The sequence below is a fragment of the Syngnathoides biaculeatus genome, unplaced genomic scaffold, assembly GCF_019802595.1.
Source record: "Syngnathoides biaculeatus isolate LvHL_M unplaced genomic scaffold, ASM1980259v1 ctg77_pilon_pilon_ERROPOS100405, whole genome shotgun sequence".
Classification (NCBI taxonomy): Eukaryota; Metazoa; Chordata; class Actinopteri; order Syngnathiformes; family Syngnathidae; genus Syngnathoides; species Syngnathoides biaculeatus.
The window spans coordinates 8,497-80,585 of record NW_026907533.1 but is presented as its reverse complement, the minus strand read 5'-3'; the positions used below and the strand labels follow the sequence as shown (position 1 = coordinate 80,585).

The following is a 72,089-nucleotide window of genomic DNA, read 5'->3' as shown; positions in this document are numbered from 1 at the left end:
GCATCATAATGATATTTATGTTAAAATAACATTATAATTAATTTTCATATATATAATATTAATACTACTAATTATTTATTTATATAAATACAGAATTAGCTATTTCAATCTGTGTCTTTCATTCCTCGCATCATTGTGCCAAGGTGGAATTTCATTCATCTATCATCTCATCTACGTATTTTCTATTTGGCTTCAGACCTGATCTCATCTCAAAAAAATTGACAAATATGCTTGTCAATTGCTTCATTTCTTTTCTTTAACATTAGAAATATACCCGGCATTCATGAAAGCAACAGAATTTTTTTTTTTTAAATTTACTTTTACCATTATTCTCGAGCGCAAACACAGCAAGCATGTCTAACTTTGCTCTACGCTACCCAGACCGTGTGGGTGGGCGGTGTTTGTAATGAGTGTAACCCTTTAAGAGCTGAAGGTAGGTGGAGTCAGGTAAACTATCAGGAGACTCTGTGCTTGTGTTGAAAAAAAAAGGGCTGTGGTTCACTGCTGGATTGGTTTCATGTGCGCTGAGAATGTCGTAATGTCGTATTTGTCGTATTTCTACTCGTAACAAATTTTACGCGCGTGATTTTTCGTGCTCGACTGTGCAGATTTGAGAGTGTGATCTCGCCAGTCAAGTCACAGTGACTGAAAATTCCATGACATTCCCTGACCCAAGCCAAATATTTTTTTATTTACCGGACTTTCCAAGACCTGGAAAAGGCAACGTTTCTTTCCATGATATTCCAGAAATTCCCTGACCCGTACGAACCCTGTTTTACGTTCAAGCATGCCACCTGTTCCCTATGCTAGGTTGCTAGCCTGAATTTACAAGACCAGGCCGCATTTTCCTCCATCTGCATTCACTGACAATGAGTCCAATTATTTTTCGAAGCCGACACCCTATTTCGAACTATTGCAGCGGATAACAAATACTGTGCGCTTATTCTCGAAAGTTATGAGACATTTAACGCATTTTAACTTACACAAAAAGAAGGAAGTTTCTGGGTGATGAACGAGCCAAGACGTTTATAAATAGCTACGTACTGTGGAGTATAAAGCTTTTGTATCAATATTTCATTTGAAATGAAAATTGTTTTTTTGGAGACTACAAATTTTAAAAAGTACACATCCAAAATAAATTCTTGAGTAATTAAGTGTAGTATGGTGGCCGACTGGTGATCCGCCCTACACTTCTGAGGACCGGGCTTCACATCCCGGCCTCGCTTGTGAGGCCTGTGCGGGTTTTCAGCTCTCCAAGTGCCCTGCGATTTCTTGGTGACAAATTCATAAATAATGGACAACAAATAATCCTTAGAGGACATGATGCATTTTTTTCAAATAGTAATGCAAGCACATTCAAAGCATTTTCTTGAAGAAATAGCCATAGAATTGGGCTTCTCGACCGCTTGATGGCGCCATAGAGCAAATGTCAACAACAAGTGTCTAATTAATGTTGCATGCTTTTGGAATGCGGGAGGAAACCGGAGTCCCCGGAGAAATCCCACACAGGCACGGGGAGAACATGGAAACTCCACACAGGCAGGTCGGGGATTGAACCCAGGACCGCAGAACTGTGCTTTACCAACAATGCTTTACCAACTGAGCCACCGTTCCACCAATCTTTGATAAATAACACTTGTTAAAACAGTGAGTATGACTCAATTTGCTTGTACATTATATCAAATCCATTTTCCCAATCAAAAAGAAATGAATGTCTTTCAACCATTGAGAACCTTCTATGAACAAAATGCTTTCAACTTCAAGCAAATGTGGCCCAAGCAAAATGACCAAAGTGAAAAACTGCAAAGCTGAGGGATCACGAGCAGCTCCAATGTCAGATAGTGATGACATGATGTCACACTCTCCTCACTGATGATGACATGAAAAAAGTCCAAACGTGATATTACATGTCACACTGACGTCAACGATGGAAATTTTCTCTGTGAGGGAAAACTTAAGAAAAAGCAAATGAAATGAGAAGACTCACTGAAGAGAAACCTTTTCCCTGCTCAGTTTGTGGTCAGATTCTCTCCTCCGTATAGTTCTGATAAACACAACACGGGGTGTGTAGCCCACATATACTCACATACAGTGTAGAGATTGTATCACATATTGTTTTCTAGTATCTGTTTATGCATCATCCTGTGTTATGTATTGTTTTGTTTTGTTTTGTTTTGTTTTTTATAAGGCTGGATTGTCAGATCCTGATCATCTTGTCTCGATCGTGGTCTTGATAGTGGTGTGTATTGTTCTAGATTGGATTGTTTTGTCAAATTGTCTTGTAAAGTTTTTAGTGTCTTGCATATTCTTGTTGGTGCGTTTTCTTCTCATGTTTGATTGTCGTACCGTCGCTGAATTGTGTTGTGTCGCCTTGATGCTGCTGTATTTGTATTTATATTTTCTGGATTTTATCATGCAAATATACAGTAATGCTAAAATGTATTTGTTGATACTGCATTATAACAGGCAAATCTTCTCCCAGACCACAGGACTGACCTGACCCCAAACCAGTCTTATGATTGCATTGTTGGAACAATTCAAACCTACACAGGGAGACGCCAATGGATTTCAAGCCCATCACCTTAACCACTCGGCCACAACAAGCACTTCTGTTGTAGCTTTTTTTCATTTTCTGACTTGTGCACATTTGCAAACATGCATGACAAACTTATGGGGAACTCATGTGGTGAATAAAACGGTTTACAGTTCAAAACCAGCAACTCTAAAAGCAGGCTGCAGTGAGTGCTGAGCTGTATAACATCCATGCATCATTTCTCGTTGCTATAAGAGCATATTCCAGCGCCTTTCGTTTTCTGTGTTAGCTCAGCGACACAGTCCGCGCAATGGAGGTTGAAGACAGGGAGCATCATGGCGGCGTCAGACACTCATCCACAAAGCTAAGTCTCCATGAAGCACAGAGCTGCAGAACCTCCAAAGTTTTGTTCAGAAACTGCATGGATTCAGGGTTTTGATCATCTCATGGGCAAAAAAAAAACCCTCCCCTCAAAAATGGGACAAAATTGCCCACTCCTGACTTGTAAGACAAATAACTGTGCAAGCTTTGTTGACACGGATTCACCAGTCGGGCATGTCAGTGACTTGTGTTGGTTGCCGATATACCCTCGTTTTGAGGTTACACCTCTAAAGAAGCTTGTTGTCACTGACTCTGTGGCGCAACGGTAGCGTGTTTGACTCCAGATCAGAACATTGTCTGTTCAAATCACGTTAGGGTCATTTCTTTAGCATTCTGATGGATGTAAAAGGTTCTGCTTTAAAGTCACATGCCATTCCTCGGGAAAAGACATACTATGTGGCAGGAGCTGACTTCTCGTGCAGTTGACTGACTTCTGCTTTTGTCAGGAATGTTTCATTTGTCACTGAGGTGTAAACTTGAAGTTATTGGGTGAAAATCCAAATGTCCACTTCTTCCAAATTTGTCGTCATTCAAAATTTCACAATTGATGTTTGTATTCGTGAAGGAGCTGCTGAAAATAGCCGAGAAACTTTACCATTGCTCAGTCAGAAACGACCCCAATGTGAACTAAGAAACTTGAGGGTCCGACATGCACCACAGAGGTGACTTTTCAAGAGCTTTGTCCTGGGACCAAGAACAGTGGAAGGTTCCTCAAGCAGAGCTACAGGAGACGTGAGTGTCAGAAGTAAAACATTACTGACAATCAGGAATTAAACTAAAATGATCGAGTGCACCGGGTAGGCACAAATCCTTTGATCCGAATAGTTCTCAATCATACGCATTTTACAACTGGAACGAATGATGAATATTGAATTGTCTAAAGAACGAAGAGGAAGCAGGAAGACATGGGAGTGTAGCTCAGTGGTGAAGCATTTGACTGCAGGTTAAGAGGTCTCTTGTTCAACTCTTGATGGCCCCTTCCTGTTGTTCTGTTCAAAGACTGCATGAATTTAGGCTTTTGGTCATCTCATGAGCAAAAAAAAGCCTCCCCTAAAAGATGGGAGAAAATTGCCCAGTCCTCACTTGAATGACAAATACAGTGCAAGCTTTTTGACACTGATTCACTGGTCGGGCCTCTGAGAGACTTGTCTTAGTTGCCAATTATATACCCTACTATTGAGTTTATGTAATGGTGTGATGTTGTTGCGCTATAATTGGAACCGGCTGTAGAAGTGCACTTTTATTTTGAAAGTTAGCACTTTCTCTGTCATTTATTTATTTATTGTGTGGTAAAAATGTTCATTGTAGGGGGAAAATGTTTTGTCCATTCATTCATCCATCCATCCATTTTCTTTGTTGCTTATCCTCACGAGGGTTACGGGGCGTGCTGGAGCCTACTCCAGCTGTCAACGGGCAGGAGGCAGAGAACACCTTGAACTGATTGCCAGCCACTCTCAGGGCACATCGAGACAGACAACAGTCACACTCCCAATCACACCAAGGGGCATTTTAGGATGCCACCATGTGTCCAATTAATGTTGCATGTTTTTTGGGGATGCGGGAGGAAAAGCCACGCAAGCACGGGGAGAACATGCGAACTCTACACAGGTGGTTCGTGGATTGAACCTGGAACCTCAGAACTGTGAGGCCTGCGCTTTCCACCTGAACCACTATGCCACCCATACCACTTCTAGAAACACCAATATTTGAATCAGAGCAGCCAAAGACCTGGGTAAATATTTTCACATGAAAACTGAAACTCTTGTGTGCATTTGTGTGTGCATTTGTGTCTGTCTGTGTTTGCATGCTTTTTTGCACGTGTGCATGTGTGTGTGTGTGTGTGTGTGTGTGTGTGTCCGTATGCGTGTAAGTGAAAAGAGGATGATGTGTGTGTGCATTTATACACTCCATCTCCGTGGTAATAGGGATGCTGTCAAATTAAGTTGAAGTAGCATTAAACAGCGAAGGTACCACAAGATGTATGTGTGTCACAGATTCCATGCCCGGCTAGCTCAGTCCGTAAAGCATGAGACTCTTAATCTCAGGGTCGTGGGTTCGAGCTCTATGTTGGGTGACTGACTTTTGGAGTAGATGACATTTATCAAATGATTCACCGGATATCCAAATCTACCCACTGGGAGTGTTTTGATTGAGCTTCTCAGCCATCCACCTCTCGGTAATATGCGAAAGTTGAACTGAGGCAACTGGAACTGATTGGATCCGTTATAGAACTGACATCTTCACCCAAGCATTGTCATTATACATGATGCACAGCGACATTCTTCTTCCTCGTGTACCTTGCACCACCCCCCTCTGCTCTTAAAGGGGTACACTCTTAATTACAATTCTTACAATCCTTAGGCAGCGTGGTTATGTGCCGCCCACCATCAGATATTTTTAGAAACATTTAAAAACATGCCTCGTTTGGCAAGCATTGTTGGCAAGCGCACATAAGTGGGGAGAAATGAAAAAAATTAAACCTGCAGACCAGGTGATTGTGAAAAGTTGGAACACACTTCCCGTCACATACCACAAACTGCGGTGTGTGAGTATTGCTGTACTGAGAATGTTTGGCTCGACCAATGAAAAGTCCAATATGAAAAGTCTCACATTTAAAAAAAACATTAAGACCAACCTACGTTCACCCATAATGGATGGAAGTCTCAAAGGCTGCATGAAGTTGAATTCAATGAAGCATGAAACAGATGACAAAGCCATCATCAAAGAAGTCACATTAATGGTAAGAAGTACTTTTGTCATTATTGATTAGCAATATCATAATAATATTTATTTAAATTTAGAGACTTATGGTACTCTAAAAGTGTTGGTTTTACATAAAATGCATTAATACACATATATTTAGTTTTCAAAATATTGTATGGCTCTTTTGGAATTGCATTTTAAAATCAGAACTCTCCTCTCAGTCCTCTTGAGGCTAAAAAAAAAAGAGGAAAGCCCCCAAATTCAGACAGCTAAAATGAATCAAGAATATTTCCCTCATGTTCACCAAATGAACTCTCCTTTTTAAACATTGTTTTAACGTCAACACCAAAACCACGATGAATAAAAGATTGCAGGAAAGACCAACTCCAAGAGTCAAAAATAAAAACATTGAAAAGGCTCAAATTACTGATGTAAAAGAAGATCTTAAATCCCGAGAAATACCAGAACAGGCTCCCTTTTAACATCTTTTAATTGGAGAAGTCTTGCATGTTTTAAAATTTAAAATAATTCCCATCACCCTAAGAGTATCAACAATAAACGTTAGAAGAATAAAATCTAAATTCAGAGCTCAAAGTTTTTTATCATCTCTTCAAACTTTAAAGTCCGATGTGTTTTTAATCCAAGAATGTGGTTTACCCTTTTTAAAATATTCCAAAGAGTGGGAGGATATGTGGCCACTCCCGTCATTTTGGAGTGGGTCAAATGAAAATAAAAATGATGGAGTGGCTATATTAATAAATAACTCCCACGTTGAGGTAAAGGGGAGCACAGTGGTTAAACATGGAAGAGCACTACTTGCACATTAAAAATTTCTGGGCCACGATTTAACTCTCTTAAATATTTTTGGTTTTAATGAAAACAATGACAGGTATGATCTTTGAGAGAATTTACAATCTTATATGCTGGGTAGGACACCACTTATTATGGGAGGACATTTTTACTGCGCGTGAAGAAGAGAGGACAAAAAAGGAGCTGGGGATGATTTTTAAAGTTGACAAAACATATATCTTATTTCAAAACATGTGTCAGGTTTTTAAATTAAAAAACTGTTTTAAAGTGATGCATCCGAGAAAACAAGGTTTTACCTGGTTCAGTGGAGACAACTCGAAAGCCCCTCAAATAGATTATATTTTAACACGGGACTGCTCATCTGCGGGTGCAACTTTAATCCCTGATTTTTTTCTCAGACTATCTGCTTTTATCCTACACTTTACAAATCCTCACTGGTGTGACGTTTTGGAGGGGTTTGTGGAAATTAAATTGCTCCCTGCTCAAAAGTGAGACCTTGGTTGGCCAGTACGGGGAGCAGTGCTGACTCTCCAGGACTTCCTTGAATCGGGAGCACAATGGTCGGAAATGACAAAAGTAAGGACTCAGTCTTGGTTGCCGGCCAATCAAAGGGCACACATAGAGACAAATAGCCACACCAAGGGGCAATTTAGAGTATCCAATTAATGATGCATGTTTTGGGATGTGGGAGTAAACCGGAGAAAACTCACGCAGGCACGGGGCGAACATGCAAACTGCCCACAGGCGGGTCTGTGATTGAACCCAGGACCTCAGAACTGTGAGGGCAATACTTTCCAACTGAGCAACTGTGCCGCCCCGGTATGAGTAAATATAGAATAGAAATATGTATTTTCCATGCGTGTACTTTGTTTTGCATGAAAATAAAAAATAAGATGCTTTGTGTTTGAATGTTCTCGTACACAGTCTCTCGTGTACGCTCACCTTAGCACTTTCTTTGATGGCCTGGCCAGCGTGGACATGGCCCTAAAGGTCTTCAGGTTTCACGCCCGCCTCAGCAAGAACCTGCAACACAACGCCACGGAAACCCGACAGCGACTCCCAGAGTTTACTTTTACTCCATCCATGTTCGGGGGACAACGGCAGGAGCCACACACTGGATTGCACCAGTAATTCCTCTCCCCTTTTCTCTTTCCCTCTTGCTTTTGTTCATGTTTCTCCTTAAATATATTTACTTCAGGTTTGCTTCATTCTTAAATTCTCTTCTCTCTCACCTTCATTTACATGATATGTTTCAGCGACTGTTTAGATCGTTAGATAACTTAGATTTGTGAAGTGTTCAAGACAATGTTCAGCAGTTTTGTGATTTGTTGAACAAACCATCCATGTTCTCAAATCCAGTGTTCCCTTAGTTGAACGCGGTTCACTTTCCGCGGCCTTTGTGCGTATGTGTTTGTCATTTTTTGCAGTGGAGCAGGATTCGTTTTTTTTTTTTACAGTGAATAAATGTGGATTGTGTTCTGTAGCCAAATTCGCTCAGGGAAACCCCATATTGTGTGCTCTATCCCGATTGGCTTCGGGACTGTAGACCGTTGTCAATCGCCCCAAGCAACGGCGCGCTGATGCACGGGCCACGGGGGAAAAAAAGGTTGCCACCTCCAATGACCACTCACAGAGATACAGCCAGTCAATACAACTTGAGACCATGGTCAACCAATGCATTGGCTGGGAACGCAGGACAACTGCTTGGAAAGAAGCTATGCTAACCACTACACCAGCAATGCCCTTACATATCCTCCTCTGATGCAGTGCTTCTCAAATAGTGGGGCGAGACTATATGATGCCAATGCCTTTCAAGTTTTGGTTTCACATTTGTCACTGAAATCATAAGTGGTATGGATGAAACGATGAAACTGGAGTGCCTGGAGGAAACCCACGCACGTACTCGAAGAACGTACAAACTCCACACGGGTGAGTCCGGGATTGAAGCCCGGACCTCAGAACTGTGAGACAAGCGCTTGACCAGCTGAGCCACCATGGCACCACATTACATCTATGCAATGTAAAATTTGGCCTTCTCATCATTTCGTTTATTTTCAAATCTAAAATGAAATGCAGCATTTCCTAAATACATATTGGAAGATTAATAATCTTGATAATCTGTACATGTTTGAATACTTAACTACATGCACATTTATTGTTCACATCCCTCCAGCTTCTGATATTTCTTTCAACAATGACGCTTGTAAATTTACTCGAGTTGAACATATTTGAAGGATTTTGGTCAAAATGAGTCAGTATGGGGCAGAAATGTGGCCTAGCAGCTGAAAATGGTTTATTATTTGGTTTGCACGTTCCACATGAATATGTGCCCTTCCGATCTTGCAACAAGCCGCAGCCTTGTACTGTAAATGCGCTCATGTTAAAAATGAAATCTGAAAGAAAAAGAAATACATACATCCCTGAAAGCACACATTCAAATGATTTTGTACATCATTATTGGCTTGAGCTTTTCTTCACTGTACTTTATGTCGGAAATAGATTTGGGTTTGCGCTTTTCACACTCCAGGAAAGTGATCCTCAGCATTTTTCTGAAGTAGTTTAACTTCCTCTTCAGAAATAAAGTCATCCTTGTATTTGAAAACACGAGATCGTTTTCTACATTATGAATGTCCAGAAAATCCGCTAACAGTGAACTTTGTACGGGGGGGTGAAGGGGAAATGTGACGAAGGGTTTGTGTTTATTTCTTCTCACAAACATGGATTACTCCTAATAAAAACAAGTTACGACAAAAGCATCGTTGTTACAAACCTTTTAGGAGTGCAAATTATCCCCGATGATGCAAAACATGTATCTGTTCACCAATGTTAAAAACATTTAATTTTTTTGTCGCTGCTCTCATCCAGTTTTGTTACCCACCAGAAGTGCAACATCTCGTGAAATCTTGCAAACGATTTTACACTCCCATTTAGAAGTTTTTTGTTTGTGAGTGTCTCTGTGTGAGAGAGGTAGTTTGTGTTTGTGTGTGAACGTGAAATTGGGTCAGACTGTTTTTGAGATGTGAATGTGAAAGTGCGCGAGAGATAGTGTGAATGTGAGTCAATGAGTAAAGTGTGAATGTGAGTTTGTCTGTAGAGGTGAGAGCAAAAGAGGAAGCAAAAAAAGTGTGAGAGAGTTTAGATGATAGCAGTTTCCATAGTGTAGTGGTTATCACATTCGCCTCACACGCGAAAGGTCCCTGGTTCGAGACCGGGTGGAAACAGGCTTTGTTTTGTCGCTTGCTTCTCGGGGAGCTGTTTGGTTTGGTGGTCACATTGTAAATTTTGAGTCGAGTGGAAGTTATCATAGTTAAGCGATGGAGATGTGTACCACACATGTGACTGGTACTTGTTTCAAAATTGAGTCGGCGCAAGGACTTTTAAAATGAATATTGTTTATTGTGTTTAAACCTGCCATGAAAAACCTCACCAAAAGGTGACATTGAGAAAAAACTTCATTCACACAGGAATTGAATCTTAGTCTCCTGCGCGGACATTGCAGATATGAGTAAAGATGGTGTCATGTAACACTTCAGCCATTGGTACAAGTAATGGTCCATTTCTCGATGGTCCATGTGGATGTAGTTTTTTTGGCGAGTTGAAAAGTAAAACTCATCAGCATCCTGACACTTCTGCTGCAATTCTCCCTAGAAAAAATCATCCACAAGCCATTTATATTGTCAGGGTAAAATACAATGAGAGAAACAAAATCAAAATGTTTGGGGGATCCCAGCAGGACATGCGATCCAACACGACGTCATACTTCTCACACTGACCAAGATGATAAAAAGTAAAAAGTTGAGATGACGTGTCACTTAGAACAAGATGGACATTTTCTCAAAGTGGGAAACCTTTACTTGTAAGACCTCTTCAAGTATTTTGACATATGCAAACTGATCCATGATCCCTGCTCGGCAATAACTAGGCCCAAGACCATAGTCGGAGAAGCGTGCCCATATCATGATGCTTGCACCACCATGCTTCACTGTCTTCACTTGACATCCTGGAACTGATCATAATTGACTGAGCCTTTGCCATTCTGGTTATTCTGTGACCAATTGTGATGGTTGTCTTCTATTTTCTGGAATGTGTCACTGGCTTTTCTTTGTTTTAAGGCATTAGAGATCATTTTAGCTGAAGAGCCTATAATTTGTTACACCTCTTGATCAGATTTTCCCTCTCCAATGAAACGTTTATTTAAATTCTTGTTTCTGAACCAACAAAGTAAATGTCATGTCTACATAACCCCCTTTCATGAGTTCCCAAAAACTTCATTATAAACATGGAAGCAATGAGTGACACCTCGTTGGGGGTAACAACCCAGTATTAGCCCCAAAAAAGAAATTATCATCTACAATTTGGAAGAATCCACTTGATCAAGAAATCCATCTACTTAAAGGAAGACTCTCCCCAAAATGCATATGTACAAAAACCCTCCAATGTGAAGTAATATTATTATTACATGTATTTTGGACATTAATTGAAAATAAAAATTGAAAATAAAGAACATATTTGAAATCCAAGCACAGTCCGGATACGTGCCAACTTTCGGAGCCAAACGCGGAAGAAACATCCTTGACTCCGCCCCTGACATCTCCAGTGCTTCGCATTACAGACCATCCGTTGTAGCTAAGCCAAGATGCCAACTTGTTCTGCACCAAAACTGAGAAAACACACCCACGATCACACCTGACAGCAATTTAGTCTCCAATGAACGCTTGAATGTTTTGGGGATTTTCACACGGGCAGGGCCCAGGATTTGAATCTTGTTCCTCAGAACTGTTGGACTAATGCTCGACAGCTGCACCACCGTTGTTTGAATAGTAGCAATAAACAATAAACTGAAAATGTCCATTAATCTGGTTAATTACATTGGTTTGGGATTATTTTGAACACTCGTGTATATTAGTTGCATCCCAATGGTTCAAAATAGGATTGTGAGGAGATCAACATTTGGAAAGTGAAAATGATCGTGTTTCATTAAGAATACCAACAACAAGCAACGTTCTTCAGGTTAGAATCAATTTAAATTCTTACAACCAAATACTATTTTGTGCAGTGTTTGGCAGATGCGTATTGTGTTCAATATTTAATTGTATTTTCAATCTTTAAATGGGATGAACATGAACAATTGCTTGGAGGTGGTGTTTGCTCTGCACACAAAGATTGCCTTGGTGGAATATGTTGAGAGATTTGCATGTTAGACACGATGACATGCAGACCAGTGACCCTGTCCAGACTGGAAACTTTGGCAGTAAAATACACATGTGTATGTTGTGTTTCTCCAGTCAAACGATTATTGTGGAAGTAGTACTCAGTCAATAAAGAGCCAAGTTTTTGTTTCTCACTGAATAGCAATGGCAATTCCCTGCATGTTAGCAGAGGATGGTTTCGATGCATCAACCTCTGGGTTATGGGCCCAGCACGCTTCCGCTGCATGTACTAACTTGTCATATGTACTTTCATACCAGTCTTAAAAGAATTCGGCTGAGCTGTTTTATGCCTTTATCAGACTCCAAGACACGTTTGGTATTTGGTCAACTTTTATGATCATTGGTCTTTCCTTGGTCAAATCAAAGTGCTGATCTGTACTGGCGCCTTTCTGAAGACTTACACATTGATTTTAAATTGACAGATCATTAAAAAGAGGATTTTTTCCCAACTGGAAATAAATTAACGGAATGAAAACACAAGTGTGAATTGCACAATAATTATCACGATGAGAAAGACTTTAAAAAGTGGCAATTATTGAATACGTTTGAAAGCCTAATGCCACCACGATGATGGAACATTCTGGATTGAAGCCTGATGAACGCAGCTATCTTGCTCACAGCAATCAGGCGATAAGTCAAACGCAACAATGCAGATACAAAAGTGACAGCTTACAGTATGTGATGCATATGCGCTCACATTATATAAAAAATATCTTTACTTACTATTGTAATCAATGTAGCCATTGAACATGCTGACAATGCCTGCAGACTTTTGAAACCTACCGGGCGGGACGATCACCCTGGGCTGCCAGCGGGCCCGCTGCGTTTCGTCGTGGGTTCAGTTCTCAAACATAATTGAAGGTGGGATGTCTGTTTGTAAGAATATTCTCGCCCAGAAGGAAAAAAAAAAGCACCAACAACAACCCATCACTCTTTTTCATCATAAGACACCTACAGTCAGATGCTCCCGTAAAATTATCCATCACTTCGCTGTGAATAATTTCAGAGATTTGATCACTAAAATTTGATTTGTAATTGAAAAAAACACAAATATTTCTCTTTTTATAGGAAAACACTTGTAAAGAGAAAAAAAAGATAGAAGAACGTTTATAGTTTTATTTCTCAAATCAACGTATTGGCCTCAAACAGGTTTTGATCTTTGGTTTCATTGTTGAATGCAGTTGTGTATTTTTTTTTTTTAATTTACAAAGATTTGAACTTTGAGAGTGTTTAAATGAGGGAAAACTGAGAAAATGTTCATGCCTGTCTGAGAAAAGTGGATCGTATGTTTCAGGGCCTTAAAACATATATAAGAAATGGGAAAAAATACTGTCAACAAAAAAAATAAATGTAAATGAAAAAATTAGAAAAAATACTGTGAATGAGAAAAACACAACTTGTAAACAAAAATATCAACTGGAAATGAAAACAAATCCTGTGAATGAAAAGAAAAACATCTTGTAATTTTTTTCTGATGGGCTTCCTGGGACCCCCTTTTTATTCGAGCTGATCAGAAAATCAGACAAAGGCTCCCTGCCCGTTCACTAACTCTGCTTGGCTTGGAGATCATCGTGTGCTTCATGTGGATGTCCACCGTTGCAATTTTTCTTTTTAATCTCAAATTATTATTATTTTTCTCCATTTCCCTTTCGGTTTTCTGTTGAATTCATTTGGTAATTTTCTTTTCTTGTTGCATTCTTGGCAAAACAGGGAAATTTGCTTGCTGAGCACATGGGATGGAGTGGGATTTGTTCCTGCAATCTCCTTTTGACTTTCAACTGTCTGCTGAAGTTTCTTCCACTTTGTGAAGAACACCTCTCCCATTTTTAAAATAAATATTCTACACATTAAGCATTCTAATATGTCCTGTTTGTGCTTGAGTCAAGGATCCCTGGATGAATTTTACATATTTACATCAGAGTTCAGATATTCAAAATGTCTCTTAGCCCTGTGGACAAGAAAAAGACAAAACGGGTTTAAAACTATATACAATTATTTTCAGTCTCTTGAAGAAGACATCTTCGTTACTGGCTGACAAAGCTCATTAGTGTTGACTTTCACTTGACAAACAAACCCGTTCTTGTTAGGGTAAGTTGCCACAATTCTTGCAAGTGACCAAGAATTTCTGGGTGATCATCCACAACCAGCACCACATCGTCAACACAAAGATTTCTTCCAGGCGTAGACCATCGTTGACGTTCTTGAAGCTGTGTGAGGAATTCTTCATACCAGTATTTCCAGCAGACATCAGCCAGATACTGTACTTGCTTCCATCTGCAGTGATTGATCGTCCTTACAGAACACTCCTGGCGGCAACTCTGGCTTGACCTTGAGCAACAGCAAATGATTAGGTGTCAAGGCCCCCAAATCGTTGAGATCAGAAGATGCCCATTTGATGGGTCTGTTATTATAACTTCATCCTCACAGAACAAGGTGTGAAGACCTTCCTCTTCCAAGAACTCTTCTCTCGTTATTACATTTAGAACCTTCCGAATTGAACGGATGAGTCGCTCCCAACTTTCTCCGTGGTCTGAAGGAAGGATTGAAATTCCACTGAATGTCCCTTTGTTTCAAATCCTTTTTGTGCTTGCTAATGTTTCATTCTTTGATTGCTTTCGTCAGTTCATTGTCAGCCATCTTGAAGTCCCGATATTGCGGTAATGAGGCATGAGGCAAGGAGCTGGCAGAGGCTAGTGTCACGTCCCATCGGAACGAGAGTAGGACCCAAATGCAGGACTCGGAAGATGCAAGGTAGTTCAAGGAGACACGTTTATTATATGCAGAGGTAGGGGATCGAGAAGCAGTCCGGTGCAGCGGCGGTAGTTGGGACGTCGGGCGAAGAGAGCAGGCGAGCGGACAGGCAGGAGCGGTACACAGGAGAACAATCAAAGCAGGCAGAAGTAACGAAGGAGTTAGGCTTACAAGGTTGGTCGGAGAATGGACGAAGGTCGGTACACACAGGTTCGATCAGGGATACCGGAGCACACGAACAGGACATGAAGATCATGCGAACTGACGCCGGCCAGTTGTCATCGCGGTCATATAAATCCACAGCATAATCAGGCTGTATGAGGCGCAGGTGTGCACCTTCCAATCAGCGCAGCTGCGCGGACACCCGCGCAGCTCGTGTTGAAGCGGCAGGATCATGACAGCTAGACCGTACGTGTGGTTCTTAATCAATGGAACATGATTACTTGAGAAAAAGCACAGGTGTGTTCCTCCACTGATTGCGGCAGTTGTGTTCCGCATCGGGGACTGGTATGGCCAGGACAAGGACCGGCTGGGCCATAACAAGTTTGGGAAAAGGACGCCACCTTCCTTCCTTCATGTTAACCAAAATGCCGGCTCGTTAGTTATATTGCTGGATATTGCTTAAACACTCGGGAGGATGGATTCACTCTTCACACTTTTCCAAAAGACCCGGTTCGGCGTGAAAAATGGATTGCACAGGTGCAAAGGACGAGAGCTTCAAAGGTTTCAAATGACAGGTAGGTGTGTCGAGACCTATTAAAAAAAAAATAATCTTGTCAGTTCCAGTGGAACATCGAGATTCGATTTAAGGTGAAGATGTTTGTTGTCTCCCGATGTTCCACTGCTTTCTTGGTTTCAATTTACTACCTCAATTAAAACTCAAAATTAAAATCATCATCATTTTTCATGTCTTGCGTTTAGGTTTGCCCGATGTGTGTGTGGTTGTTCTCGTGATCGTGATGACACCGTCGCTTGATTTAGCGTGACCGGGTGTGATTTGCGTGCTCGCACCATTTTATCCCATACTTACCTGGCAGGGGAGATACCATGATCAAGAAGGTGGTTCTCCCAGGGTGAGGCTCAACCATTGCACCTGGGTTGTGCTGACCCCTGCGAATTCCCCAAATGTGGGAATCTCAACTGCATAATTTCTGGTAGTGGGGCTCTGCGTTCGCGCTCTCCCCTGATCTCACGTAAAAACCAATATGAAGAAACTAAATGTATTTAACCAGTGAGAAGGCAGAGTACACCCCGGACTGACTGCCAGCCACACTCACAATCACACCTCTTCTTAAAGGAGTTAACTTAGTATTCCAGTTAATGTTGCATGTTTTTGGTATGTGGGAGGAAACTCACGCAGGCACGGGGAGAAGATGCACACAGACGGGAATGGGATTGAACCTCAGAATTGTGAGGCCTTCGCTTTTCAGATACATCACCGTGCCACTCCAAAGTGAACTTAAATTGCTATATTTCAAATGCTGATTTCATTTATTAGAAGAAAAGAATATTCAAAGTTACTTGGATGTGTGACAAAGTAATACCCCCTAAATGTAATAACTTGTTGGGCCACCCTCGGGAGTAACAACTGAACTCATTTTCTATAACTGGAAATTAGTCCTTACGTGTCTCTGGAGATATTTTTCTTCTTTCTTATAGAGTTGTCTTAATTAAACATGAACAGCTTTTTTAAGATCATGCCAATACATTTAATTGAAATCAAGACTGACTGACTAAACCACTCACAACATTATTTTTGTTTTTAAAGGTGTTCAGAAGTGACTGTAATTTTTTTTTGTGTGTGTTTTGGATCATTGTCCTGCTGCAGAACCCAAGTGGGCTTCAGTTGGAGATCACAAAATGATGGGTGAATATTCACCACCAGCCTTTTCTTGTAAAGAGCAGAATTCATGGTTCTGCGTTTAACAGTAATCCCTGAACTTCTCTCCTCCAAACTTCTCCAGATCAGCGTCTCGCCTGCCATTTTCCAGTGGATCTACAACTTCCTCACAGGGCAAGGTGAGGCTGGACGACACCACCTCATCCACGTGCACTATCTATTACTATCTAAGACTATTAACTGAGGAAAGGGAGGGTTGCAGTTCTTTTGAAGTTGTCTAGAGTTCCTTTGTGGCATCCTGGATCGCCATTGCTGTTTTTTTGGTAATCTTTGTAGGCCGGCCACTTTTGGGAAGGTTTACCACTGTTCCATGATTTTTCCATTTGAGGATAGTTGCTCTTGCTTTGGTTCGCTGGACTCCTAAAGATTTAGAAATGGCCTTTGAAACTCTTTCCAAACTTGTCGATGTCAGTTCCTTCGTTTACTTTACACACAGGGCAAAGATACATTTTTGCAGAATAAATAAAATCACCATTTAAAAACAGCATTTTAAATTCACCTGTTACATTGGTCCATTTACATTTGTTGGATGATTAAAGTGATGAAACAATGAAAAAAGAGCATTGGTCTTGTAAACCAGGGGTCGTGAGTTCAATTCTCACTGTGGCCTACTCGTTACATATGTGATGCCTTCCTGATTCTACTATGTGTTTGTACTCTATGTCAGTTTTGTTTACTCGCTCTGCATGTTCCCTCATTCTCCATTTGGCTCTCTGTTCTGCTGGTTGACATAATTTGGCTGCTTGTTTTTGTTGCTGTTTGAGAAAATGGGAATTCGCGCAAGTGTTAGAGCACTCCTTTTGCATGTGAGATGTCGCGGGATCAATGCCTGCACTCTCCATTTGACTTTTGGTTGTCTCCTGAAGTCGGGGCATGTTCTTTAGCAGGGATGCCAGGACTTCTTTCTTCCCAGCCACTTCATCCAAATCTTCTGGGGGAATGACACAACCCCAAAGTCAAAGAAATTGAACAGCGACCTCGGGTGCACCAACTGCACGCATGGACACCCTTATACTTGAACATGGTGTTTGTGATGGAAAAGCCATGATGAGTACAGAAGTCCAAAAACAGAAAACCACTCGTGTTCTGATCAGGGGGTTCATTCCTTTCAATCACGCCTTTCCAGATCTCATGTGACCGTTGAAATCCCCCAGCAGAATGATGCAGTCCCCAGCAGGAGCGTTTTCTTGCACTCCCTCGAAGGACTCCAAAAAGGGTGGGTACTCTTAAGTTCTGTTTGGTGCATAGGCGCAAACAACAGTTAGGACCCGTCCCCACTACCTGAAGGCGGAGGGAGGGTACCGTCTCGACCACCGGGGTGAACCCAAGCGTACAGGCAGAGAACAGGATAACCACACCTGCTGGGTGCCTCTCACCGTCGGCAAGTCCAGAGTGGAAGAGAGTCTGACCCCTCTCAAGAGGACTGGTACCAGAGCTGGTCTAAAAATCACGACACCGTTTAGGTCCAGAATACATGAAAGAAATGCTTACGTAATAAAAACCCAGAAGAGCTCTGTAATCAACAGACTCGGGTCAAATAGTGGAGTGTAGAAATCAAGGCAAACATAATGACGAAGCTTTTCGCGATGATGCTGCACGCAAATGGAATAAGTTGCCAACAGAGGTGATGCCAGCTTCATGTGTGAATGTACAAAGTCCAAGTTGAAAAGTATTTTTTTCTCATCCTTTTTTTTATTGTTGTTGTTCTTTTAAGGGGTGACACAGAATAGCAGCTGTAAAGTGTTGGCCTCACAGTTCTGAGGTCCTGGGTTCGGTCCTGACCCTGCCTGTTTGGAGTTTGCATGTTCTGAATAGGTTTTCTATGGTTTCCTCCCACATCCCCTAAGCATGCAACATTATTTGGACACTCTAAATTGCTCCGAAGTGTGATTGTGAGTGTGGCTGTTTGTCTCAATGTGCCCTGCGACTGGCTGGCAACCAGTTCAGGGTGTACCCTGCCTCCTGCCTGTTGACAGCTGGGATCGGCACCACCCCTCCCGTGACCAGGCTCTCAGGAGGTGTGGGTTCAAAACCCACCACTGCCATGTTCTTGTCAATCCAGATTCTACACTCATTGGCTCTCACATGACGCTGGGGCCAAGGCATGATTTCGGCCACAAGAAAGTTAAGCTCTTCCTTATCCTCATTTTTCTCTTTCTCATTTAATTTGTTTGCATGTGCATGTAAAGTATTAGCTCCCCAGAAAGTGTTTCCACAAATGTCATTATGTTTGTTGTTTATGCTGAAATACGGTGGCACCTTTTTGGGTACTTAAACAGTGATTTCAAGTTGACAGAACACTGAAAGGAGGATTTCTCTTCCAGTTGGAAGTAAATCTTGAATTGAAGAAATGGTCACAACTTGCGGATCTCAGACAATGAGAAGACAAGTCAATCCATCCATCCATTTTCTTTGCCACTTATCCTCATGGGGGTCACAGTGAGTGCTGGAGCCTATCGCAGCTGTCAATGGGCAGGAGGCGGGGTACACCTTGAACTGGTTGCCAGCCAATCGCAGGGCACATCGAGACAAACAGCCGCACTCACAATCACACATAGGGGCAATTTAGTGTCCAGTTAATGTTGCATGTTTTTGGGATGTGGGAGGAAATCGGAGTGCCCGGAGAAAACCCACGGAGGCACGGGGAGAACATGCAAACTCCACACAGGCGGTTCCTGGATTGAACCCGCGACCTCAGAACTGTGAGGTCAACGCTTCACCAGCTGAGCCACTGTGCCGGCAGACAAGTCAATATTGAATAATATTTTTCACCAACAGAAAGACTTTAAACGAACACTCGCTCAACACACCATCTGAAGACAAATGATACTAAAGAACAGAACTCGCGAACAGAGGATTGTTTCAATGTGCCATTTGCTAGGTTTTGGTTCCAGCACTGTTCTGCTGCACCACTCTGCTGGAGAGTTGTCAGACTTTGAATGTACTCTTGTATATTTCTGACAAAAAAGAACACCAGAATGACCATATGTGTACTTGGCACCAGGACACCCTCAGTCGCAGTTTGATGATCGACATTGTCGTCGTGTCATCGTACTTGCAGCCACATGTCTTGGACATTCAGGTGAAGAGAGGGTGGAGCTGTCAACTTATTATCCGCTGGTGGTTAGTCGGCTCTGATGGTGGACGAAGATGCTGGTCAGATGTGGCAGGCCCAAACATATTGTGATGGTCTGCTGGGAACGGCTGGCAGAATCCTCTGTCAAAACGAGTTTCATCTCCCACCACCGACAGAACCTTGCTCATTTTCCAAGGGTGGCGGGGACACTGCGTCCGAGTGGTCTATATTCCATGCCTCCACTGCTGAGGTCGTAGTTGTGGCCGTAAGGTCGTTGGTGCCTCTCATGACGGCAATCCCGAGCACGTTGGTGGACATCAATAGTGAGGGATGCCGTGAAGCTGAAGAATGAGTCCTTTTGGGCCTTTTTGGCCTGTCGGACCCCTGCGGAGCCTGCTGGATCGCGGTTGGCCAAGCGGAATGCAGTTTTGGTGGTTGATGAGGAAAGAACCTGAGTGTGGGAGAAATTCAGTCATGGAGAACGACTTCAAGATGGCTTCGAGGAAATTCTGGTCCACCATATGGCATCTCAGGTGAGGGAAGCAGTGCAATGTCAACATTGTTTATTGTGAGGATGAGGCGCTGCAAACCTCGACTCGGGACATTGTGAGTCGGTGGAGAGAATAAGCGGACTCTCCTATCTCTGTGTTTGAGCTCACTGAGGTGGTTAAAAAGATCCCCGGTGGCAAGGCTCTGCGAGATTTGCCCCGAATTCCTAAATGCTCTGGAATTTGTGGGGGTGTCATGGTTGACACCCTTCTGAAACATTCCGCAGACATCAGGAACAATGCCTCTGGATTGTCAGACTGGTGTGGTCGTCCCCCTTTGAAAGATACGTAGCTACAGGTTGTGTTCCAGCCACAGGGAGATAACACTCCTCAGCCTCCCTGATAAGTTTGATTCAGGTGTGCTCGAGACGAGCGTCCACAGGGAAGTTGACTCTCAGATTTAAGAGGAACATTGTGGTTTTTGTCCTGGCCGTGGAACAGTGAACCAGCTTTTAGTTTCCATCCTACTTCATCCAACTTGGAGCATCCTGGTTTTGGGTAGTTGCTATGAATAAAGGTAGTAATGAACTACAAAAAGTGGCAAACAACCAACAACTCCGTGGCCTGACTACCTCAGTTGGTAGAGCATCAGACTTTTAAGCTGAGGGTCCAGGGTTCAAGACCCTGTTCAGGCTGACAACCAATGAGAGCTTCTGATTTGCAGAATCTAGTTTTGAATCCTGTCTCCTCACCAGACCCAACTGCACAACTTCTCCCTGAAACGAAGCTAATCAACCAACAGAGTGTTCAACCGAATAACTTCAATGTTGCAATTTGGTCCTTTTTTTGATTGGTTTTAACTTCCCAAAAGTAATGTGAATGTGTAATCCATTTCAAGTGTACACACCTCCCTGACTTTCGATCATTTACCTCAGGTTCTTGTTGCAAAAGTAAAATTCCCGACTGGAACTTCACATTGCTTTTCTCACAATGGCTCATTGCCAGTTTCATACACATTACCTGGTTATGGGTCATGCTGAAAATACACATCTGAGTAACTCAGTTGAGAAAACATGAGACTCTTGACCTGATTCTCTAGTCCCTGTTCAGGTGTTTCAATTTTGTGTTTTTGGAACACTTTGAGATTTTCGAAAATCCGCCAGATTTTGTTCGCACACCTCTGCAATATTCATCCATCTATTTCCTCTGCCGCTTATCCTCACGAGGGTCGCAGGACTGCTGGAGCCTATTCCAGCTTTCAACGGGCAAGAGGCGGAGTACACCCTGAACTGGTTGCCAGCCAATTGCAGGGCACATGAAGACAGACAACAGTCACTCTCACAATCACACCTAGAGGCAATTTAGAATGTCCAATTAATGTTTTTGGGATATGGGAGGCAACAGCATGCATGGGGAGAACATGCAAAGTCCACACAGGCAGGGCCGGGATCGAACCCGGGTGCTCATAACTGTAAGGCCGACACTTCTACCAGCTAAACCACTTTACCGCCACCTCTGCAACATTGAGACCCTGCATATTTCAGGAGCGTCAGTAGTGTCAGATTTTTAATTTGAGGGTGCAGTGTTCAGATTCTTGACCTTGGTTGATGATTTGCTTCAGTTCCCTATTCAGGCAATCCAAGGTACCATTTGTTATTACCTTCCTTTTGTGCACTGTTGTCTTGAACCCTTCAAGCTCAACAAGACTCTGGATGTTTTTGGGCTGACCTGGTTGAAACGCCTCTGCAACATTGCGTGGGTCATAAATGTAATTGTGCACCATACTGGAAGCATACCTACCAGAGGTGGGGCAGAGGTCAGAGTACATAATGTCCACATTATGCAATGTTCTCTGATTGGTTTATTGGTGGCATCTTACATCGTGCACATATTAAATCCCAGTGTCAGCGGAAAGTGGTCTAATCGTCAGAATCGAGAATAGAGTGGCGGTTGTCCAGTTTAAAACTTTGCCAAACAAATATACATTTTCATCTCATCAATTCCATAACGCAGGGTGTCCCGTCTTAATCCCGTCTGCACATGGCACTGTTAACCTGCAGGACGCTGTTGGAGCTTCAGCTACTGTGTGTAGAATCCGGGTTTAGATTATTTTATCTTGGTGTAGATGGGAAGTGAAATGGAGTAGCAGTTATTTTAAAGGAAGAGCTGGCTAAGAATGTCTTGGAGGTGAACAGAATCACAAATCGAGTGATGAGGCTGAAATTTGAAATTCGGTTGTTATGTCTAATGTCTTTAGTGGTTATGGCCAATGATGTAGAATAAAAACTGGATTGGGCACAGGCCCCTTTCACGTGGTCAACCCCCGGTCAGGGCAAAACATTGCTTTCGGTACTATTTCACGTGAAACATGACATCCTTTGACATCCTTACAATTGTATGCCGGTAGCTGTCAAAACGGTGAAGGCGGGCGCAAAGAAGTAACTTTTCACGGGTAAGTGTGTTTCATCTTAACCTTCATAATTAATTATTATATATTTATTGCATTGTTTTCCATAACAATGTGTGTATGTTTACCATACTTTTTGCCCTGACCAGAAGTCAGAGCCTGTTGACCATGGGCGGAACCAAAGATGGATGCAGAGTTCGGAGTCCAGTTTTTATTCGACGTCATTGAGTATGCCCCACACGAAGGAAGTGACCTCGAGGTGAAAGAGAACTCCTGGAAGGAGTGACTCGAAGTAGTTCTGAGCATCTCAGATAGAGAGACAGAGTCGTGATTGGTTCAGGTTGCAATGGACATGTTGGTGAAGGAAACAGGAATTATGAAGACGTTTTGGGTAAATATGGCATCCAGGAAAGTATTAGTTGGGACAGATGGTGGTGGACTTTGCAAAAAAGGATGGAAATGCCAGTAGTGAACATTTTTTTCCAGAAGAGGCAAGAACATAGAGTGACCTACTAGAGCGGAGGTAGAAGCATGCAGGTGGACTAAAAAAGAAAAGAAGTTGTAACCTGAAGGAGGTTACCAACAGTCAGGTCGTGACTGGGGAGAGTGGAGTTTGACAGCATAGGATGGTGGTGTGTAGGATGACTCTGATTCAGAAGACAAAGGTAGTGCAAAGAACCATTTGGGAGAAGCTGAGACAGGAAGAGTATTGTACGGCTTCTCAGAAAGCGCTGAGACAGGCTGTTGGTGGACAGGAGGAGCTTTCAGAAGACTGGACCACGACAGCCAAGGTGATCAGAGAGACCGTCAGGAGTGTACTTGGTTTGTCTTCTGGCAGGGAAGGATAGAAATTGTTGGAATAGGAAAAAAGAGGAGAGAAGTTTTGTGTAAGTGGTACATGCACCAATATGCACACTGGTTTTCATTCAATGAGCTCAATTTATGCTTCGATGGACTGGTGTTGCTGGACACATCACTACCTGGACAGGCACACAGTTGTTTGTTTGTTTGTTTGTTTTTTTATGCTGTGATGTACCATTAGTGACTCTGTTGCGAAGGCTCGTTACATCATTGCTAGTGAAATGACAGTGGCCTCAGAACAATTTAATGAGGCTGAATTTGTAATAACACCCATGATGAAGGCAGCAGAGATTGTGCGCCCTGAAAGGTGCCAGGCTTTTACAAAAATGAACCTCACGAGAAACACAGTTCCAGAAGGGATGTTTGATCTTTCAGTGGATTTGGACAACTAGTTACAGCACAAAGTAAAGTAATTTATTGCATTTTCAGTTGGAACTGATGAAAGCATGGACATTACAGACATTGGACAAGTGGCTATTTTCATCCACGTAGTTGACAGAATGACCGTCACCGGAGAGCTCGTGGAGAGAGTGCCAATAAAAGGTTATGACAACAGACGCTGAAAGTTTTACCGCACTCGTCGTATGATGAAATGGACGATGTGATTTTTGGACTGTTCACTGAATGTTGCACCGGGAGACTTTGAGTTGCAAATCATTAAAGGTGGAGAACCTCATAAAGCTGTCTATCAAAACTGCTAATTTCATCCAATCCAGAAGCCTGCATCACCGTCACTTTGACAGCCTTCTCAGAGATAAAGACCCAATCTCTGGTCGGCCATACCACACTGAGGTCAGGTCATTCAGACAAGGTGCTGTGGTTAGGTGTTTTTTTTTTCTTATTTACTTATGAGAAGAAATTGGACAGTTCATGGAAGAAAAGGGCAAACCAGTGTTTGAATTTCATTCTACAGAATGGATGCAGAACTTTTTTTGGTGGATGTTCCAATAACTTGAACAAACGGGTGCTCAGTCGCAACAAAGTTGTTATGCCGTATTATGACAGTATACACTCTTCTCACAGTTGTATCGAGAACAGATAATGTTTTATTTAGATATATTTCTGCCAAAGAAATGACACCCTGATATAGGTCTGCGTTCTGTGATGTACTTTTGTGAATAACCGAGGCATTGTGTGTTTGTGTTCTTTTTTCTCAGAATTTTATGAAAACAAAACTTGAAATGTTTTATGATTGATGGTGATATTGGGCTTGTACTATTTGGGACTGTATTAAATCAAATTGAGTTCAGTTTGATAAAGCTTCAGAATGTAGAACTCTATGCGACCTTGTGTGTGTGTGCGATGTTGCTCTTTGTGGTGTTTTGAATCACAGTGGCTAGAAGAGACAATTGAGTGAGAGATCAAGACAGATCCTTCAAGGGGGTCAATCAGATACTGCATATATCAACTATACTATATATATTGGCTTTTATAACAACATTACGAGTCATCATTTTGGTCTTTGTGTTGGTGACAAGTTTTTCAGCCTAACAAAACATTGACTCGATGCCCACCATGAGCCATTTGGATGGTCACCCACCCCTCAGCTTTGCATCTCTTGAAATTGAAACTTCAACTGCTATCAATATGTGAACTGAAACTCAATTTTTTTCATTCATTAAGAAGGTGTGCAGGTAGTTTTCACCTGAAAGCAGCAAAAACGCCTTGCTCGTCGGCAGGAACCTCGTGCAAACAGCTGGGCAGTAATTCTACCTTCATATTAGCTGTAATTTATTCTTGAAATTACAGTGCCTTATGAAAGTATTCGGCTCCTTGAACTTTTCAATCTTTTACCACATTTCAAGCTTCAAACATCAAGATATAAGATTAATTTTTTTGTCAAGAATCAACAACAACTGGGACAATATCGTGAAGTGGAATGAAATTTATTGGATATTGAAAATGTTTTCAACAAATAAAAACCTGAAAAGCAGGTCGTGCAATATTATTTGGCCCCCTTGCATTAATACTTTGTAGCACCACCGTTTGCTGCAGTTACAGCTGCAAGTTGGGGTATGTCTCAGTCTCTCTATTAGTTTTACACATCGAGAGACTGAAATTCTTGACCATTCTTCCTTGCAAAACAGCTTGAGCTCATTGAGGTTGGATGGAAGTGCGTTTGTGAACAGCAGTCTTCAGCTCTACCCACAGATTCTTGATTGGATTCAGGTCTGGACTTTGACTTGGCCATTCTAACACCTGGATACTTTTATTTGTGAACCATTACATTGCAGATTTAGCTTTATGTTTCAGATCTTTGTCCTGTTGGAAGATTAATCTCCACCTCAGGTCTTTTGCAGACTCCAACAGGTTTTCGTCCAGAATGGTCCTATATTTGGCTCCATTCAGCTTCCCATCAGTTTTAACCATCTTCCCTGTCCATGCTGAAGAAAAGCAGACCCAAACCATGAGGCTCGCACCACCACGTTTGACAGTAATGGTGTTCAGGGTGATGTGTGTTTCTTTTACGCCAAACATATCGTTTTGCAATGTGGCCGAGACGTTTGATTCGTGTCTGGTGTTTCTCCCAGGTGGCTTGTGGCCAACTTTAAACCAGACCTTTTATGGGTATCTTTGAGAAATGGCTTTCTTCTTACCAGTCTTCCATGAAGGCCAGATTTGTGCAGTTTACGACTAATTGTTGTCCTTTGGACAGACTCTCCCACTTGAGCTGTAGATCTCTGCAGTTCATCCAGAGTGATCATGGGCCTCTTGGTTGTGTCTCTGATCAGTCTTCTCCTCGTTCGAGGTGAAAGTTTAGCGGGACGGCTGGGTCTTGGTAGATTTGCAGTGGTCTGATACTCCTTCCATTTCAAAATGATTGCTTGCACAGTCCTCCTTGAGATGTTGAAAGTTTGGGAAATCTTTTTGCATCCAAATCCGGCTTTAAACAATCCCACAACAGTATCTCGGACATGCCTGGTGTGTTCCTTGGTCTTCATGATGCTCTCTGCACTATAAACAGAACCCTGAGACGATGACAGAGCAGGTGCATTTATACGGAGACTTGATTACACACAGGTGGATTCTATTTATCATCATCAGTCAACATTGGATCATTCAGAGATCCTCACTGAACTTCTGGAGTGAGTTTGCTGCACTGAAAATAAAGGGGCTGAATCATATTAAATGCCCCCTTTTCAGGTTTTTATTTATTAAAAAAGTATAAAATATCAAACAAATTTCATTCCACTTCACGATTGTGTCCCACTTGTTGTTGATTCTTGACAAAAAAAAAAAAAGAATTTTACATCTTTATGTATGAAGCCCGAAATGTGGCAAAAGGTTGAAAAGTTCAAGCGGGCCGAATACCTTCACAAGGCACTATACATGTAAAATGTGCTTCTCCTCCGTAACAGATTAATTTAGCAATATCAGTCGCAATAATAGCACTTTTGAAACTGGTCCATCATGATCTCTGGAATAAAAAAAACTATTGTCATCATTCACTCAACTTTTGATAGTGTTCTCTTGTTATTTGCGAGGGTTGCAGTTTTTTATGTCCCCACTACAATCATTTCTACGTAGCTTGAGTTCTTTATTTTTATTTTTTGATAGCGACCTGATGCTATACATGGGTGGCAGCAAAGAAAAAAAAAAACAATCATTTCATAAACCGATTCGGTTCAGTTCCTTCACTAAAAAGATTCATTCTTCAAAACATCCATCCCATCCATTTTCTAGGCCATTTATCCTCACAAGGGTCACAGGGAGTGCTGGAGCCTATACCAGCTGTCAACAGGCAGGAGGCGGGGTACATCCTGAACTGGTTCCTGGCCAATCGCACGGCGCATAGAGACAAACAGCCGCACTCACAATCACACCTCGGGGCAATTTAGAGTGTCCAATTAATGTTGCATGTTTTTGGGATGTGGGAGGAAACCGAAGTGCCCAGAGAAAACCCACACAGGCATGGGGAGAACATGCAAATTCCAAACAGGGAGGGCTGGGATTGAACCCGTGTCCTCAGAACTGTGAGGCATATGCTTAAGAGCTGTTCCACCGTGCCGGCCAATGAATCACCATATCTTGATTTTATTTTTATTTTTTTACATGGATATTGAATAAAACAACAAATGGAGGCCTGGTTTGGTGGCTCAGGATTGCTTCTCTGCTCTTTGCAGATGATGTGGTTCTGTTGGCTTCATCAAGCTGTGATCTCCAACGCTCACTGGAGCGGTTCTTAGCCGAGTGTGAAGCGGCTGCGGTGAGAATCAACACCTCCAAACCTGAGACCATGATCCTAAGTCAGAATGGTCCTCTCTCTTTTTCTCACTAAAGGTGGAGACAGACAGACAGATTCATCAGTGTTCTTCAAACAATCAGAGGACCAAATTAAAAATGAGATCAGACCAAATCTTCAATCCCCCACAACCCATCCCAGCCCCAGTGGAGCCAAGCCCAACATAAAAGGAATTCTTTCCAGCAGGTTCGGTCTAACGCATAGAGTGAAGGCTTTTTCTCCCAGTGTTATACCCAAAGGCTCCATAGCTCAGTGGTTAGAGCATTGGTCTAGTAAACCAGGGGTTGTGAGTTCAATTCTCACTGGAGCCTCTACGTAACCTTTCCTGGATGTTCTGCTTGTCTCAAGTAAAAAAAGCTTTCTTTGCTTTCTCTGCATAAAGGCTCATTTTCTCCTTCTGCTTTTTGCTTTCTGTTCAGCTTGTATCTTTGTTAAGAAAAATGTCAATTCCCTCAAGTGTTCGAGTGCCCATTGAGCATGTAGAATTCCTCCATTCTCCATTTGACTTCATTTTGTCTGCTGACTTTTCTTACTTTTGTAGTGTATTTTGGCACTATGTACGTGTATTTTTGTATTATATAAGATAAAACCTAAGTGGGTGGAACGGTGGATAGGCTGGTAAAGCGTTGGCTTCACAGTTTTGAGGACCAGGGTTCGATCCCGGCCCCACCTGTGTGGAGTTTGCATGTTCTGCCCGTGCCTACGTGGATTTTCTCCAGGCACGTCGGTTTCCTCCCACATCCCAAAAACATGCAACATTAATTGGGCACTCCAAATTGCCCCGAGGTGTGATTGTGAGCGCGGCTATTTGTCTCAATGGGCCCTACGATTGTCTGGCAACCAGTTCAGGGTGTACCCCGCCTCCTGCCTGTTGACAGCTGGGATAGGCTCCAGCATTCCTCATGACTCTCATGAGGATAAGCGGCAAATAAATTGATAGATGGATGGAAAACCCAAGTGAGGAGAATTAAGGTATGAGCTTCGAAAGTAAGAAAAAACAAGTCTGCTTCAAAGGAATTTGATGACCCATGTGGTGCTGGCACAGTCAGCCATGCCATAGGTGACCACCGGGGTTTATCACCAGGGGTTCTGGTTCCAAATTGCATTTATTTGTTTGTCACAACCAAGTATGCAAGGCTGTAGGAATAATTGTGAATATAATTGTCATACATCTGCTTCCAAAAATGAAATGCTTTGCTCTGCTCTAGATAAAGTGGCACCTGCTGAACAGGAGATAGCACAAGAACATTTAATCATCAGAACTTTTAGAACCAGAATCACCTGTTGTCTGTTAAAGAAATGATGACCACATGTACTCAGCAATCTTCCACACACATACACACAAAAACTGAACTCACAACCTCAGCATTGCTTTGATTGTTACTGTCTTTTAAGTACTGCACGCTGGCCAATTACACCACTGGAGCATATAATTTGATCAGGTAATATTTTCTGGTGTGTTTCCTTTTTGTATATGATAAATATACACACACAAACTCTCTCTCTCTCTCTCTCTCTCTCTATATATATATATATATATATATATATATATATAGAGAGAGAGAGAGAGAGAGAGAGACACAAAAAGTGCTCCAGGTGAGGCTTGAAGTCACAACCTCAGCATTGCTTTGCTTGTTACTGTCTTATAAGTACTGTGCGCTGGCCAATTGCGCCACTGGAGCATAAACTTCAATTCGGTAATATGTTCTGTTGTGTGTTTTTTTTATGTCTCTTTATATATATATATATATATAAATACACACAAAAAGTGCTCCAGGTGAGGCTTGAAGTCACAACCTCAGCATTGCTTTGCCAGGTACTGCGCGCTGACCAATTGCGCCACTGGAGCATATAGTCTGATCAGGTAACATTTTCTGTTGTGTGTTCTTTTTTTTAATTGAGGCCCTGTTGCTCAGTGGTTAGAGCACTCGTTTGGTAAACCAGGGGTTGTGGGTTTGTATCCCACTGGGCCCTCCACTCCGTGAGAAGGGTTGCGTCAGGAAGGGCATCCGGCGTAAAAATTGTGCCAAACATGTATATGCGTTCATCTGAGATGACACGCTGTGGCGACCCCGAAAGGGACAAGACGAAAGAAACACACAGTTCTTCTTTTTAAAAATGTTTTCATATATAGATACACAAACACAAAAAGAGCTCGACGTGAGGCTAGAAGTCACAACCTCAGCATTGCTTTGATTGTTCCTGTCTTATAAGTACTGCACGCTGGCCAATTCCGCCACTGGAGAATATAATTTGATCAGGTAATATTTTCTGTTATGTTTCTTTTTTTTATTTATGTTTATATATATACACACACACACACACACACACACACACACACACACGTGAACATACAAGTATACTTTGTTACCAACTATGTTTTGCTCTCCCATCTCCTTTTTGTCACATCTATGTAAATGAGGGGTGTTTTGAAACCAAATGCTGAGGAGAGGATAATCATGTGCTTCATGTGGATGTCCACCGTTGGAATTTTGTTTTAATCTCAAATAACTGAGCACTTGAATGCACCCTCTCTTTTTTGTTGTATTTTTTCTCCGGTCCGTAAACCGATCGGGATACAGCACAAGATACGTGGTTTTTCCCTGAGTGAATTGGCAAATAGAAAACAATGCACATTCATACATTGCTTCACTGTAAAAAAAAAAAAATGCACAACACCAACAATAACAACAACAACAAAAATGTAATAGTTGTAGCAAGGGAACACTTTTATTTGCTTATGACAGCTATTGGGAGCAGAGCCAACATTTCACCTGCAAATAGATAGTTAATGAATGTAAAAAAAAATATTTCTATGAGTTTTACCTAATGTAAACTTGAATGAAAAAGGGAATCATTGACCTGATTGGGCATTGTCAAATGACAATATTCTGCAGAAACTCTCCTCTTTCTTGACTGCTCTATTGCATCTACAAACTGACACAAAGTGAAAATATGGATAAAAAAATTGCACACAACAACTGAATTCTCTTCCTCCTCCGGCACAAAAGCAGATGTGTCGCTTGCTGAGGAACACATTTTGGATCCTTTCCGGCTGTACCCTGCCTCCTGCCCGTTGACAACTGGGATAGACTCCACCACTCCCTGCGACCGTCGTGAGGATAAGCGGCTCAAAAAATAGATGAATTGGTTGTTCTCAAGTTTTAAGAAAGTGGGTCGGGACATTGCACGTTGCGGGTGATCAATTGAGAACAACTGGAGAATGCTTCATTGACCTCATCCCAAACATGGCCAAGGCTGTCATGCGCAATAGTTTTCACTAGGTGGCAGTATTGTATTGATCTGAACATCCAACTGTTGGAAGTCTTGTCAGTTCCAGTCAAACATCTGGATTAGATTTTAGGTTAACATGTTTCAACTTAATTCGCGTCTACCGATGTTCCACTGCTTTCTTTGTTTCAATTTACTACCCCAATTAAAACTCAAAATCAAATTAGAAAGCATAAGTTTTCATGTATTAGGTTGAGGTTTGCCTGATGTGTGTGGTTGTTCTTGTGTTCATGATTTTGTGTCCAATTAATGTCACATGTTTTTGGGATGTGCAATTGGTTAGCGCTGTTGATTGAAAGGTTGGAGGGTCGAGCCCACCCAGTGATCTCTCCCCAATTTAATAATTACGTGGCTTTTGAAGGATGTCAGTTGATCAAAAGCCCCGAAAAGTTCAGGTCAGTACATCTCTGTGGTGCAGTTGATGAGTGCGTTCGGCTGTTCACTGAGATGTTGATAGTTTGAACCCACCCCGTTGATTGGCTCCTAGCGCATGCTCGAATGCCCACAATTCTTTGGGCAAAGCACTTGACAAACTTGATAAAGAATGAAAAGCCTGAGCATCTGTACGTGTTTCAATTGTCTTTTTGCATTTAAATTTGAGACTCTTGGAATGTATTTACTGCACTTGTAGGGTTATCACTTGAATTATTATGAAAAAGTGGCACTTTTTATTTTATGTGCTAATCAGTCATCCACCGTGTTGCCTTAATTCAACTCTTTCTTCTTCATTCAACATTTTAAATCTCTACTTTTTTTGGGCACCACCGTGGCACAGCTGCAAGTGTTGGCCTCACAGTTCCGAGGACTGTGGTTCAAATCCTGGCCCTGCCAGTATGGAATTTGTTTGTTCTTGTGTGGGATTTTTCCAGGCACTCCGGTTTCCCCAAACATTCCAAAAATCATGCATTCATTAGAGATTCTAAATTGTGCTTACCTGTGATTGTGAGTGACTGATGTCAATCTCTGGCAACCAGTTCAGGGTTTATCCCACCTCTTGCCCGATGACAGCTGGGATAGGCTCTGCCACTCCCGCAACGCTTGTGAAAATAAGTGGCTCAGAAAATTAATGTATGGGTTCAGAATTTTGTCTGTGTCTTTGTTTGTGTGTGACACGTTGACACAGTTGTATAAATGCCAAGCAACTCCGTGAAAATGTGGGTTTAATCAGAGAGTTAAGGTCCATTGAGAGCTTGGATAACGTTGATCTCAAACAAACAAAGCTCAGTTAGTTATTTTTGTAGTCTACTTGTTACTGTTTTTTTCCTCATTTAATTGTTCATCATGTGTTTGATTTTCGAGTACAAAACACATGTCCTAACTTGGAGATGATGGAAAGAAGAACACTTTATGTTTTCTCTGCTTCGCTGAGTGTTGATCCCAAATGTATCTCTTAATTAGCAACCAAAATAAACCAAGATCAGCACCTTACGCGTGTTTGGTGACCATAACTACTACACAAATGAAACTGTTGCTCTCGTGGGATCCATGACCAGGACCAGCGAACCGATTCCCTGGCATTGCCGGCACATGGATATGTGGTGGTACGTCGTGTGATTTCTTTCTTCATAAATTAATCTGTACTGACATAGTACTCCATACTGTAGCGCATCAAAAGCAGGGCAAGCCACATACATTTCCTGAAATACTCATAAAACCAGCTGCGCTAAAGATGGTGAATCTTGTATCCCTGTGTCTTGAATTTGAAAATAATTACGTTTTATTTTTCATTAAAGTATGGTTCGGTGAATGCGCATATGAAACTGGTGGATTTTGATCACCCCAACAAGGTTAAGAACCACTGACCGAGGTGAGGCAAAGTTGAGTGTCTCTTCGTTAGTACAGTAGACAGTATTGCTACCTCTTGCGCAGAAGACCGGGGTTTGATTCTCTGACGGGGAGTTGACATCGTGGGGCTCTTTATGGCAAAACAAAAGAGCCCATCAGCCCCTTTACCAAATGGGGACCTGACTGTGGTTGGCAAACATAGCCACACTGAAACTGTTTCTCTCATGGTGCTCGTTAGCAGGACCAGCGAATGACCTCACTCGCCTGCATTGGTAATTCTTTCCGGTCACCCGGTAAATGTGGTACAAGGAACTCCGAGTCAGCATCAAGGGTATTCATTCATGTCACATTCCCCGCCGAAGTCTCCCCATCACTGAGTTGCCACTCAGTGGTAAAACACGCCTGCGTTCAGCATGTTCTTTCGCAGTTGTTTAGCCAATTGAATCATTTCACCCATCACTTCTAAATTTAATTCTCAAAAGGTAGAGAGAGAAGACGATACTTTTTTTCATTAAAATGTGTTTTTTATATGCTGGATTGCTGAGATGCAAAACAAACATTTCTCCGAAGAATGCTCCACCGTTGAAAACTAAAATTGACACTCATCAAAGTATGAGGGTCATTCAATAAATAAGGTGTATATTCAACTTCATAAGGAATCACAGAGCTTTCTTTTGCAAATCACCTGATATGTGATGATAGTAAACTTATCGTGCCAATTTTATGTTTTTAAATCTTCCATCCATTATTTGAGGCACTTACGTATCCCCATAAGGGTCTTGAGCGGAGGAGCCAGCGACGACGTGCGATTCGGGCGAAGTCTGCTGACATGGAACGTAGGGTGCACCCTCATCGACCTGGGCAGTTTCAACGAGACGGCGACCGGGTTAATAACCTTGGAAACAGGGAACGGGCCAACGAACCTGGGAGCAAGTTTGCGGGATTCCGTCCGCAGCGGGAGATCTTTGGTGGAGAGCCACACTCGCTGTCCCACTCTGAGCTCTGGTGTGGCCCTCCTCTTGCGGTCTGCTGCGGCCTTGTAGGTGCTGCTCATGCGCAGCAGTGTCCTCCGAGCTGCTTCCCAGGTCCGTTTGCAGCGTCGCACCACGGCCAGGGCTGACGGAACTGCGGAGTCTGTGACCAGTGGAGGAAACAGGGACGGAGGATACCCATGCACGACATGGAGTGGAGCCATACCTGTTGAAGCGGAGGGTAGGGAATTGTGGGCATACTCCACCCACTTGATGTGCTGGCTCCACGTGCTCTGGTCCCTGGATACCAGACATCGAAGACCGGTCTCTAATTCCTGGTTAATCCTCTCAGTCTGGCCATTAGACTCTGGGTGATGACCCGATGTCCGACTTGCTGAAGCGCCGATGAGGTTGCAGAACTCCTTCCAGAAACGGGCGCTGAATTGCGGACCCCTATCCGAAACGATGTCCTGGGGTAGACCGTGGTAACGGACGACCTCGTCTAATACCAACTGGGCTGTCTGCTTGGCCGACGGGATCCTCGGGAGCGGCACGAAGTGGACCATCTTGGAGAAACGGTCCACTATGGACAGCACCACTGTGTTCCCTTGTGAAGGCGGCAGGCCGCTAACGAAGTCCATCGCGATGTGTGACCACGGACGAAAGGGGATGGACAGGGGTTGCAACTCACCAACGGGCCGTAGGCGGGAAGTTTTATTGGCAGCACACACCGGGCAGGCGTTGACGAACTCCCTTACATCCTTGCTGAGGTTAGGCCACCAGAACCTTTGTTCGACCACTGACCGTGTCTTCGCCATACCCGGGTGGCAGACCGTCTTGTTGGTATGGGCCCAGTTGATGACGTCTCCCCGCAGAGATGGGATGACGAAAAGACGGCCCGACGGACAATCCACGGGTGGCGGTGTCTCTTCCAGGGCCTCCTTCACCCGCGACTCAATCGACCAGGTGAACCCGGACACGAAGCACCCCGCTGGCAGGATAGTAGCGGCGTCTGAATCAGTGCGCCCTCCCTCGTGGATCCGCGAGAGTGCATCCGGCTTACCGTTTTTGGAGCCTGGGCGGTAAAACACCTTAAAGTGGAAGCGGGTGAAAAATAGAGCCCACCTGGCCTGACGGGCGTTCAACCTCTTCGCGGACTTCAGGTATTCAAGGTTCTTATGGTCCGTGAAGACAACGAACGGTACTTGCGAGCCCTCCAGCCAGTGCCGCCACTCCTCCAACGCGCTCTTGACCGCCAGCAGTTCCTTATCTCCCACGTCGTAGTTCCTCTCTGCCGGGGTCAACTTTCTAGACAGGAACCCGCACGGGTGAATCCTTCCATCCCTGGGACTCCTCTGCGACAAGACTGCTCCGATTCCTGAATTTGATGCATCCACCTCCACCACAAACTGGTTATCGGGATCCGGAATAATGAGAACGGGCGCAGTAGTGAAACTTGCCTTGAGCCTGCCGAAGGCCTCCTGGCAGGTCCCGGACCAGTCGAAGGTGGTATTTGGCGAAGTGAGCGAATGCAGAGGAGCGGCCACGGAACTGAAGTTCCTTATGAATTTCCTATAGAAATTGGCAAATCCCAAGAACCTCTGCACGTCCCTCCTGTTGGTGGGGGTAGGCCACCGCAGCACCGCATCGACCTTCCCGGGATCCATCCGTATCTCTCCCTCAGCCAGGACGAAGCCCAGGAAGGACACGGATGCCTGATGGAACTCACACTTATCCATATTCACGTATAATTGGTGCTGCTGCAGACGCCGGAGCACCTCTCGGGCTTGTTGAATGTGAGAGGCTAGGTCTGCTGAAAAGATGAGAATATCATCCAGGTAAACAAAGACAGATCTGTTCAGGAACTCCCGGAGCACGTCGTTAATGAAGTTCTGAAAGACGGCCGGAGCGTTTGTCAGTCCAAAGGGCATCACAACATACTCATAGTGCCCTGTGGGGGTGTTGAACGCCGTCTTCCACTCATCCCCTTCCCGAATCCGCACCAGATGGTAAGCGCTGCGCAAGTCGAGCTTGGTGAAGATCCGGGCTCCCTGGAGGAGTTCGAATGCTGTAGAGATAAGCGGCAAAGGGTACCTGTTCTTGACTGTGATGTCGTTCAGTCGTCGGTAGTCGGTGCAGGGTCGCAGCGTGGAGTCCTTCTTCTTGACAAAAAAAAACCCCGCACCGGCTGGTGAAGATGAGGGGCGAATGAGTCCGGCTGCCAGCGAGTCCTCGATGTAGTCCCTCATGGCTTGATGCTCTGGTCCTGTTAAAGAGAACAGTTTCCCTCTGGCAGGAAAGGTGCCTGGCAGGAGTTCAATCGCGCAGTCGTATGACCGATGTGGCGGTAGAGACTTTGCCTTAGATTCAGAGAAGACCTCCCGTAGGTCATGATAGCAGGAGGGCACTCCGGTCAGGTCCAGGGCGGTGCCAGGTTCTGTTAGCCGAACCGGCGCGACTTGAATACCCCTGTCTGTCCGGACAGCGAAACAAGACAGACAGTCCTCACCCCAAGTCTTGATCTGACCCGTGGTCCAATCTATGTGCGGATTATGTTCTTTGAGCCACGGACTGCCCAAGATGATGTCGCTACTCCGTGCGTCGAAGACATGAAAGCTAATTCGCTCCGAGTGAGCGTCCAGAAAGCTCATACATAGCGTCTGAGTACGATGTGTAACCCGACAAAGGAACTTGCCGTTGGCGGCATAGGCGTGACAAAACCGTTGCGTGGGGAAGGTTGCCGCCCCCAGCTCCTCGACCCCGCGGGGATTTATCAGGTTTGCTTCCGACCCAGAATCTATGAAAGCCGTCACAGAGCATGAACGGGAGTCCGTTCCCAAGGTGAGGTGAAGAAGGGACCTCCCTGACCCCGTCGCGGTGTACCGCACACTCACCGGAGTAATGTCAGAATGCCCTGGTCGAGTCGGGCAACGGGCGATCAAGTGTCCCAAACGCCCACAGTAAAAACAGCGTCCCTCTCGTCGCCGACGTAAGCGTTCCTCCGCCGAGCTGCCAAGCCCCTCCACTTGCATGGCTTCCGGTGAAGCTGACAACACGGGTGGCCGGGAAGCGGAAACAACCGGACTGCGACTCTCCCTCTCCTCCTCCCTCAGGCCCTCCATCTGTCTCTGCACGGTGAGGCGCTGGTCCACCTTGAGGGCCAATCCGATGAGGGAGTTGAGCGAAGGCGGAAGATCCATGGCCACGAGGTGACCACGAAGCTCGCCCATGAGCGGCAGGTCTCCGAGTTACGGCTCCACTCGGCGGTGGCCCTCCCTGTCATGTGGGAAATGACGAAGGCGATCCGGGAGCGGTCCGTGGGAAACGCGGAAGCTTGCAGCTCAAAGTGGAGATCGCACTGCGCCAGGAAGGGCTTGACGTTACCGGAGTCGCCTGAGAACCGCTCTGGTCGAGAGAGCGGAGTGATGGTGGCACGGGGAGGCACAGGAGCGGCCGCGCTAGCTTGGGAGGCTAGCCACGGTTGCAGCTGGGTGCAGAGCTCCTGGATCTGGTGAGTCATACCCTGGAGAGCAGCCTCTTGCTCACCCAGGCGTTTGCCCTGCACTTGCAGCGCACGGCGAATGGCTTCAGAGTCGGCTGGGTCCATGTTCTTGGCTAGATCGTTCTGTCACGGACGAGACTCGGGGGTGGACCCAAATGCACGACTCAGGTGAGAGGTAAGCAGTGCGGAATAAGCCTTTATTCGTTCCAATGTCGGTTACCAGGGAGTCAGTCCAAACAAGCAGCAAGATCAGTAACGGCAGGCTTACGGGGTAGGTCGGGAGACAGGCGTTGGTCGGTACACGGGAGGTAGACGTCAGGAGTACGGTAGTGCGGGAACGAGGCATGAGAGGCAACGATCTAGCAGAGTCTCTGTCGTCCCCCGGGTCCTATATGTACTGGGTCTAATCGGAGGTCATGAGGCGCAGGTGTGACCCTTCCGATTAGACGGCCACGCCCAGCCCTGGCTGGAATCCAGGATCATGACATATAGAACTTTCATTATTTGCTTGAATATTGCTTAAAATCTCGTCCATTTGCTTATCAGACAAGGATGTGTTGTAGAGCGAGGTGGCTGTCCTTGATCTTTGTACCTCCTCTCCCAGCCGTTGTCGTGGAGATGAACGACACCAGATAAGGAGCGGAAACTTAGCATCCCGGCCGACAACCAGACTGCGGGGCGTCAGCCACTTTTTCCGTGGACCCATACAACTAAAAACCTTGTGTTACCAGGCAGCTCTTGTCTTCTTCTTCTTGGGCTATCCTGCCAGAAGAAACACGTCTCATGTGCTGCAGATACCTAGTTAAGACCCGGATGTCTGTATTGCACATTCCTTTGTCATAAATCCATTTGCTGTTAACTTTGTCTCATCATTGGTCATTCCTTCCTCGATCAGCGAACACGCGCAGGGTCCAAACTCGCAAATCCGTACAGTACGCTTACCTCTGCACCTTTGGTAGGTATACTTCCAGTATGCTGCAAAACAACATTTATGACCCTCGAAAATGCCATCAGTTAAAACATGCTTCCCAGGCAAAATTCAAATCAGTTGTGGTGTTGGAGACAGCAGCTGCGAAAGAATTCAACCTCAGTGACTCTTTGGTTGGGAAGTGGAGGAATTAAAAAAATGAACTCCCAAAGACTGTAGTTAAAAGATGGACCACCACCCCAGTCAAATAATCCAGAGGTCTTGTCAGAGATTTCCACACAATGTTGCACAGGCGTTTCAACCAGGACAGCCCAACAACATCCAGAACCTTGTTGATATCAAAGGGTTCAAGACAACAATGCACAAAAGCAAGGTAATAACAGCTGTTACCTCGGATTGCCTGATTGCCAGGGATCTGAGCCAAATCATCAACCAAAGTCAAGAATTTGAACACTGCACCCTCAAATTAAAAGTCTAACACTCTAGCGAATGAGATATGCAGGGTCTACGTTGTGACAATTATCATCTCAATGTTGCAGAGGTGTGCCAACAAAAACTTGCGGATTATCAAAAATCTCAAAGTTTTCCAAAAACACACAATTGGAACACCTGAACAGGAACTTGACACGAGAAAATCACGTCAAGAGTCTGATGCTTCCTCAGCTGCGTTACTCAGATGTATGTTTTCAGCATGACCCATAACCAGGTAACGTGTCTGAAACTGGCAATGAGCCATTGCGAGAAAAGCAATATGAAGTTCCAGTCAGGAATTTCAGTTTTGCAACAAGAACCTGAGGTAAATGATCATTGAATGATCATCGAAAGTCAGGGAGATGTGTCCACTTGAAATGGATGAGAAGCCACAAAATTTACTCACGTTACTTTCGGGAAGGTAAACCCATTCGAGAAATGGACCAAAATTCAACATCGACGTGATCCCTAAACATATTCTATTGAACTCTCTGTTGGTTGATGACTTCATTTCAGGGAGAGGTTGTGTGGATGGGTCTGGTGAGGAGACAGATTCAAAACTAGATTGCACTGATTATAAGCTCTCACTGTTTGTAAGTTTGATTGCCTGAACGGGGACTTGAAGCCTGGACTTTCAGATTGAAAGTCTGATGCTCTACCAACTGAGCCACTCAGGCCAGATCTTGTCTGTTTTTCAATTTCAATTTATTAGGATGTAAACACATAGCAGATTCCTTGACCACATTGTTCCTCCAAAATCCGAGCGTCCACTGGGAAGTGAACGCTCGTCTCTAGCACACCTGAATCAAATTTATCAGGGAGGCTGAGGAGTGTGATCTCCCTGTTGCTGGAACACAGCCTGCGGCTCCCTTTTTTTTCAAAGGAGGACCACCACCCCAGTCTGACAATCCAGAGGCATTGTTCCTGAATGTTGCAGAAGGGCGTCAACCATGACACTCTGACAAATTCCAAGCATTTAGGAATTCCAGGAAAATCTAACAGAGCCTTGCCACCGGGGATCTTTATTTCGCTCACATTTATTCTTTCGTATAGAAATTGAAGTGAGGACTGACATGTATTTTTCATGACAATATCTATTTTAGAATGTTTATAGGGATGACAGTCCCACTTTAAGGGACACCCATCTGGAAAAAAAGCTCAAGACAAACTGAGGAACATTCTAATTGCAGGACAAGGCCCAGCGGGTGACATTGCAGGTAACACATCGTACATTAGTCGGAAACATTACTTTGGGAAATTTCAAAGCTATTTCGTGGGTTTGTGCTGATAAGGCAGATATATTTTTGACTTATGAATCGAATGGTTGTTGCCGCGCAGCAGCAATAACAACAACAACAACAACTCAAAGCTATGATGCTGTGCAATGGGAGGCAATGCAACCCTAAGATGATTCATAATGGGAAATACACTTTTTCAAAAATTTATGGTAAAATCCATTCATCCATCCATTTTCTGAGGCACATATCCTCACGAGGGTGAAGAAAGTGCTGGAGTCAATCCCCGCAGTCCTTGAAGATGAGCATGCTCCACCCTGAACAGGTTGCGAGCCAATCGCAGGGCACATGGAGACAGACAACAGTCACACTCACAATCACACCTTGGGGCAATTTAATGAATGTTTTTGGAATGTGGCAGGAATACGGAGTACGGAGAAAACCTCCAAAAGCCAACGCTTTACAACTGCGCCACCATGCTGCCTCTTGTTGGTTTTCTGAAACTGGACTAATATCCTGTATGCACAACATATCAACCTTTCCCCTCATCATCATGTCAACCAACTCCTCAGCTTTTCCTCTTCCAGTCCCAACATTCAAAGTCCCTACACTCAGTTGAATCCGCTTTCATCCTCTTCTTTGTCTTCGACACACAGTAGCTGAATTTCAACCGACGCCCTGCAGGTTAACAGTGCCGGGGATGGGCATTGTTTACCCAGGCCACGACTGATCGGGTATGATATTCTTTAGATGAATGCTCATATTTGTTTGCCACAGTTTTATGACGGATGTCCTTCCAGACGTAACCCTCTGCATTTATCCGGGCTTGGGACCGGCCGACAGATTGCACTTGCTTGTGCCCCCGTAGGGCTGCATTGACAACATGAGACAAAACAACCTGAATTTCAAATTTGGCCGTGATCGCATATCATTTGAATATGACTCGAAACAATAGTGGAATATTGCCCTGGTAACTTCATTCGGTTGTGTGGAGTTCTCCTTTTCAAAAAGAGCTTCCGTGTCAAAAGGGGCGTGTTCGTCTCCCATAGTAGGGTGCACCGCGTGTTTTCATTGGCGAATGTCTGGGTGATGTCACGAACAGAGGATCCAGCCAATATGGCGACCACTTGGATGTCGTAGAATGACACTTCTGCAACTTTGCGCAGGAATGACGCGCTCTCTGCTCACATTTAGTTTTACGTATAGACATTGAAGTGAATAATGTTATATGTATTTTTCATTACAATGTTTATTTTAGGATGTTTATTGGGATGACACTTAACCTTTCAAGACATCAGACATAACCTGAATTTCAAATTTCAGCCTTATCACTCGATTTTATAATCTTTTCACTTCCAAGACGTTCTTTCAAACAACCCCTACTCCTACTCCATTTCTCTTCCCATCTACATACACCATGTTCAATTAGTCGCAAGCTGTGTTCGAACGACAGTACTTGAATTTTCAGCAGCGACCTGCAGGTTTACAGTGGACGGCGTGGATGTGGTAAACACAGGAGAACAAGCAGTATGGATGAAAAATAATTTGTTAAGTTTTTCTGGTCCTTCTGATTGTGCTCTGCATGTCTGTCATCACCGACATTGTGCTCTGCATTCATCCACTCTGGACTCAACCAGTTACACAACGGGTCTAAACCACGAGCCCCTGGCCGGGAATCGAACCCGGGCCACAGCAGCGAGAGTGCTGAATCCTAACCACGAGACCATCAGGGACTTCAGTACATTGCATGCTCCATGCATGCCTCTGAACCATGCGAGGATAAGTGGTACACTTGCAATGCAAGAATTGTTGATTGTTGTTGTCTCCGAGACCTGATTTTGTGAATTACACTTTCAAAAAGTCATGCATACTTGTGTATGGGACCAATTATTTGAGATGTGAAAATAAGCAGGTTTAGTTTGAAAAGAACGACCAAACCCTCAAATTGGGCGTGTGTAGGGTAGGACTTTATGGCATTTTCTTACATCAATTTTCTTTGTGTTTTAAGCACAAAATGTATCAGCTTTGTTTGTCAGAGATCAAAGCTATTCAAAGTCTCAGGAGACCTTAACTCTCTGATTAAACCCCACTTTTTGGTGGTGTGCTTAGGGTTCAGATGACTGTGTCAGTGTCACACACGGCCAAAGTCTGAACCATCCAACCATTTTCTGTGCCGCTTATCCTCACCAGGGTTGCGGGAGTCCTGGAGCCTTTCTCAGCTGTTAATGGGCAGGAGTTGCCAGCAAATTAGAGGGCACAGGGAGACAGACAACCAATCGCACTCACAATCACACCTCAGGACAATTCAGAGTGTCCAATTAATGCATGTTTTTGGAAGATGAAGTGCCTGGAGAAAAGCCACGCAGGCACAGGGAGAACATGCAAACTCCACACAGGGAGGGCCAGGATTTAACCTGAGTCCTCAGAACTGTGAGACCAACGCTTTCCAGATGCACCACCATGCCACCCAAATTCTGAACCACCCTGGCATTGCTTTTGGCCTTTTGGCTAAGATTGTAGTGGCCTCCTGCCTACCTGAGTCCCAAACCGGAAATGGGAGTGGATTCCATTTATTTTAGGAGGTGACAAGATCTGTTTTGAAGCGGAATTGCTTTTTGATTGTATTTATTTCTTGTTTATGGTAGAGTCAGCAAAGGTAAGTTGTTTTATTGTCTGTATGCGGTTAACACATGAGACTATGCGGTATGGATGAAAACTTACATTTGTTTGGCAAATTTCGTTCCAAACATTTGTTCACACTTGGCAAGAACCAAACAACATTCACAAAACAAACCCAGGCCACAGCAGTGAGAGTGCTGAATCCTCACCACTATATCATCAGGGACTTCAGATGGTTTTATGCTCCAGCATGCCTGTGAACCATGTGAGGATAAGCGGTACAACTGCTGAATGGATAAAGCATTGCAAGAATTGTCGATTGTTGTTGTGTCTGTGACCTGATTTTGTGAATTACACTTTCAAAAAATCATGCATAGTTACTGCACATATTATTTGATATGTGAACAGATGAGCGGGTCGAGTTTGAAAAGAATGACCAAACCCTCAAAGTGTGGGTGTGTAGGGGTGTAATTAATTTCCAGGGATTTTCTTTGTTTTTAAGAACAGAAGTCTAAAAATACAACAACTAGATCGTATCAGTTTGTCAGAGATCAAAGCTATTCAAAGTCGCAACAGACCTTAACTCTCTGATTAAACCCCCACATTTTCTTGGTGTTGCTTGGGGTTCATATGACTCTGTCATATTGTCACACACAGGGCAAATTCTGAGTTGAAAAGCAGGCGGGGGGCCGTTGATTTCAAAATGTTTCAGCAAATGACTCTTCAGCTTGCACACCACGATATTATACTAAAACAATTGAATATTATTCCAGTCCCATGATGGAGCAGCTGGTTCAAGCATTGGCATCCCAGTTCTGAGCTCCAGGGTTCAAACAGCAGCCCCACCTGTGTGAAGTTTGCATGTTCTCCACGTGCCTGCGTGGGTTTTCTCTGGGCACGCTGGTTTCCTCCCGCATCCCAAAAACATTAATTGGAGACCCTAAATCAGGGGCCCCCAATCTTTTTTTACCCAAAGAACTACTTTTGAAGCAGCCAGCCTCTTGCGATCTACCGACGGGAGTGGGGGTGGGATGTTGTAAATAGGAGATGAGCTTGCTGGAGCTCACCTTAATGTGTGTCCGATTGATGTTTCGGGCACTCCTGAATCAAGTGACGAGATGATGTCTGATGTCTTTCTTTTTTTCTTTGGGACACACCGTCACACAATCGACCAAAACTGCCTCAACATCGGCTGGTCAACTGGTCAGTCGCGATCCATACATTGAGCACCGCTGCTCTAAATTGACCCTCAGTGTCATTGTGAGTGTGGCTGTTGTTCGTCTCTCTGTGGCCTGCAATTGGCTGGCAACCAGTTCAGGGTGTACCCTGCTGCCTGCCCATTGATTGCTGAGACCTTGATGAGGATAAGTGAAATGAAATCAATGGATTGACAAATTAATAATTACTTTCTTCTGTTGATTAAGATTAAATTAAAGGCTCAAGAAAAACATGAGTATTGGATTGACGTGGACCACTTGACCAAAAGTCACGAGTATCTGGCAACATTTTGATGTAAACATTGAAAATCAACACAGTTGACATTCAAGCTAAACGATTCACAATTGTTATTTGCCATGTCCATCTGTGAGACGTTTGTTATTATCATGAATTTATATGTACCACGGCTAATTTGAATTGTCAGCGAGAGAATGAGGTCCTCTCTCCTGGAATTTCGTTGCCATCACTTTTGACCTATAATTGGCTAAGATTGTGGTTGCCTCCTGCCTATCTGAGTCCCAAACCTGAAGTGGGGTGTTTTCAATTTATTTTAGGAGGTTCCAAGGTGTGTTTTGTACCGGAATTGTTTTTTTTGATTGTATTTATTTCTTGTTTTCGGTAGAGTCAGCAAAGGGAAGTGGTTTTATTGTCTCTCTCTGCTTCTTTTTAAATTGTGCTGCCTTTGACATGTCGGCAGTCAATGCCGGCACGTGAAGGCTCAACAGTCTGCGTTTTTTATTTAAAGGAAAAGATAGTAGGTGTCCTTTCATGTCAAGATTACATTTTTTACAGAAATCATCCCAGCAAACTCTGAAATTTAAAGTTGAAGCCTTAACTGTATTTTAACACTGGCTTTTAATCAAGGTTTTGATGTTAGCTTTACGTCTGCAGCATATTTGCATGAATTCTGGACACTGTATGAGCATGAGAAAACATTCAATGTTGAAAAACAAAGAACAACAAAGCAACAAGAACAACATCCACGTCCACGCCGGCCAGGCCATTGATGAAAGCGCTGAGGTCTTCTTTTACTGTTGATTCAAAACAAAGTACACACATAGAGAATACAATGTATATTTACTCATATATACATATCCACATAATACACTATGTATACATATATCATGTTTATATATAGACATGTACAGTGTAGAAATACTGTGAAGAAAATGAGTATTTGAACACCCAAGTGGCGAGGGGCTCGAGAACGAGCCCCATTTGTTGCTACAAATGTCAGACGTGTTTATTCAAGGAAATCCAATGTCTTGTGCGTGTGGCTGCACACACTTCCACGTAGTCATGGGTCCAGCAACACTAATGCCTTGGAGCATGCATTGAGCACATTGAACCAAAACCGGTGCAGGTGTAGGTGTTTAACAAAGTTTCTCTCCTATTAATTCCTATTCCCATTATTTCTATCCTTTCCGGCCAGAAATAGACCAAGTATTCTCCTACTGGTCTCTCTGATCACCTTGGCTGGAGGGGTCCAGTCTTCTGAAAGCTCCTCCTGTCCACCAATAGCCTGTCTCACCTCTTTTTGAGAAGCCGCACAACACCCGTCCTGTCTCAGCATCTTCCACATGGGTTGTGCCTTCGCATGCTCGGACTGACTGCCGACATTGGGAAGGCAGCACAATTTCAAAAGAAACAAACACAGACATTTACCTTTGCTGACTCTTCCTAAAACAGGAAATAAATACAATGAAAAAAACAATTCCGGTACAAAACACACCTTGTTACTTCCTAAAATAAATTGAAAACCATCCCACTTCAGTTTTGGGACTCAGATAGGTCTGCTCTACCTTTGTTTTCTAAATCAGAGTAGTCCTACACACCACCATCCTAAACTGTCGAGTTACATTCTCTCCTCCCACGACCTGACAGTTGGTAACCTCCTTAAACAGAGCAAGAGCACGTTCGTCTCTTGTCTGAAAATAAATATAGATGGATTGAACTGATTACAATAAATTCTCCAAGAGTTATAACAAAGCCTCCACCGCAGGACGCTGCGTTCAACATATCCTCCGAGTAAAAGCATTTGGCGTCCGTCATGTTCCTCTTACATTGGTCGCTCAACAACCATATCTGCGTGTTTAAATGACCTCCAAATCTCCCTGTAACATAATTAGCTGATTCTGATTATTTACTCTGATTATCTTCTTATCAGAGAAACACACTTCCACTGCAATATTTATCTATTTTGACCACCCATGGTTGAACCAGTGTTTTTATCAGGATCATATTTTCAGACCTCTTACTGGCACTGGTGTAGCTCAGTGGTTACTTCTGATGGAAACAATTCTACTGCAGAATTCCTCCCTTCTCAATTCCTTCAATGGGATAAAACCATGGGTGCAGTCCAGCGCTATTTTAAAAAAATAAATACATGTATGTATCTTCAGGCTATCCTCGTGAGTTAGTGCGACACCTTTTGCAGTTTCAGTGCTGTGCGGGATTTTATTTAGCAGGAAAAAAAAAACGAGAAAAATACATCCAGATTGCCATATTAGGGAAAGACACGTTGATACAAAGCGTGTGTTTGGCTCCCGGCGTGACATCGACCAATGAGAGCATGAGTGGCTTTATCCCGTGAGGTCATTGGTTGCGCATCATCAAAGCTTCACCCAGCAATTTCCCTTGTCACACTCATTTCCTTGTTTTGCCTGTTGCCTCGTGCATGCTATTGACTGTCTCAGAGATGTACTGTATGTCAGTGTTGTGTTCGTGATAACCTTTTTTTTTTATTTTTTTTTTTTAGTGGAAACATTTTTTCATGATGTCGTTACAATACCACCTCAGCGTTGTGCCACACCGAAAGCTTCCTTCGCAGCGCCCATGTCGTAGTAACTCCGTGGGCACTTTTATCCTCTTAGGCATCGAGCCAGGGGAATGGGCTTCTATTTGGGAGCAGTTTTATCCTTTTGGGGGTCCAGCGGGAGGAATCAACAACTTTGTTCAGTAAATGTCACGGGCACTGTGGTACCATTTGGTATGTCCTCCGGGGCTCCGGACAGGGCACTTTTCTCCTTGTTGGACCCTGCATTGTGCTTCGGTCCCTCGAAATTGAGGAGTTTTGGCCAGAAAAGACTGGATTAAGGTATTTTAAAAAAAGATACGTGGAGAAGGAATTTCCTAACCTCATCAAAGAGGGATGGCGGCAGCAAGTTTTTAACATGGATGAAGCAGGCCTTTTTTAGAAGAGGATGTCACTGCGTACATCATCAAGGACCGTGATGAAATGCGGTCTCGACACTGAAGTACTCGGAGGTATGAGTTAACGTCCTCTGCAAACCTGGATGAGCCAGATCTGGAGGTACAGGTGTCCTCCAAAAGGCCACTGAATGACATAGCGCTCAAACCTTTCATTGGTCTTGAAAGATAACCCTGTAGCGCCGGAGAAAAGGAGTCGGAGGCGGAGTGTCGGACACAGAAACAGAACTTGCTTTATTGTTCGACATCACCAAACTACTCGCATAACGGCGGGAACTCTGTTAACCTTTCCTCCGGAAGCGCAACAACAAAAACAGTCCGTGCGGAACCCCGCACCCCAACTCGAGGTCCCGCGGGTGAATTATGTAAACACCACACAAGCCCCCCCAGAATTCACCCATAGTCAAAATCCTTGTGCCGTGGAGGGATGATGACCCGACCCCGGCGAGTGTGCACTGTAGGGGCCGATGGGGGCGGGGCCGCACTGTCCATTGAGTCACGGGACAAGGGCTCAGGCGGGGTCAAGGGTACCCCGGCGGGCGCAGGGGCACAGGGCAAAGGGGGACGACCCCGACGCGGGGGGAGGGCCAACCCCAAAGGCTGGGCAATGTCCAGGTGCGCGGGTTTGACCCTGTCCACGGAAACAGTCTCGGGTCTGCCGCCAATGTCCACGAGCAGGCTCTTATCCCCGTGCTCCAGGACCCTGAACGGCCCGTCGTGTGGGGGGCGGAGAGGTCCACGGTGGGCGTCATGACGAACAAACACAAAATCCGCAGAGCGCAGGTGACGGGGCAGCCGGGCAGCTGGGGTGCCATGTTGCGACGTGGGAACCGGCGCAAACCCTTTTGCGGCCTCCAGCAGGGAGGACCGTTGCCTGGCTGCGGACCAGGGCGCTGTGGCGTCCGGGATGAATTCGCCGGGGACCCGCAGTGGCTGGCCGTAGACGAGTTCGGCGGATGAGGACAACAGGTCCTCCTTGGGGGCGCACCTGAGGCCGAGCATGACCCACGGGAGCTTATCCAACCAGTTGCCGTCCGTCAAGCCGGCACGCAGGGCTGCTTTCATGGAGCGGTGGAACCGCTCGCAAAGACCGTTCGCCTGGGGGTGATAGGCGGTAGTGCGGTGCAGCTTGACCCCCAAACTCTCAGCGACTGCGTTCCAGAGTTCAGAGGTAAACTGAGGGCCACGATCTGAAGAAAGGTCGCACGGTGTCCCGAAGCGTGCAACCCACGTGCCGATGAACGCCCGGGCCACGTCTGACGACGTTGTCGAGGAGAGGGGAACGGCTTCAGGCCAGCGGGTCGTCCTGTCCACCATGGTGAGCAAGTAGGTGAATCCGTGCGAGGGAGGAAGTGGACCTACCAAGTCAACGTTGACGTGGTCAAACCTCCTCTCGGGGACAGCAAAGGGCTCCAAGGGGGCTTTTGTGTGGCGATGCACCTTAGCCCGCTGACAGGCCACGCACGAGTCGACCCAGGCCTGCACATCTTTCTTGAGACCGCGCCACACGAACTTCTGGGACGGTTTCCTTCCGGGGTGGGAGAGGTTGTGGACCGCCTCGAAAACAGCTCTTCGCCAGTTTGCAGGGACCAGCGGCCGAGGCTGGTCAGCCGAGAGGTCGCACAGCAACCTGACGCCCGAGTCACCAACCGCGACTTCCTCCAGGCGCAAACCCGTGTCAGAAGTCTTGAGGGCCTGCACCCCGTGGTCCGAGGCCTGGTCTGCGCTCATGCGGGAGTAGTCGAGACCCAGATGCACAGTGCCGACGATCGCCCTGGAGAGGCAGTCCGCGACCACATTGGATTTGCCGGCGATGTGTTGGATGTCCGTAGTGTACTCAGAGATGAACGACAGTTGGCGTTGCTGGCGGGCGGACCACGGCTCGGCCACCTTGGACATGGCGAAAGTGAGGGGTTTATGGTCCACATATGCCGTGAACTCACGGCCTTCCAATAGGGAGCGGAAGTGGCGGATCGCCAGCCAGAGGCCGAGGAGCTCTCTATCGAACGTGCTGTATTTGCGCTCCCTGGGGACCAGCTGACAGCTGAAAAAGGCAAGCGGTTGCCAGGCGCCGCCGACCCACTGTTCGAATACGGCTCCAACAGCGTAGTCCGATGCATCGGTAGTGAGAGCGACAGGGGCCCCGTGGGTCGGGTGAGCCAGCATAGCGGCACGACTCAGTGCGGCCTTCGTAGCCTCGAAGGCTTCCATCCTCTCGGCCGTCCATTCAACGTCCCGGTTGGGGGCCTTGTCTTTAAGAGCCTCATAGAGCGGGCGCATGATGTGGGCCGCCCGGCGGATGAACCGGTGGTAGAAAGTCACCATCCCCAGGAACTCCCGGAGGCCCCGAGCCGAGTGAGGTCGGGGAAAAGCGGAGACGGCCTCCACCTTTGCCGGAAGGGGGGCGGCGCCGTTCTTGTCTATGAGGTGCCCGAGGAACTGGATAGAGGGCACCCCGAAAACACACTTTGCCGGGTTGATGATCAGGCCATGCTGCTCAAGTCTTGCGAAGAGGTCGCGGAGGTGCATCAGATGTTCATCCTCCGAGGAGCTGGCGACGAGGATGTCATCCAAATAGACGAACACAAATGGCAAGTCCCTGAGCACAGAATCCATTAAACGCTGGAAAGATTGTGCCGCGTTTTTAAGACCAAACGGCATCCTCAGAAACTCGAACAGTCCAAACGGAGTGATTACAGCTGTCTTGGGAACGTCTGAGGGGTGCACGGGAACCTGGTGATACCCGCGCACCAGGTCGACCTTGGAGAACAAGATTTTGCCTGCCAGGTGGGCTGAGAAGTCCTGAATGTGTGGAACAGGGTAGCGGTCGGGCGTAGTGGCGTCGTTAAGGCGGCGGTAGTCACCACACGGTCGCCACCCACCACTCGGTTTAGGGACGATGTGTAGTGGCGAGGCCCACGGGCTATCCGAGCGGCGGACGATGCCCAGACGCTCCATGTTGGCAAACTCTGACTTAGCGACTGCTAACTTCTCGGGATCAAGCCGTCGGGCCCTCGCGTGGATCGGGGGGCCCTTGGTCTCAATGTGGTGCTCGACCCCATGTTTAGTCGTGGTAGAGGAGAAAGTGGGCCGTGTCAAGGCAGGGAACTCACCAAGGAGGAGTTGGTACTTGGTGCCGTCCGATAGCGAACTGGAGAGACCACCATAAGTCGCCTCATTGCGGACGCAGGCGACCGTGGAAAAAGTCAGTGCATCCACCAGACGGCCCCTCTTAACATCCACCAGCAGCCCGTGGGCACAAAAAAAATCAGCGCCGAGGAGAGGGAATGAGACATCCGCAGTGACAAAGTCCCATGTGAAGCGCTGACTCCCGAAACACAAGTCCACAGTCCTCATGCCATAAGAGCGGATAGGGGAGCCATTAGCGGAAAGTAGGGGTGGCCCATGAGTCCCGCCAGCGGCGTCCTCCGCAGTGGCCGTCAGGACGCTCCTCTGGGCGTCGGTGTCACAAAGGAATTTGCGCCCGGAAAGGTTGTCCTTGACGAACAGCAGCCGGCTCTTCGCGCCCACGCTCACGGCCGCTGCGAAGCGTGGGCTTTGGCGTTTCCCGACGCGTCGTAGTTGCAAGGGGCGCGGCACCTCTTCGCTTTCGCACCGAAACGGGCATGGAAGTAGCACAAGCCTGTGCCAGCACGGCCGTCGGTGCCGAAGGGGCCCCTGCTGGATGCCACCCCCGCGCCCGAAGGTGAGTAACTGCGCGTCGCGGCCAGCGTCTCAGGGGAGAAGCGCTGGGTTGCCAGGAAGAAACGGTCGGCCTCCTCGGCCAGGGCCCGGGGCTCAGTGATAGTACTGTTCGCGAGCGCCGTCTGAACATGCGGTGGCATTTGCCTGAGAAACAGTTCCATGAAAATGAAATTGGGCTCTTCCGTGCCCAGCAGGTTTAGCATCATTTCCATGAGTTCGGAAGGTTTGCTGTCCCCCAGTCCATTAATAGTCAACAGACGTCGGGCACGTTCCGGCCGTGAAAGTTCAAAAACCTTGAGAAGGTGAGCCTTGATCCCAGCATACTTATCTCGGGCCGGGGGAGAGGTGATGAAGTTCACTGCTCTGGCCGCCGTTGAGCTCCCGAGTGCTGAGACAACGTGGTAGTAACGCGTGGAATCATCTGAGATCCCGCGGAGGGCGAACTGAGCCTCAGTCTGTGCGAACCACGCTGCCGCGGACGTCTCCCAAAACTCCGGCAATTTGAGGATGGCGGTTGCCATGTTCGTTTCAGTCTCGAAAACGCCGGGACTGACGTCGGGGTCACCAGTGTAGCGCCGGAGAAAAGGAGTCGGAGGCGGAGTGTCGGACACAGAAACAGAACTTGCTTTATTGTTCGACATCACCAAACTACTCGCATAACGGCGGGAACTCTGTTAACCTTTCCTCCGGAAGCGCAACAACAAAAACAGTCCGTGCGGAACCCCGCACCCCAACTCGAGGTCCCGCGGGTGAATTATGTAAACACCACAACCCTGAGATTAAGAATCTCATGCTCTACCAACTGAGCGAGCTGGACTTCCTCATGAGAAAACTTCATTGGCCTTCAAAGGGAAAAATAGTTTGTTTTTCTCAAAGATGAAAACATCAGTTACACCATCAGCACTGTTCGTTTAATTGTACATAAAGTTATTTCATATTACCTCTCGTGTTGGTTTTTGCGCTTTATGCTGTATGTGCTGAAACAATGTGATGCAATCAAGAGAGGCACTTTGGTGGGATGGCGTGGACATCGCAACGATGAGGAACATTCTGTGGTCTGCGATAGAAGATATCACGTGTTTGCTTTGTTGGCCACTTTCTGTGCTGCAATAAAAGTATCATTGTTTAACTAGACACTTGTACAAGACAACAACAAAATTCACAGGAATCACATGTGTCATAATGAGAATTGAACTCACGACGCCTGGCTGACAAGACCAGTGTTCTACCCACTGAGATATGAGGCCATTTTGAACAAGCTTGCAGAGCAACGACAACCATACAACCCGACTAGAATGCGAAACGAGAGTTTGCAGAAGAACTTCGCTTGTATGGTGTGAAATGGAAATGAAATGGACTCCAATATTGAGAATAGCCTTCACCCTCTCCGTCAGACCTCACAATGCATGACAATAGTTCAAAATGGGATTGTGTGGAGATCTAAATTTGGAGAGTAAGACAGAGTATTGTGGCTTTAAATTTCATGATGAGTACCAACAAAAAGCAACGTTCCTAAGTTTGGAATCACTTTGATGTCATACAACCAAATAATGTTTAATGCAGTATTTGGCAGATGTACAATCTGCTCATAAATAAATTGTATTTTTAATATTTTAAATGGGTCGAAGAATAACAATTGCCTGTCGGCATGGTGTTTGCTTTGCACACGAACGTTGTCTTCGGGTTCGGCTTAGGTTAACCCAATAAAATCCTGGCAGTAAGCTATGTGTGTGTATGTTGTGTGTCTTTAGTAGAAAGTAACTTGATGAAGTGGCCAGCGAGAAAACTGGTTTCTATTTCTGACTAAAAAAGCATGGCAAATCAGCACCACTTAGCAGAGGATGGCTTCAATCCATCAACCTCTGGGTTCTGCGTAGCCACTCTGCTGTACACGGATCCATACCTGTCAACTTTTCAGAGCGCCAACCTGTAAAAACTACCAAAAAAAAAATCCTTATAGAGAGCAAAAAAATCCTGATAACATAACAAAGCAAATTATATGTCAAAATAACAGAGGGAAAAAACAAAGTTTTTCAATGATTTTTATTGTAGATTTCCATAATGATAACATCTGAAGTTAATGTCTAATTCTACTCAGTAGAATGACCAAAAAGATGTTTTTTATCAGCCAGGCTACAATACCTCAGATATTTGTAAGAGAGATTCACCAAAGAGAATCAGTGATTTGAAAAAAAAAATGTATTGAAAGATAACATATCTACTGAATGCCGATGATCAATTCCTTATTTTTAGCGAATAAGGAAGGAGCTGATCTGTATGATAAGGCTAACAATAAGCTATTGATGAACTCACTGACATCAGCTATTGTTCCTATGAAGCCATTCTCAATCTTAGTAAATGGAACGTCTATCTTGACATTCATATGACATCCTTGTGGTGAAAACACAGCATTCAATTATATTATTGTCAGCTGTTATAAAAACACGACCATGAGCTAGAATGCTAGCAAGAGAGCTACAATGTCAGCTACAACAATCCCATGTATATGTAATGAGACCCAGGCGGCTACGAGCTAAGTCAAATAAAGTCCCCGCATAGCTCCTTTCTCGATAGGTCAGCATCACCAAGAGCGTATCCTTAACGATTTGATCGATTGTGACAGGTAGCTGAGAGCCGGCCAGCAGCTCCTTGGTCACAGTCTCCATGTTTGCTGTTTTGAGGTGTCCACCTCGACGGTGCTCGATCCGGTAGTATTTTGCTAATCTAATCAACATTCGCCACTGTGCTTAAAATCATGCCTGGCGGGACAAAAAATCTTTGATGCAGTCTACGTTTGGAATTCCCGAGCTTTGGGTTTTCCCCACAATAGAGTAGACTAGTGGCATTCTGGGCAAAAGCAAACAGAAATTTTCAGAATCCGTATGATTTGTGATATACAGCCAGATACGTAAGATTCTGTCATGATCTAGCAGTGTCTCTGTCGTCCCCCGGGTCCTTTATGTACTGGGTCTAATCGGAGGTCATGAGGCGCAGGTGTGACCCTTCCGATTAGACGGCCACGCCCAGCCCTGGCTGGAATCCAGGATCATGACAGGGAGGGCGGAGGCATGGGCCACCGCCGAGTGGAGCCGTAACTCGGAGACCTGCCGCTCATGGGCGAGCTTCGTCTGCGCGCTCACCCAGGTGTTCCAATATGCGGCTCCGGAACGCTAGGCGGCGTCGTCACTCATGACAATTCGCCAGGGGCGTCGCCGCGTGTCCGACTACGCCATTGAGTTCCGGATTCGGGCTGCCGAGAGCCGCTGGAATGAGGAAGCCCTCCATGACGCGTTTTACGAGGGACTGTCCCCACAGATCCGTGGTCACCTCGTGGCCATGGATCTTCCGCCTTCGCTTAACTCCCTCATCGCATTGGCCCTCAAGGTGGACCACCGCCTCACCGTGCAGAGACAGATGGAGGGCCTGAGGGAGGAGGAGAGGGAGAGTCGCAGTCCGGTTGTTTCCGCTTCCCAGCCACCCGTGTTGTCAGCTTCACCGGAAGCCATGCAAGTGGAGGGTCTTGGCAGCTCAGCGGAGGAGCGCTTACGTCGGCGACGAGAGGGACGCTGTTTTTACTGCGGGCGTTTGGGACACTTGATCGCCCGTTGCCCGACTCGACCAGGGCATTCTGACATCAGGATCGCTACTCCGGTGAGTGTGCGGTACACCGTGACGGGGTCAGGGAGGTCCCTTCTTCACCTCACCTTGGGAACGGACTCCCGTTCATGCTCTGTGACGGCTTTCATAGATTCTGGGTCGGAAGCAAACCTGATAAATCCCCGCGTGGTCGAGGAGCTGGGGGCGGCAACCTTCCCCACGAAACGGTTTCGTCACGCCTATGCCGCCAATGGCAAGTTCCTTTGTCGGGTTACACATCGTACTCAGACGCTACGTATGAGCTTTCCGGACGCTCACTCGGAGCGAATTAGCTTTCATGTCTTCGACGCACGTAGTAGCGACATCATCTTGGGCAGTCCGTGGCTCAAAGAACATAATCCGCACATAGATTGGACCACGGGTCAGATCAAGACTTGGGGTGAGGACTATCTCAGTCGTTGTTTCGCTGTCCGGAGAGACAGGGGTATTCAAGTCGCGCCGGTTCGGCTAACAGAACCTGGTACCGCCCTGGACCTGACCGAAGTGCCCTCCTGCTATCATGACCTACGGGAGGTCTTCTCTGAATCTAAGGCAAAGTCTCTACCGCCACATCGGTCATACGACTGCGCGATTGAACTCCTGCCAGGCACCTTTCCTACCAGAGGGAAACTGTTCTCTTTAACAGGACCAGAGCATCAAGCCATGAGGGACTACATTGAGGACTCGCTGGCAGCCGGACTCATTCGCCCCTCATCTTCACCAGCCGGTGTGGGTTTTTTTTTTTGTCAAGAAGAAGGACTCCACGCTGCGACCCTGCATCGACTACCGAGGACTGAACGACATCACAGTCAAGAACAGGTACCCTTTGCCGCTTATCTCTACAGCATTCGAACTCCTCCAGGGAGCCCGGATCTTCACCAAGCTCGACTTGCGCAGCGCTTACCATCTGGTGCGGATTTGGGAAGGGGATGAGTGAAAGACGGCGTTCAACACCCCCACAGGGCACTATGAGTATCTTGTGATGCCCTTTGGACTGACAAACGCTCCGGCCGTCTTTCAGAACTTCATTAACGATGTGCTCCGGGAGTTCCTGAACAGATCTGTCTTTGTTTACCTGGATGACATTCTCATCTTTTCAGCAGACCTAGCCTCTCACATTCAACAAGTCCGAGAGGTGCTCCGGCGTCTGCAGCAGCACCAATTATACGTGAATATGGATAAGTGTGAGTTCCATCAGGCATCCGTGTCCTTCCTGGGCTTCGTCCTGGCTGAGGGAGAGATACGGATGGATCCCGGGAAGGTCGACGCGGTGCTGCGGTGGCCTACCCCCACCAACAGGAGGGACGTGCAGAGGTTCTTGGGATTTGCCAATTTCTATAGGAAATTCATAAGGAACTTCAGTTCCGTGGCCGCTCCTCTGCATTCGCTCACTTCGCCAAATACCACCTTTGACTGGTCCGGGACCTGCCAGGAGGCCTTCGGCAGGCTCAAGGCAAGTTTCACTACTGCGCCCGTTCTCATTATTCCGGATCCCGATAACCAGTTTGTGGTGGAGGTGGATGCATCGAATTCAGGAATCGGAGCAGTCTTGTCGCAGAGGAGTCCAGGGATGGAAGGATTCACCCGTGCGCGTTCCTGTCTAGAAAGTTGACCCCGGCAGCAGAGAGGAACTACGACGTGGGAGATAAGGAACTGCTGGCGGTCAAGAGCGCGTTGGAGGAGTGGCGGCACTGGCTGGAGGGCTCGCAAGTACCGTTCGTTGTCTTCACGGACCATAAGAACCTTGAATACCTGAAGTCCGCGAAGAGGTTGAACGCCCGTCAGGCCAGGTGGGCTCTATTTTTCACCCGCTTCCACTTTAAGGTGTTTTACCGCCCAGGCTCCAAAAACGGCAAGCCGGATGCACTCTTGTGGATCCACGAGGGAGGGCGCACTGATTCAGACGCCGCTACTATCCTGCCAGCGGGGTGCTTCGTGTCCGGGTTCACCAGGTCGATCGAGTCGCGGGTGAAGGAGGCCCTGGAAGAGACACCGCCACCCGCGGATTGTCCGTCGGGCCGTCTATTCGTCATCCCATCTCTGCGGGGAGACGTCATCAACTGGGCCCATACCAACAAGACGGTCTGCCACCGGGTATGGCGAAGACACGGTCAGTGGTCGAACAAAGGTTCTGGTGGCCTAACCTCAGCAAGGATGTAAGGGAGTTCGTCAACGCCTGCCCGGTGTGTGCTGCCAATAAAACTTCCCGCCTACGGCCCGTTGGTGAGTTGCAACCCCTGTCCATCCCCTTTCGTCCGTGGTCACACATCGCGATGGACTTCGTTACCGGCCTGCCGCCTTCACAAGGGAACACAGTGGTGCTGTCCATAGTGGACCGTTTCTCCAAGATGGTCCACTTCGTGCCGCTCCCGAAGATCCCGTCGGCCAAGCAGACAGCCCAGTTGGTATTAGACGAGGTCGTCCGTTACCACGGTCTACCCCAGGACATCGTTTCGGACAGGGGTCCGCAATTCAGCGCCCGTTTCTGGAAGGAGTTGTGCAACCTCATCGGCACTTCAGCAAGTCGGACATCGGGTCATCACCCAGAGTCTAATGGCCAGACTGAGAGGATTAACCAGGAATTAGAGACCGGTCTTCGATGTCTGGTATCCAGGGACCAGAGCACGTGGAGCCAGCACATCAAGTGGGTGGAGTATGCCCACAATTCCCTACCCTCCGCTTCAACAGGTATGGCTCCACTCCATGTCGTGCATGGGTATCCTCCGTCCCTGTTTCCTCCACTGGTCACAGAATCCACAGTTCCGTCGGCCCTGGCCGTGGTGCGACGCTGCAAACGGACCTGGGAAGCAGCTCGGAGGACACTGCTGCGCATGAGCAGCGCCTACAAGGCCGCAGCAGACCGCAAGAGGAGGGCCGCACCAGAGCTCAGAGTGGGAACTTGCTCCCAGGTTCGTTGGCCCGTTCCCTGTTTCCAAGGTTATTAACCCGGTCGCCGTCTCGTTGAAACTGCCCAGGTTGATGAGGGTGCACCCTACATTTCACGTCAGCAGACTTCGCCCGAATCGCACGTCGTCGCTGGCTCCTCCGCTCAAGTCCCCCCCACCCCCCGCCCCCCCGCATGGTCGACGGTGGGTTGGTGTACACCGTGCGCCGGTTGCTGTCCGGCTGTTGAGGGGGGGGTACTGTCATGATCCTGGATTCCAGCCAGGGCTGGGCGTGGCCGTCTAATCGGAAGGGTCACACCTGCGCCTCATGACCTCCGATTAGACCCAGTACATATAGGACCCTGGGGACGACAGAGACTCTGCTAGATCGTTGCCTCTCATGCCTCGTTCCCGGACTACCGTACTCCTGACGTCTACCTCCCGTGTACCGACCAACGCCTGTCTCCCGACCTACCCCGTAAGCCTGCCGTTACTGATCTTGCTGCTTGTTTGGACTGACTCCCTGGTAACCGACATTGTAACGAATAAAAGCTTATTCTGCACTGCTTACCTCTCACCTGAGTCGTGCATTTGGGTCCACCCCCGAGTCTCGTCCTTGACAGATTCACCACAAAATCCGTATGAACTACGGCTAAACCGGACGAGTTGACAGGTATGCGGATCTTGCTTTATGCTCGGGAGAGAATGTTCAGTGAAAAAAAGTTTTTTGGGAGGTGTGTTCACAGAGTTTTGATCCGATACAGCTTGGAAAATGGCAACACAACTTTATATACCTTAATAAGCGCGAACACATGCAATTGTAGGTAACTATGCCGACGTTCCCTCGAATCATGTTCTAAATCACGGGTGCTCAATGTGTCGATCAGTCGAGGCAGTTTTGGTCGATCGCCAGCCTGACGCAGCACACGAAACTTTCTCTTACAATGACCTGTTATCTCGGCCACACACTCTCCTCCCTAGTTTACCTGACAACAGGCCCCTCCACTCTTAAAGGGGTACACTCATAATTCCAAATGTTACAGTACTTATGCAGCCCAATCAATGTGCTTTATAATGACAGCGTCCTTATGCACCGGCGACCACCGGGCACCCCTGCTGAACGCTGTCATGTTTGGATCTGCATTGTTGCATTTAACTTATCGGCTGATTGGTGTGAGCTGGACGGCTGCGTTCATCAGGTTTCAATCCGAAATGATCCATCATCGTGGTGGCATAAGATAAGATAAGATGTTCTGTGAATCCCATTTTTTAAAGTCTTTCTCATCGTGAAAAATATTGCACAGTAAAGGCGTGTTCTCATTCCCTCAATTCACTTAAAACTGGGAAAAAAAAATCCTCTTTTCAATGATCTGTCAATTTCAAATCACTGTGTAAGTACCCAAAAAGGTGCCACTCCACTTCAGCCCACATGAAAAAATAATGACATTGAGGGAAACACTTTCAAGGGAGTGAATACTTTACAGGGAGAACCGTATGTGACATATCCAAGACAATTTTCCGACAGCGCAACGTGACACATCATCTTCCCTGCTTGCTGTAAATCAACATACTTGTGTGCTGTTGTTAAAATGTGTTCGCCCGCATCAACCAATGTTAGCGATGATTTAGAACACTAAAATTGACAGGACGCCGGCATTGTTACTTACAATTGTGTGTGCTAGCGCTTATGAAGGCACATGAAGTTTTGTTGCCATTTTTTCAAGCAGTATCATATTAAAAAAAATCCCTCCCCCCCCAAAAAAAAAAAAAAAATTAATGAGCATTCACTTCTAAGTACGACTAAGCTGCGTCTATAGCAGAGCGGCACAGCGGAAGCGTGCTGGGGCCATAATCCAGAAGTCGATGGATCGAAACCATCCTCTGCTATCAGAACCTGATTTCCCCTTCTTTGTGCATAACAGTGGACAAAAAACCTCGTCTCCTCTTTGGTCGTGGGCCACTTCTCCTGCACATGCTTAACACACACATACATCTGACTGCCAGTTCAGGATTTCCAGTCTGGACAGGGACCCTGGTTGGCTGGCTCTCTAGTTCATCTTGGCTCGCATACAAATGTCCCGGCATATATGGAATAAGTCAACTTCTGTGTGTGGAGCAAACACCACGCCAACGAGCAATTGTTAATCTACAACCCATTTAAAGATGAAAAACAACAATTCAGTTATGAACACATGATACATCTGCCAAATATTGCATGAAACATTATTTGGTTTGTATGGGATCAAAGTGATCCCAAATTTAAGAATGACACTTTTTGTTGGTAATGGCTGCAGCCATTTGGAGCACAGCCATGGGATGGGGGTCTGTGCCTCCATACCAGTAAAGTGAAGATGTCAACGGTGAGCCAGTGCCTCTCAAACTCCTCCTTTGTATGCCTTGACTGGCTCACCCCACAGAGCACAAATTGCTCATTAAGGACCTGCCTTGATGGTAAGTCTGGGAATTGAAGGTGGCTGGCTGTCCCCCACAGGTCTACGACAGAACTGCACTCCCAGAAGAGATTACTCACTGACTCAGGGGCGCCACAACCTAGTCGGGGTCATGTTGAGTGCGCTGACATACCTCGGGAGTGCATCACGGCCCTGACAAGGAGGACTTCATGGGCAGCCATCATGACAGGTCCCCCAATGTAACATTTACCTGCCTTTTGTTGGATGTTAGTAGATCAAAAGCCCCAAAAAGTACAGTGAAGCGGATCTCTGTGGCGCATTTGCTTATTGCGTTGGGCTGTTAACTGAGGGGTTGGTAGTTTGAGCCAACTTCGGGACGATTCCCCAAGTGTAAAAGCTAAACTGTCAATTTACCTCTCCATTGTTACCCTCACCTCACAAAAGAGATAAAACAGATGAGAGATAAAAGAGATTAGAGAGGAAACAATTGTCATCACTCACTCAACTTTATATTGTGTTCCCTTGTTATTTGCGAGGGTTGCACTTCTTTTATGTCCCCAATACAATTATTTCTTTGCAGCCTGAGCTTTTTTTTTTTTCATCGCATCATGGGCAGGTGGCAACAAAGCAAAAAATCGAATTATTTCAGAAACTGATTTGGTTCAGTTCCTTTACTAAAAAGATTCTTTCTTCAGAACATCCAACATAAAATGAATCCTCTACGAAATAGCATAGTCATCTGACGGATGGGGCGAAAGCTTTTCCCCTCAGGCCAAAGCCGGAGGCTCCATAGCTCAGTGATTAGAGCATTGGTCTAGGAAACCAGGGGTTGTGAGTTTGATTCTCACTGGAGGCTCTAAATAACATCAGCTACAAATTCTGCTTTGTTCAAGCACATAATGAAAACTTTGATTGGTTCCCCTGCATGGTGGCTCAAAAACCACCTTCTCCTTTTGGCTTTCTGTTCAGCTTGTATGTTTGTTGTAAGAAAAATGTCAATTATCTCAAGTGTTCGAGCGCCTCTTCAGCATGTGGAATCAATTCCTCTATTCTCCATTTGACTTCATTTTGTCTAGTGACTTTTTTTACTCTTGTTGTGTATTTTGGCACGATGTAAGATAAGTATGTGTATGATATACGATAAAACCTAAGTGGGTGGATCAGCTGGTAAAGCGTTGGCCTCACAGTTCTGAGGACCCGGGCTCGATCCGAGCCCCGCCAGTGTGGAGTTTGCATGTTCTCCCCGTTCCTACGTGGATTTTCTCCAGGCACTCCGGTTTCCTCCCACATCCCAAAAACATGCAACAGTAATTGGACACTCTGTATTGCCCTTAGATGTGATTGTGTGTGCGGCTGTTTGTCTTTATGTGCGCTGCGATTGGCTGGCAACCAGTTCAGGGTGTACCGCGCCTCCTGCCTTTTGACAGCTGGGATAGGCTCCAGCATTTCCCGTGACCCTTGTGAGGACAAGCATGAAAGAAATGGATGGATGGATGGAAAAGCGAAGTGAGGAGGATTAAGGTCTGAGCTTAGAAAGTAAGAGAGACAAGTCTACTTCAAAGGAATTCTATGACTTATTTGGTGCTGGCTCAGTCAGCCATGTCATGGGTGACCACCAGTGTTTATCACCAGGCTACAAGGCTGGAGGAATAATTGTGAATATAATTATCATACATCTGCTTCCAATAAAAAAAATGCATTGCTCTGCTCTAGATAAAGTGGCACCAGCTTAACAGGAGATAGATAAGACATCGATGGTGAGTACGAAACTCACTCACTCATGAGGAATGAGTGCATTTGCGCAACTGAGTAACTGCGGCAGAACCAAACCTCAAGTATACTAGTCCCTATCGAGTAAACAAATTTGTCGATAAAACAGAGAAAAGGACAACGTATGTCCTGTCCATACTTGAGCTCCATGAAACGTGTTCTCGCGGGCCATAGTTTGCCCACCCCTGGACGATTGGCACCTCCAAAAGTGATCTTGCACAAGTTTTTTTAAGGTACAAGCAATCATTTAGATGATTTGCTTTTACTTTGACTTACTGGTGTAAACTTCATCCAACCTTGATATGAGTCAATTCACTTCACAATAAGCAGCAGTTTGGAAAATAGTGAACAATTCATCCCAAGAAAAAAAAATGGTGCCTTCAAGATTTTTCATGCCACTCCATGTTTAAGTTTACTGTTAAACAAGACAAAACAGAATTAGATGTTATTTTTTTAAAACAGTCAAACAACTGTGAAAATGGAAATTCAATTCAACCTCTCAAAAACTTCGAATACACAACAGTTCAACTCTTCAATGTTCCAATTAATTTAGTTTTTTCTTGAAGGAACTGAATAGAAAAAATTCTGACACGTGTTTGATTCATGTATAGACCAATAAATATCCTGGTTCAATTTAGAATGGCTAAAGTTAACAGTCAACCAGCTCTACATTCTCATTTGCTGACTCCCACGTCAGTCACCAGACCATCCTCTACCTTTAAAAGACAGATTGAAAGGCAAAGATATTATGGTGTGGAATGTGAGCATGTTGACCCTAAGAGGACATGTTTTATCCATCCATTCATCCATCCATCCATTTTCTTTGCCACTTATCCTCACAAGTGTCACTGGACTGTTGAAAACTGTCAGACCTATCTTCAGGCAGATGGCGGGGTTCACCCTGAACTGGTTACCAACCAATCACAGGGCACATCGAGACAAACAACAGTCGCACTCAAAATCACATCTTGGGGCAATTTTGAGGTTCCATGGAATGCATGTTTTTGGGATGTGGGAGGAAACTGGCCTGCCCAGAGAAAACTCACGCAGGGACAGGGAGAACATCCAAACTCCACACAGGCGGGGCTGGACTTTGATCCCAGGTTCACAGAACTGTGAGGCCAAGACTCAACAGCTGCGCCACCTTTCCGCTTCTTTCTTAGATAGTTGCAATAAAACAAACAAACTGAAATCGTGCATTAATTTGCTTGGTGACGTTGGACTGCTTTTATTTTGAACACTACTGCATATAAGTTGCATCACAATGATTCAAAATGGGATTGTGTGGAGATCGAGATTTGGAAAGTGAGACTGAGAGTATAGTGGCAAGTTTCACGATGAGTACCAACAATAAGCATCATTTTTAAGTTTGGGATCACTTTGATCTCATACAAACCAAATAATGTTTCATGCAATGTTTGGCAGATGTATAATGTGTTCGTAATTGAATTGTTGTTTTTAATCTTTAAATGGGTTGTAGATTAACAATTGCGAGTAGGCGTGGTGTTTGCTTCACACACAGAAGTTGACTTATTCCATATATACTGAGACATTTGCATGCTAGCGAATATGAAGTAGAGACCCAGCAAACCAGGTTTCCTGTCCAGACTGGAAATGCTGAAGTGGTAGTAAGATATGTGTGCGTATGTGCAGTAGAAGTGAATTGAGGTAATAGCCCACAACCAAAGAAGAGACACGTTTTTGTACATCTGGTGAATCATTTGATAAATGTCATCACCTCCTAAAGCCAGTCGCCCAACGTGGGGCTCGAACCTGAGATTAAGCCAGGTAAATGTTACATTGGGGGACCTGTCATGATGGCTGCCCATGAAGTCCTCCATGTCAGGGCCGTGATGCACTCCCGAGGTATGTCAGCGCACTAGACATGACCCCTGAGATTAAGAGTCTCATGCTCTACTAACTGAGCTAGCCGGGCATGGCTACATACATCTTGCGGTACCTTTGCTGTTTTATGTTACTTCAACTACATTTTGAGTGTATAAATGCACACACACATCACCCTCTTTTGACTTACACACATACAGACACACACTCACCACACACACACATCCATAAACACACACGTAAAGTCAGTGAAAACATGAGAATCCACTGGGTCACATGCCAAAATGCTAACATGCTCAGAAGGTATAATGGAGGAGCTGGGCCAGACGATCCATGTCGACCCAGCAGACGTTGATCTGACGATAACAATCACAACAGCTGGCTACCCAGTGAGTCATATGTTACAAAAATGAAACGAAACGTGTTTGCAATTTTTTACAGTGTTGCAGGCTTTTTTTTTTTTTTAAGTGTATGAATGTGTATTGTGTTCTGTAGCCAAATTCGGGAACGGAAGCCCCACATTGTGTGCTCTGTCCTGATTAGCGAAGGGACGGGAGACCATTGTCAATCAGCCGACGTAACAGAGCGCTGACCCAGGAGTGGCAAGGAAAAAAAAAAAGCCTCCAGATCCAATGATCACCACAAGAGTTTCATTCACTCGATATAAGGTGACATTGTGGTAAAGCAATGGATTGGCTGGGAATCAAACCCAAGTCACCTGCTATACTAACCACTACACCCTGGTATATTTCCGACTGCTATGAAGATGACGTCCAAGTTTTGGTTTCATGCATTGGTATGAAACACATGCATCCATTTTCCAATTTGTCCTGCCAAGGTTACTGGAGTGCTCTCGTCTTTCCCAGCAAACTTTGGGCAAAAGGCGGAAATTGTTGATCTTCTTGAGCGACAGTTTAATTCCGACCCAGCCTCTTACATTGTTTCGGTGGAGTGTTGGTGCAAAGTCCTGCAGGTTCTCCTTTCACCCTCGCCAGTCAACAGATTTAGACAGACAGCTTCCGTGACAGGTTGTCGAGACAACGTGTGATTCTGTTGTGATGAGTACTCTACATTGTGGCTGCAGCAACCCCACTTCAGTTCTGGGTCCTGGCAGGAATGCATCCCTGCAGTTGCACTTTTTTAGGACTGCTGCTTTTGAACAGTGCGTGTGAGTAACAATAATACACATGGGCTTGCAGACGACTTTTTTTGACCGCTGGGCTAGTGGCGTAATGGATAACGTGTCTGACTTCAGATCAGAAGATTCTAGGTTTGACTCCTAGCTAGCTCGATCACAGGTTATTATTTAAACCAATCTCATTACGGTTTGTTTGACATGTTCACTCTGAACTTGTAATGACTTATGATTCATGACAATATTTGCTGGTCCTCCGAGAGGATGCGATGAGGCAAAGGGTTTCAGTGTTGTTGAGGTTATGTTTGCAAACTACAGACTGGTGTGATGGGCTTTTTTTATTTTGCCACAAAGTACTCCAAGTAACCAACTCCACATCAGGGAATCAAACCCTGGTCTTCTGCGTGACAGGCAGAGATACTGTCCACTATGCTCATGAGGAAACAGTCAGCTATGCCCAACCTCGGTCAGTGGGTCTTAACCTTGTTGTGCGATCGAACCAGTTTCATATGCGAACCATACATTCACGAAAAATAAAATGTAATTATTTTCAAATTCAAGACACAGGGATATCAGATTTGCCATCTTTAGCGCAACTGATTACTACCAACTACCAACGGTACGTGGCTTGCTCTGCATTGGCATCAGGTCAGCACCTTCATATGATTCTGTGGGGATTGATTTGTTCATGGGGTACAAATCCAAGAGCAGGCAGTTTCCTTTTCTTCAAATGTGGCTCTCTTCTGTTCGAATTCCGCAAGGATTGTGTTCTTGTATTCCCCATCTCCATGCAGATTCAAACTCCTTTAGTTTTGCCAATGTGAGACTAGAATTGCTAAAATTGGTGTTTCAAATCATGCACAGCTGGCACGCTGACTCCATCATGTTCTGTGATACATGTGAATCCCTGTTGTACGTTCGTAAGAAAACGTTCTTTTTTTGCTCGACAATATGGAGTAATATAATAGTATGGATTAATTTATGAAGAAATAAATAGAGAGAGTCACATATTGACAAGTGAGCGCACTAAATTCCTCGTGCCACTAATTGGCCAAGCAATATACCGTGATCATATGCAGCCAGTCATGGGCAAGCGGGGCGTGTCATCACGAATTAACACGGTGAGTTTGGTGTGTCTTGACCTCCACGGTACACATAGACTCACCTCAGCGCTTTCATTGATGGCCTAGCCGACGTGGACCTTGTTCTTGTTGCTTTGTTGTTCTTTCGTGCCAGGGTAGCACCGACTGCCAGAGAAAAAATTCCTTGTGTGTTTTTACACACTTGGCCAATGAAGCTGATTCTTTCCCTCTTGCTTTTGTTCGTTTCTCCTTCGATATATCTACTTCAGCTGTGCTTCATTCTTAAATTCTCTTCTCGGTCACGTTCGTTCAGATTATATGTTTCAGTGACTGTTTATATAGCAACTGTATATAACTTATATTTGTAAATCGTGTTCAAAATAATGTTGTGCAGTTTTGTGATTCATTGAACAAACCATGCATGTTCTCAAATGCAGTGTTCCTTTGCTAAAACGCAGTTCACTTTCTGTGGCATCGCTATTACACTGATTTTTCTGTGTTTTCAGTTTTTTACAGTGGAGCAGGCTTTTTTTTTTTTTTACAGTGTATGAATGTTTATTGTGTTCTGTGGCCAAATTCGCGAAGGGAAACTCCACATTGTGTGCTCTATCCTGCTGTGATGTCTTGTATGACTGCTATGAAGGTGACTTTCAAGTTTTGTTTTCACACATTGGCATAAAACACAGTAAATGGTAGAGACACCAATCAGTCTGCCAGTCAGGAAAAAGATCATACCTGTCAGCACTCTTTCACCACTGTCCTCCACTTCACCTTCACATGGGTGTTATTTATTAAAATAGCAACACGATCATTTTCATTTTCATGAGAGCCACTCCAAAGTGATGGGAGTGGCCATATATCCTCCCACTGTTTGTAGAATTTTAAAAAGGGGAAACCACATTCTTGGATTAAAAACACATTGAACTTGAAAGTTTGAAGAAAGTATAAAACAGTTTGGCCTTTCATTTTTGACTTTATGCTCCTAACCCTGATCGTTGAAACACTAAAAGGGAATGATTTTAAAAGTGAAAACATACAAGGAATCTCTGATTAAAAGCGATTTTTGTTCTTCCTTTACATCAGCAGTTTGGAGGTACGGTACTTTTTCAATGTTTTCTGTTTTAACTCTTGGTTTTGGTCTTTCCTGCAATCTTTACTATTCATTGTGTTTCGGGGTTTTGGCGTTGATTGTAAAACAATATTTAACAAGGAGAGTTCTTTTGGTGAACTTGAGGGAAATACTCGTGATTCATCATTTGAACTATCTGAATTTATGGGCTTTCCACTTTTATCTGAACCTTGGGATGACTCAAAGGAGAAGAAGTTACATCAGAAGTTAGGGGGTATGGGACTTTTTCAATCGTTTAACTCTTGGTTTTGGCAAGATAGTTGCTCTAATCACTGACTCACTTACTGCTAAATTTTACAACCCAAAAACAACCATACAACTGAGCCAGAAAGCGGACCGTGGTCAAAACTTCCCTTTGTTTGGTGTGAAATGGACTCCAACATTGAAGTTAGCCTTCACCTTGTCCGTCAGAGCTAAAATGTCATTTAGACTAGATGGGAATTGGTTTTCTGTTGGGCTTTGCTCCAGTGGGGCTGGGAGGTTTGTGGGGGATTGAAAGTTCTGTTTTATCGCATTTTTCATTTGGTCCTCCGATAGTTTGGATGACACTGATAATTCTGTCTGCACATTGAGTGAGAAAGAGAGACAGAGAGATTTGTACTTGTGCATCCATCCATCCATTTTCCAAGGCAAGTGTCACAGGAGTGCTGGAGCCTTTCCCAGCAAACTTTGGACAAAAGCCGGACTTCACCCAGAACTGGTCGCCACTCAGTCACATGGTGCATAGACACACACGCACACGCATGCACACACACACACACACACTGCGCTAACCTCCCGCGAGGCATTCAAAACAAAACAGACGGTCTTCCCTGCTTGCGAGTGCACAGCCATGCTTGGCCGAAATTCACGAGCCCCATTGTCCATGTGGTGCAGGTGTTTAGCGTGTTCAGCTGAAAAATGGAAGTCTGGTGTTCTAACCCATTCACGGGTGTCTCCAAAATTGAACATCAGTGTTCAATCCCGTCCCCACCTGTATGGAGTTTGAATGTTCTCCCCGTGCCTGTGTGGGTTTTCTCCAGTTTCCTCCCACATGTCATGATCCTGCCGCTCCAGCACAAGCTGTGCGGGTGCGCTAATTGGGAGGCACACACCTGTGCCTCATGCGGGCTGATCATCCCCCGTATATTTAGGACCCAGTGACAACTGGTCAGCCGCCAGTTCGTTGAGCTTTATGTCCCGTTCCAGCACTCTCGTATTCCTGACTGAACCTGTGTGTACCGACCTCCGTCCGTTCTCTGACCAACCTTGTAAGCCTGACTCCTTGACACTCCTGCCTGCGTTGATTGGTTCCCCGTGTACCGACTCCTGCCTGTCCGCTCATCTGTTGTCTTCGAGTGACGTCACAACTACCGCTGCTGCACCGGACTGCCTGCTCGTTCCCCGAACTCTGCGTACAATAAACGTGTCTCTTCTTGAACTACCTTGCGTCTTCCGAGTTCCTGCATTTGGGTCCTACCTCTCGTTCCGATGGGACGTGACACCACATCCCAAAAACATGCAACAACAAAGATAATGATATATTGGGGAACACTTTCTGGGGAGCTAATACTTTCCATGCACATGCAAACAATTTAAATAATAAAGAGAAAGAAAGGGCCCACTTTTTGGGGCCAAATCATGCCTTGTCCCCAGCGCCGTGTTGGAGCCAATGACAAAATACCAGCACATTATCTGGATTGAAAAGTATATGGCGGAGGTGGGATTTGAAGCCACGCCTCCTGAGAGGGTGGAGCTTAAAACAAGCACCTTGGACCGCTCGGCCACACAACCATCTCCCTGGTTTTTCAGATCACATTAAACCGCCATGGAAGATGTTGAAAGGATACCTTGAAAATCTGGTGGACCAGAATTTCCTCAAAGCCATCTTGAAGTCGTTCTCCATGGCTGCATTCCGCTTGGCTAACTACTACCCAGCAGCTGCCTCGGGAGTCCCACAGGCCAAAAAGGCCCGAAAGGACTCATTCTTTAGCTTGATGGCATCCCACACTTTTGATGTCCACCAACGTTTTCATGGATTGCCATCATGAGAGCCACCAACAACCTTACGCCCACATTGCTGATCATCCGCCTCAGTCACGGAGGCACAGAATATAGACCACTGGGACTCAATGTCTCTGCCATCCCTGGAAAATGAGCAAGGTTCTGTTGGTGGTACGAGTTGAAACTCCTTCTGACTGGGGATTCTGCCAGCTGTTCCCAGCAGACCTTGACAACATGTTTGGACCTGCCACATCTGACCAGCATCTTCCTCCACCGTCAGAGCCAACAAAACACCAGTTGGTAATCAGTTGACAGCTCCACCCCTCTCTTCACGACTGTCTAAGACATGTGCAAGTCCAATGACACGACCACAAAGTCGATCATCAAACTGCGACCGAGGGTGTCCTGGTGCCAAGTGGAATTGTGGTAATTCTGGTGTTCTTTCTTTTCAGAAAGGTATGAGAATACATTCAAAGTCTGAAACCTCTCCAGCAGAGTGGCACAGCAGAGCCGTGATGGAACCAAAACCCAGTCACTGTGATTTGACGATAATTACGATGATGATTAATACTTCTGCAAACAAGAACTATTTTACATTTCTCCACTGCGCTATAGCCACATCCTTGTCAGGAGAGGAGAATTTGAGAAGTTAGTTGCATGTCACATAAGGGGCTCACTCTCTCTCTCTTTCAACCCTGCTAGTTTACCAACAGAGGAAACGGGTTCACTGAGGAAGCCGTTGCAATTGCTCCCCACACTGCACTGAGCAACCTGGATTGCCAAGGAAAGCACGTCAGGATTCATCAATTGGGAGTGTGTGGAGTCTACTCTACATCACAGACAAAGTCACCTGGACTGTACATACCACAGCGGTTGTGAAAAAGGCCCAGGAGCAACTCCGATTCCTGAGAGTGCTTCCACCTGTTTAACCTGCCGTCCTCTGATAGGCCCCGCAAATCACAGACTCAATGACAGTTTTTTCCCCTCTGGCCATCAACTCCTTGAACTTAAAAACACTAAATGTGACAGTACTGTCATGAAAAATTCTGCAACTTCACTTCTTGTTTGCTTTTGTTCGTTTGAGTAATCTTATCAAGGCATGGATAGGGGGAATAATATCTAAAAACACACTTTGTGATTTCATTTACTGATCCATCCATCCATTTTCTTTGCCACTTATCCTCACGAGGTTCACAGGGAGTGCTGGAGCCTTTCCCAGTTGTCCACAGGCAGGAGCCAGGGTACACCCTCAACTGGTTGCCAGCCAAACACAGGGCACAAAGAGGGGGTAATTTAAAGTGTCCAACTAATGTTGCACGTTTTTTAGAATATGGAAGGAAACCCACACAGTGACGGTGAGAACATGCAAACGCCATAATGGTGGGTTGGGGATAGAACTTGAGACCTCAGAACTGCTGAAGCCAACGCTTTAGTCGCTGATCAACCGCCCGGCCGCCAGACAGGTTGGATTCTTGTATTTTTGGTCCAATATGGCTCTTTCGCCATTGGGTTGCTGACACCTGGTCGAAATAATCCATCATTGCTTTTTGGCGTGTCCATATGTGACTTGTTAATTTAGATCATAAATCAGAACGTACATCTGCAACTTTGGCTTGTTGGCTGGTCCGCTTTCTTGGCCTTTTGGCTAAGATCAAGTGTAGTACCAACATTCAACTGGTACAGTGGCCAAGTGGTAAGGCGTCAGTCTCATAAACTGAAGAGCATGGGTTTGACCCCCATCTGTACCTTTGAAAAATGCTGTTGTGATTTGATCTCTTATGATCAGTGCCATGCTCGGCTTTTGGGACGACTGAAGGCACTGAATGTGTTCCGAAGATAGATGGATGTGGATCTGCTCCCCAAGAACATCTGGAAGTCCGTCACACGTTTCTTTTGTCCTCTTCATAATGTCTGTCCTGAGTTTTACACACTTGGACCCGAGAGTGTCGGGGGCATGGCCAAGCCACTGTCCTGAGCAGAGCTGCTTCTGGCAGAAGCCCAACACCTGCGCCGGATGGACGCTAATTTGACCAGGCATTTAAGCCTTGCGTTTGTCTCTTGGATTTGCTAGTACGTTGTGTTTGTGTGTGTTGGACACTGCATCATCGTGTGTGAGTACACAACTTTATTGTCGTCTATTCCCCTCGTAACAGTGTCCCAATGCCACCATGGTCAAGTCACGTTTTTTTCTTCATTTTTCCAAGTTTTGCCACGTCATCGGACCTCGTTTCATGTTTTCGGCCCTTGCCTGTAGCCTTCTGTTTTCGTGCCTCTGCCTTCCAAGCTTTGTCTCGTAATTCGGACCTTGTTTCAGGATTATTGGACTTTTACTTTTTGCCACGTGTTTTTGTGCTTCCATCTTTTTGGACTGCTTAGCTGTGAACGACATCTGCCTGAATTAAAACCGGCCTCAACATCATGTCCTTGCCTCGGAGTCCTGCATTTTGGTCCTGTCCCTCGCCGCGTGCTCATGACAAAAGGAAGTAAAAGATGGCACGATCCAGATCTAAAAGTACATTTCTTGTTGGGGTAAAAAAAGAACCAATTAATAACAGCAAAGATAAAATCATTTATTTTTGTAATAAAAACTTTCCCCTTGAAGGTCAATTGTCTCAGTCGCCAGAACCCCAGTCTTTTTCTAACTTTCCTTTTTATGTCGCCCCAGTTTATTTTCCCTCCACCATCCTGACAAAACTTGATCCCAAGTCTGTGTCATCGTTGCTCAATGGTGGCATAACATTTTATTAATACTGTTGGAAAAACATATTACAGTCTTAAAAATATAAACTAACACTGTTTAACATTTTTTTGTATTGAATATTTGTGCATAAAATGTTTGTGCAGAGTGCAGTTTATCGACTACATGACACATCCTTGGCCAAGCCTTCAAAAGAAGCATCTGACTCATCTCCAATCCGAAAAAAGATCCATCGAAGTTACATTTGGTGCGTCGCTGTGGAACTCATCATTGATGATTTGGTACAGTTCTGGTGCCTCTTGCATTGCATCATGAACATCCAATCTTGCTCCCACCGCATGTCATCCTCTATGCTATCCATGGCGTTTGTGAAGAAACATATTTTTTTAAATCCCAAGAGTTTGGGTAGGGCAGCGCCTCCACCTTGCTGGGATCCATACAGATCCCCCCCTCCACCAACACGAAGCCCGGAAACGACAGGGAAGACCAGTGAAATTCGCACTTTTCATCCTTGACATACAGGTCATGTAGCAGCAACCATTGCAACACCACTTGAACGTGCCCGACATGGATAATATTCAAATGCCATTTATGTACACAAAGATATTAATGTCAAGCATATCGTGGAAAAAATCACTGACAAACCTCTGAAGCAGTGCAGGAGCATTTGTGAGTCCAAAACACAAGACTAAATTTTCATAAGGAGCAGTGGATGTGTTGAATGCAGTCCGCCGCTCATCCTCTCGTATCCTGACCTCATGCATCAGACCAAATGCCTCTCCCACACCACTCATGAGGGTTCCACGATGTAATGATCAGCACTCTGGACTTTGAATCCAGTGATCTAAGTTCAAGTCAAGCAGTTGACACAATCAAGTCTTGTTTCAGTCAAGAGACTAGCATTTCTGCATTCATTGAATTCAAAGTCCAAAGTGCTGACCATTACACCATGGAACCCTTATGAGTGGTGTGGGAGGGGCATTTGGTCTTGTCCATGAGGGAATAACGTCTTAAACTTCAGCCAGAGGCAAACAGTATCATGTTCCACTGAGACTTGAATTCAGATCACTGGATTTAAAATCCAGAGTGCGGATAATTACATCAGGAACCCTCATAAATGGTTTGGGAGGGACATTTGGGCTTTTGTATGAGTGAAGAACATCTGTTCAAGTCAATTTGAGAGATTAACACTTTCCGGTTCAATTGAGACTTGAATG

General features: G+C 45.4%; 1 protein-coding gene and 8 non-coding genes across 9 annotated transcripts in view; 6 read left to right on the top strand and 3 right to left on the bottom strand.

Moving 5' to 3' along the window:
- The window catches only part of LOC133497310 (piwi-like protein 1), a 3,605-nt gene extending 2,572 nt beyond the window's left edge, over positions 1-1,033 (bottom strand). The window contains exon 1 of the mRNA XM_061813354.1: positions 984-1,033. The gene's annotated coding sequence lies outside the window, so the exon portion shown is untranslated. The remainder of the gene's footprint in view (positions 1-983) is intronic.
- An 8,542-nt stretch (positions 1,034-9,575) lies between these two features.
- On the top strand, positions 9,576-9,648 carry trnav-cac (transfer RNA valine (anticodon CAC)). Its single transcript has one exon. It is a non-coding gene; the product is annotated as a tRNA-Val (tRNA).
- A 5,762-nt stretch (positions 9,649-15,410) lies between these two features.
- LOC133497311 (U1 spliceosomal RNA) lies at positions 15,411-15,574 on the top strand. The gene has a single exon (XR_009794022.1). It is a non-coding gene; the product is annotated as a U1 spliceosomal RNA (small nuclear RNA).
- A 4,900-nt stretch (positions 15,575-20,474) lies between these two features.
- Positions 20,475-20,547, top strand: trnak-uuu (transfer RNA lysine (anticodon UUU)). Its single transcript has one exon. It is a non-coding gene; the product is annotated as a tRNA-Lys (tRNA).
- A 7,054-nt stretch (positions 20,548-27,601) lies between these two features.
- On the top strand, positions 27,602-27,674 carry trnat-agu (transfer RNA threonine (anticodon AGU)). Its single transcript has one exon. It is a non-coding gene; the product is annotated as a tRNA-Thr (tRNA).
- Positions 27,675-28,951: 1,277 nt separating this feature from the next.
- On the bottom strand, positions 28,952-29,045 carry trnai-uau (transfer RNA isoleucine (anticodon UAU)). Its single transcript has 2 exons — positions 29,008-29,045; positions 28,952-28,987 (listed from the first exon to the last, which is right to left on the bottom strand). It is a non-coding gene; the product is annotated as a tRNA-Ile (tRNA).
- Positions 29,046-38,915: 9,870 nt separating this feature from the next.
- trnae-uuc (transfer RNA glutamic acid (anticodon UUC)) lies at positions 38,916-38,988 on the bottom strand. Its single transcript has one exon. It is a non-coding gene; the product is annotated as a tRNA-Glu (tRNA).
- A 21,025-nt stretch (positions 38,989-60,013) lies between these two features.
- trnap-agg (transfer RNA proline (anticodon AGG)) lies at positions 60,014-60,086 on the top strand. The gene has a single exon. It is a non-coding gene; the product is annotated as a tRNA-Pro (tRNA).
- Positions 60,087-69,850: 9,764 nt separating this feature from the next.
- Positions 69,851-69,922, top strand: trnam-cau (transfer RNA methionine (anticodon CAU)). Its single transcript has one exon. It is a non-coding gene; the product is annotated as a tRNA-Met (tRNA).
- The last annotated feature ends 2,167 nt before the right edge of the window (positions 69,923-72,089 follow it).